Source organism: Lepidochelys olivacea (assembly GCF_965140295.1).
Source record: "Lepidochelys olivacea isolate rLepOli2 genome assembly, chromosome: 1".
NCBI lineage: Eukaryota > Metazoa > Chordata > Testudines > Cheloniidae > Lepidochelys > Lepidochelys olivacea.
In genome coordinates this window covers 306,692,834-306,762,964 of record NC_140411.1, presented here as the reverse complement: position 1 = coordinate 306,762,964, position 70,131 = coordinate 306,692,834, and the positions used below count along the sequence as shown (strand labels likewise).

The following is a 70,131-nucleotide window of genomic DNA, read 5'->3' as shown; positions in this document are numbered from 1 at the left end:
GTGGTAGCCCCCTCATATACCAGTCCAGTACCAGGAGCTCCAACATTTTTTCAGAGCTGAGGGCCTCAAGGCGCAGCCATTTCCGGGTCAGGTGGATCAGGTCAAACAATTGTGATCGGGGTGTCTTGTCCTCTGTATACTGCCATTCATGAAACCTCTGGGCTCGCAACTCCATGGTTACTCCGGATTTGGCCAGGATCTCTGCCTTCAGCTGCGGGAAATCCTCCGCAGTCTCTGCAGCCATATCGTAGTCGACCTTCTGGGCCTCTCCACACTGGAATGGGGTGAGGATACCAGACCACTGATCTCAGGGCCAGGCCTCCTGCAAGGCTGTTCTCTCAAATGCCAGGAGGTACGCCTCCACATCATCCTTCTGTGTCATTTTCTGTAGGCAGTGGCTGGCCCGTATAGTCCGGGTTCCGTCACAATTGTGGTTCCGCTCCATAAGGGCCTTCATCTGGTTTGCTAGCTTCTGTAGCAGAGCTCGGTCCTGGGCAGCCTGATTCATCAACAGCCAATTAGTCTCCTGCTGCACCCGAGTTGCCTCCTGTTGGGCGGTTGCTTGGATTTGGGTAGCCTCCTGCTGCAGTGGCTTGTATTAGAGCCTTGACCACGTCGTCCATCTTGGCGACAGGATGGTTTTGGTTAACCCTGGTTTAAGTCCCCAGCGCGGAGATCCCACTTTCAACATCACATGTGGCAAATTGCTGGTACGATTATAATGGGTCCCACACTTCCTCTTCTTGCGGAAGGTTCAGGGCACCTACTGTCCCACTAGTAACCCAGAGAAGGGTAGTGGAGAGGGAGGGACCCAGGCCCCAGGGATAGTGGTAAAACACTTGAACTAGTGCTCCCTTCCCCTGGGCTACTTCCCTCTCCTGCTCTTCAGTTTGTGGGGCTTCCTGCCTTCTTTCTCTGCACAAGCTGGGTCTCTTTACCTAGGGTCTTGGTCTTCTAGCCAGCCACGGCACGTCTCCAAACTCTCCTCTACTTCAACTCCTCCAAACTGCACTCTGCTCCAACTCCTTCAAACTGCTCTCTGCTCCAACTCCAAACCACTCTGCTCCAACTCCTTCCCCTGGCTGATCTAAGCAGGGGGTTTTTATCAGGTGACTAGCTTCAGGTTCTCTAATTAGCTTTAGGTGCTTTTAATTAATCTATAGAAACCTTTCTTCCCTCTATAGGGAATAAGGCTTCTCCTCATCCTGGGACTTACATATTTCTCCTATTTCAGAGTAGCAGCTGTGTTAGTTTGCATCCACAAAAAGAAAAGGAGTACTTGTGGCACCTTAGAGACTAACAAATTTATTTGAGCATAAGCTTTCGTGAGCTACAGCTCACTTCATTGGATGCATTCAGTGGAAAATACAGTGGGGAGATTTATGTACACAGAGAACATGAAACAGTGGGTGTTACCATACACACTGTAACAAGAGTGATCAGGTAAGGTGAGCTATTATCAGCAGGAGAGCGGGGGGGAGGAACTTTTGTCGTGATAATCAAGGTGGGCCATTTCCAGCAGTTGACAAGAACGGGTGAGGAAGGGTGGGGGAATAAACATGGGGAAATAGTTTTACTTTGTGTAATGACCCATCCACTCCCAGTCTTTATTCAAGCCTAAATTAATTGTATCGAACTTGCAAATTAATTCCAATTCAGCAGTCTCTCATTGGAGTCTGTTTTTGAAGTTTTTTTGTTGAAGAATTGCCACTTTTAGGTCTGTAATCGAGTGTCCAAAGAGATTGAAGTGTTCTCCGACTGGTTTTTGAATGTTATAGTTCTTGATGTCTGATTTGTGTCCATTTATTCTTTTACATAGAGACTGTCCAGTTTGGCCAATGTACATGGCAGAGGGGAATTGCTGGCACATGATGGCATATATCACATTGGTAGATGCGCAGGTGAACGAGCCTCCGATAGTGTGGCTGTTGTGATTAGGCCCTATGATGGTGTCCCCTGAATAGATATGTGGACACAGTTGGCAACGGGCTTTGTTGCAAGAATAGGTTCCTGGGTTAGTGGTTCTGTTGTGTGGTGTGTGGTTGCTGGTGAGTATTTGCTTCAGGTTGGGGGGCTGTCTGTAAGCAAGGACTGGCCTGTCTCCCAAGATCTGTGAGAGTGATTGGTCATCCTTAAGGAAAGGTTGTAGATCCTTGATGATGTGTTGGAGAGGTTTTAGTTGGGGGCTGAAGGTGATGGCTAGTGGAGTTCTGTTATTTTCTTTGTTGGGCCTGTCCTGTAGTCGGTAACTTATGGGTACTCTTCTGGCTCTGTCAATCTGTTTCTTCACTTCAGCAGGTGGGTTTTGTAGTTGTAAGAACGCTTGATAGAGATCTTGTAGGTGTTTGTCTCTGTCTGAGGGGTTGGAGCAAATGTGGCTGTATCATAGAGCTTGGCTGTAGACAATGGATCGTGTGGTGTGGTCTGGGTGAAAGCTGGAGGCATGTAGGTAAGCATAGCTGTCAGTAGGTTTCCAGTATAGGGTGGTGTTTATGTGACCATCGCTTGTTAGCACTGTAGTGTCCAGGAAGTGATTCTTTTGTGTGGACTGGACCAGGCTGAGGTTGATGGTGGGATGGAAATTGTTGAAATCACAGTGGAATTCCTCAAGAGCTTCTTTTTCATGGGTCCAGATGATGAAGATGTCATCAATGTAGCGCAAGTAGAGTAGGGGCATTAGGGGACGAGAGCTGAGGAAGCGTTGTTCTAAGTCAGCTATAAAAATGTTGGCATACTGTGGGGCCATGCGGGTACCCATAGCAGTGCCGCTGATTTGAAGGTATACTGATTTGAAGGTATACCAAATGTGAAATAGTTATGGATGAGGACAAAGTCACAAAGTTCAGCCACCAGGTTTGCCGTGACATTATCGGGGAGTTCCTGACGGCTTGTTGTCCATTTTTGTGTGGAATGTTGGTGTAGAAGGCTTCTACATCCACAGTGGCCCGGATGGTGTTTTCAGGAAGATCACAGATGGGTTATACTTTCCTCAGGAAGTCAGTGGTGTCTCGAAGATAGCTGGGAGTGCTGGTAGCGTAGGGCGTTAGGAGAGAGTCCACATAGCCAGACAACCCTGCTGCCAGGGTGCCAATGCCTGAGATGATGGGGCGTCCAGGATTTCCAGGTTTATGGGTAGCAGATAGAATACCCCAGGTTGGAATTCCAGGGGTGTGTCTGTGCGGATTTGTTCTTGTGCTTTTTTCAGGGAGTTTCTTGAGCAAATGGTGTAGTTTGTTTTGGTAACCCCCAGTGGGATCAGAGGGTAATGGCTTGTAGAAAGTGGTGTTGGAGAGCTGCCTAGCAGCCTGTTGTTCATATTCCGACCTATTCATGATGACGACAGCACCTCCTTTGTCAGCCTTTTTGATTATGATGTCAAAGTTGTTTCTGAGGCTGTGGATGGCATTGTGTTCTGCACGGCTGAGGTTATGGGGCAAGTGATGCTGCTTTTCCACAATTTCAGCCTGTGCACGTCGGTGGAAGCACTCTATGTGGAAGTCCAGTCTGTTGTTTTGACCTCCAGGAGGAGTCCACCCAGAATCCTTCTTTTTGTAGTCTTGGTAGGAAGGTCTCTGTGGGTTAGTATGCTGTTCAGAGGTGTGCTGGAAATATTCCTTGAGTCGGAGACGTCGAAAATAGGATTCTAGGTCACCACAGAACTATGTCATGTTCGTGGGGCTGGAGGGGCAGAAGGAGAGGCCCCGAGATAGGACAGATTCTTCTGCTGGGCTAAGAGTATAGCTGGATAGATTAACAATATTGCTGGGTGGGTTAAGGGAACCACTGCTGTGGCCCCTTGTGGCATGTAGTAGTTTAGATAGTTTAGTGTCCTTTTTCTTTTGTAGAGAAGCAAAGTGTGTGTTGTAAATGGCTTGTCTAGTTTTTGTAAAGTCCAGCCATGAGGAAGTTTGTGTGGAAGGTTGTTTTTTTATGAGAGTATCCAGTTTTGAGAGCTCATTCTTAATCTTTCCCTGTTTGCTGTAGAGGATGTTGATCAGGTGGTTCTGCAGTTTCTTTGTGAGCACGTGGCACAAGCTGTCAGCATAGTCTGTGTGGTATCACACTCCTGCTGCCTGCTGGCCATGCTGTATCACATATCTTACATGAGCCATCTTGCATAAAGTATATCTCAATTATGTCATGTCTATATCATAAGCATATTTTCATAAAGAATATGGAGTGTAACGTCACGGGTAATGAATGTCAATATTGAATAATTATTCAATATTGAATAATAAAAGGCCTACCTACTTTGTGTGTGTGTGTAACATTCTCTAACATGAGAAGTTGCATGCATACATTGAAAACGTGTTCCTCCCTTTGAGGATAAAAACATAATAATTCTAATTTAAATGTGCATATCACCATATTTTGCATTTAGAAAAACACAGTGAATACAATGCAAGCATGCCAAAAGGACATGCTATTGTATGTATTGAAGAATTTCAATTCACTAAACATTTTGCAGAGAGATTCTAGCAAGACACTAACTTCATGTATTAGATTTAGAAGCTGAAAAAGCTGTGATACATTCATTGAGTTTATAGTTGAACATACAGTGACCAGACTCGCATAGAACTGCTGTTGGCTACCATTTCAGACCTTGTATATGAACCATATTATACACGCAAAAAGAACAGGAGTACTTGTGGCACCTTAGAGACTAACAAATTTATTTGAGCATAAGTTTTCGTGAGCTGTAGCTTATGTTCAAATACGTTTGTTAGTCTCTAAGGTGCCACAAGTACTCCTTTCCTGTTTGCGGATACAGACTAACATGGCTGCTACTCTGAAACCTGTCATTATACATGTGTAAGCAGTGTCAGGATGAGCTCCACCCTGACATCTGGTGGTGAGGTGTGGCAAGTTGTGGAAAAGAACTTCAGGGGCCGATCTCATTTGCATAGGCACACCCACCCCGCCTAGAATAAGGCCATAGCTGCCCAAATTGTCACTTTGGCTGCTGTGGGATCCCCAGTGTCTCTGTTATTGGGGCAGGAAGAATAAATTGTTATTACCCTGATTATGGGAACTGTGCTTGGAACTGTACTTGGCCTTTTGTTATGCTGGAGGGACTCACCATCAACTAAGTAGCACTCGCTAGGCAAGGGTCATGGGTTCCAAAACTCTGTGAATTGAGAGAGGCTGGGGACAAGTGTTAATACTTAGTGGCATGGGCCCCTTGGTGAGGCCCATACATGCTAATTGCACTGCCTTCTGTCTCTGCTGTGGAATATCAGAGCTAATTTTGATTCTATTAGGAGTCTAGTTACAGGCTGCTGAGCTTGCTTTGGGCTAATGGTGTGCCAGCACTGAGGCTCCCCTGCTACAAGCTGAATTCACCAAAGAGCTGAACTGACTAAGAGCTGAAATCACTGAGCGTTGTGTTAAGTAGTGGGGGAGCCTGAAGATATATTGTGGAGCAGTTTGCGGGATGGCTGGAGTGCCTTGTGGACAGGCTGCTGGAGCAGTTCATGAGATGGCGGGAGCTGCTTGTGGGCCGCAGAGCGGAGCCGAGCAAAGCAGTTTGTGGGGCGGCTGGTGGAGTGGAGTGGAGCAAAGGCCTATGGAGCTGTGGGGCGGTCAGCTTCAGATTATGTAAGGTCCCCCTTACCTCTCTTCCCCCCCCCATCTCGACCCAGGTTGGGAAGTAAAGCTCTGCAGATAAACTTTCGAACTCTGGGTCTGCCCTGACCAGGGACAGAGACTTTTGGGTCATTGGACTTTTGGGACTTTGGGTGATTTGGGGTTGCTGGACTCAAGAACCAAAGGGAAAGGTTTGCATGCCCCAAATTTACTTCAGATGGGTTTTTGCTCATCGGTTGTGTTATGAATCCTGTTGGTGGTGTTTCCCCAACACAATGCCACATTGTTTCTCTCTGTTATTAAAAGGCTTTTTGCTACACTCAGACTATGTGCTTGCGAGAGGGGAAGTATTGCCTCTTGGAGGCGCCCAGCGGGGGTGGTATATATTTGTCCCAGGTCACTGGGTGGGGGCTCGAGCTGGTTTGCATTGTGTTATTGGAATGGATCCCCTAGATATTGAACCCGGCCCTTGTTGCTGCCAACTCTGACGGGCAGAAGGGTTACATATGCAGTCCATCACTTCCTTGTTATCATTTAGGCTGTGTTTTTAGTAGTTGTGAAGGCATCTAGAAAAGATTAAGCCTGAAGTATATCCATACAATGTCACTAGTTAAATGTTCAGATTTAATACTTTCTAAAAAAGGGGCATATCTCAATGAAAACACACACTTCATATATCAGATTAGTAAATTTGAACACGTGATCAACAAAGATAAGGACTATTTTGCAACTCTGTGTTGAAAAGCAATGAAAATGCAAATTAAACACAAAGTGGGAAACTGCAAATGTTTTGACCTCAAAATGTCAATGGTTGGTTTTGGTTCTGGAAAAAAAAATGCAGAAAGTATGTTTTGTTTATTTCCACGATAAACAATGAGATAATGAGGGTGGGTTTTGAGCATTGCTCTTGATCATCAGGCTAAAGGGCTTTGTGTTTTTGGTCAGCACCTCATTCCTTTGGATAGTGTGGATTTGCTGGAGTGTGGTACCTAATCAAGGAGGGTAATTGTTGTCTAAGCATGGGGCCAGGGCTCTGTTCCTGCCCCTACTGTTGACATATCATATGACCTGTTTCCCTCTCTGTATAATGAGGAAAATAATGCTTACCCTCCTTTGGCAATCTGTATGAGATTTGCAAATGAAAAATCCTATACAAATTCAAAGCACTATTTTTATTTATTTATAAATATTAAGCACCAATCTGCTCCTGCAGCTTTGTGCTGCTCTTAAAATGTCAAGCAACTGTAGACTGTATAACTGGCTGGGTAAACTGTGTTTATGGCTGATTTGCAACACTAGAGAAGCACAAAACAGCCAGAAGCTACCTACCAGAGAACTTGGCTCAAAGTCTCCCCTTCTCACTCCCCTTCCAGGTTGAACTGTCTAGGGATTTTTGTCCTCAGTACCATTATTTAAGGTTCTTGTTCAAAAGACAGGGCTTCCCAAACAAAGCTAATCTCTTAGAGTATCAGGAATTAAAAAAAATTATTACAAGAAAAACAATCTTTTATTTTTGGATCATTCATTACAACTCCCTTAACACCACTTTCATCAGAGTACTCCAGTGATCCAAAGCAATTCAGTTACGGGTTAACCATTCAGTTCTGATTGCTTTACAGCTGCTTTGCATGTCCAGAGCTCATCAGTGAGCCTGGTCCAACATGGGATTTAAAAAAAAACTGGCAGGAAATATCTCCTGTCCAGGGTAATATTGCCTTGCTTGGCTTCTCTACCCAATCAACAATTGTGCAGATAGGAGCTCTGCTTTTCTATGTGTATTTCATGCTTTATTTTCTTGCTGGGTGCCTTTTCCTAGTGTGCAGGCTCTGTGTACGGATGCATTCCACTCAAAGCAGAATGCCAGTATATCCATTTTCGCTGCACTCTGGGGAGAGTTAGATTAGATTTGCCTCCTCTTCCCACGGACAGTAAAAGAAGACTTTCTAAAAACCTTTTATTAGGATGAAAGCAGAGGGCACACTTCCATTGGTAGAGTGGCTCACAAACATTTGTTTCACTAGATGAAATGCAAACCCTCTTGTGAAGCTGGCTGTTTTCTGACAGTCAATATGTGTCTGTTCATAACTGTCCTTAATTCAGGAAATCAGGTAAGCATGTGCATATCTTAAAGTGCTTGCTTAAGTCCCACTGAAATCAATGGAGCTAGAATGTAAGTAATTTCCTGTATTGGTACATATATGAACATATTAAAAGGGGTACAGTAGTCTAGAAAGGTTCAGAGCCACTGCTGTAAATGTTACAAAAAATTTATCAATACACATTCATTTTTAGATCTAACTCAAGAGTTTAGTTGTTCTCTATGTCTAACCACTTGATCTGCAGGGAGCGTTATTGTTATTTGGTTTGTAGGCAGCCAGTAGATGGCAGTCGGAGCATTATAATTCAATAGGAGCCTTTTAAAAAAAAACAGCTTTAGAATTTTGTTTTGTCAGCTCCTGGAATATCACAGCTACAGTTCATTTAACAGAGTCCTAGATGTATTGGAATCTCCCTTTCAATAGCAATTTTGCTAAAAGACCTTTATTTTTACACTACAGAACATTAAAATAAAATCGATCATTATTTTTCTATTGTAGAACATTTACTATAATGAATTTCAGGAAAAAAAAATTGAAAGCGCTATATTATATAAGGTGATCTATCATTCTGTCACCACTAGCTGTGAGCTTCAGAATTCCAGAGGGTGATTTCCTCAAACCTCATTTCAGACCACAAGGGAAAAAACAAACTGATTGCTTATACATTTTGGGATGTATAAGTAGGGGCATTGCCAGCAGATCGAGGGACGTGATCGTTTCCCTCTATTCGACTCTGGTGAGGCCTTATCTGGAGTACTGTGTCCAGTTTTGGGCCCCCCACTACAAGAAGGATGTGGAAAAATTGGAAAGAGTCCAGCAGAGGGCAACAAAAATGATTAGGGGACTGGAACACATGAGTTATGAGGAGAGGCTGAGGGAACTGGGGATGTTTAGTCTACGGAAGAGAAGAATGAGGGGGGATTTGATAGCTGCTTTCAACTACCGGAAAGGGGGTTCCAAAGAGGATGGCTCTAGACTGTTCTCAATGGTAGCAGATGACAGAACGAGGAGTAACGGTCTCAAGTTGCAGTGGGGGAGATTTAGGTTGGATATTAGGGAAAACTTTTTCACTATGAGGGTGGTGAAACACTGGAATGCGTTACCTAGGGAGGTGGTGGAATCTTCTTCCTTAGAAGTTTTTATGGTCAGGCTTGACAAAGCCCTGGCTGGGATGATTTAATTGGGGATCGGTCCTGCTTTGAGCAGGGGATTGGACTAGATGACATCCTGAGGTCCCTTCCAACCCTGATATTCTATGATTCTATGAAACCAATTAAACTGCATGAGCCTGATTTTGTTCCAGTAAATCAGGAGTTACTCCATTTTAGTCAGTGGAATCACACTGGAATAAAAATGATGTGACAGGTTTCATTTATGTTCTCATTTTTGGACATTAAGCGTGAGATCTTTAGCTGGTGTAACTCTTGAATCTCAGAAGAACAGGGCCAGTGGTGCAAATCAGAGGAGAAATAGTGCAGCAAATCCTGCTTGCCTTACTCAAGCCAGTAACTCCTTTCAATGACTCAACTGACACAGTAAAGTGAGCAAGATTTGGTTCAATTACTAGTTTTGGGATCTGATTTTCCATGGTCAATAGTAAAACTCTTTTGACTTCAGTGGGAGAAGAGTCAGGCCAATTGTGGCACTTTGAAATTCCCACCATAGATATACAAGATACAGATGCCTCTGAAATATTTCTTACTTTGAGGGACATCATTAATTTGAGTCCCGAAGTTCCTTATGTTCTCCCATCACTTTTGATACTGAAAATGATTTACATCAGAAATAGAGAATCATGAAAGAGGGGTTGTAGACAGTGCTGTTTACAATAAAGGAGTGAATCCCACAGCATGAATACTCTTTGTGTCCCTCATTTTGTGACTTTGTCAGACATTTGTGCTTTGGCAGGTTGGAAAATACAAGGTACAATGTTTATAAGGGCCAAATGTCTCCCTAATGCAGCTCCAATGTCTTCAAGCATCTGACACTGCTGATGAATTAGGCTCACTGTCTTAAAAATAGGAAAGCTTTTTGATTTTGTACAGTTGAACTTCAGAAATTATAATGGTTACTTCAACTCTTGTATTTTTGTTATCGTTGTTGTGAATTGACAAAAATCACACACTAAGCTGAGTTATGACTGGAAGTGTCTCTATTTGAGAAAGAAAAATGTTTCCCTCAAGAAAGAAAACCTTGTACTCTTTAGTCTTAGTCTTCCTACATTTTTGTCTGTGAGACTCAGGGCTCTGATCGTATGCAGTTTGAAAAATGTCCAGCTCACAGGCCATGTGGGATGGGTTTAGGTCAGCAAAGATTTAGATGTCAAAACTAAATATGGTTATAGGGTTACACTCCAATTTTTTGCCCATTACTCAGACTACAGCATGGCATGTATCATCTACCTCTTCTGTTTCTACTGTTGTAGATCTCATTCCAGACAGAATTTATTCCATGTTTAAAGATAAAGCAGTTTTAATTAAATCTCAGAGAGCTCCATTTATCCACAAAGAGTATATTTCGGTGTCTACCTTCTTTCCTAACAGTGAAGTTGAAAAGTGTATTAAAAAGAACCAGTATTAAAAATGAGAGGGATATTACATGCTAGGCTCACTTATAAGGCTCCATATTACAGCACTGACTTCCAGTTGTATGGATTGCCTTTGTTTTCATATTATAATCTGCCAAATATAGGATAACAACACAAATGAAACATATTCTTGTTATATCAGGCTGTATCTTTTCAGCAACAAGAAGTCTCAGAAGGAAAATTTTATAATTATAAAAAAGTACAGAAAGCACAAGTTCTCATGAGAGCAAGAAACCTACATCATCTAATGATACCACATTTTACAAAGGGACTTGGTCAGATGACTAAATGGACCAAAGGATGCAGGTGGGGCCTGATTCAATACTTTGGAATAGCCCCTATTTGTCTTAATAACACTGTGTTCAGTATGTGTTTTAAATGTATTTAAAACATGTCCTGTAGCAGCACTGTTCATAAGACATTCATCTGTGTAGATGCAACATTTACTTTAATGGGCATTCCGCTTTCAACTTTCATTCAGAATTAAGTATGATACCATTAACATACAGGAACCAATGGTTGATAGGACTTGAGTGCACAGATGCATAAATTCAAGCAAGTGTATAATCCCAGTGAACTCAATGAGACTACTCATGTACTTAAAGTAGGACATGTTCTTAAGTACTTTGCTGAATCAATATATTGGTGGGGAAATAGTTGGATACCTGATAGTTATCTCTTTGCACTTTAGAATTTCTGAGCGAATTTGTGGCAACAGAGGATTTCTATAAGATACCAAGAACAGGAGTTACTCTTATAAAAAAAATTGACTTAGATGGCTTAGTAAATTGGTATTAGATACAGCTGTTCCAGATTTTTTAGTTGAACACTTTTTAGTAAAAAAAAACAAACAAACCTCTTTTGCAAAACAAAATTTTTTTTGCAGAAAATTTGGCCCTAAAAACCAAAACTATTTCCATTTTCAAAAGCGCCAAATTGAAAATGTTTCATTTTTAAAAAGTTTTCTGTCTATGCAAAATTCTACTTTTAGGTACCTGATTTAAATCTATGCCAGATTCATGAGGAACAAAAGACATTACTGTCTAATCACTGTTTAATGGCCTTGTCATAAATATAAAGGGAAGGGGAAACACCTTTAAATCCCTTCTGGCCAGAGGAAAAACCCTTTCACCTGTAAAGGGTTAAGAAGCTAAGATAACCTCGCTGGCACCTGACCAAAATGACCAATGAGGAGACAAGATACTTTCAAAGCTGGGGGAGGGGAGCGGAAACAAAGGGTTCTCTCTGTCTGTGTGATGCTTTTGCCGGTACCAGAGCAGGAATGCAGGTCAGAACTCCTGTAAAAAGTCAGTAAGCAATCTAGTTAGATATGCGTTAGATTCTGTTTTGTTTAAATGGCTGATAAAATAAGTTGTGTTGAATGGAATGTATATTTCTGTTTTTGTATCTTTTTGTAACTTAAGGGTTGGCCTAGAGGGATTCTCTATGTTTTGAATCTGATTACCCTGTAAGGTATTTACCATCCTGATTTTACAGAGGTGATTCTTTTACTTTTTCTTTAATTAAAATTCTTCTTTTAAGAACCTGATTGCTTTTCCTTGTTCTTAAGATCCAAGGATTTGGGTCTGTGTTCACCTATGCAAATTGGTGAGGATTTTTATCAAGCCTTCCCCAGGAAAGGGAGTGTATTGCTTGGGGGGGGGGAATATTTTTTGGGGGAGAGACATTTCCAAGTGGGCACTTCCTCTGTTCTTTGTGTAACACTTTGGTGGTGGCAGCGTTTAACCTAAGCTGGTAGGATAAGCTTAGGGGGGTCTTTCATGCAGGTCCCCACATCTGTACCCTAGAGTTCATAGTGGGGAAGGAACCTTGACATGGTGGCAGAGTGGTGGGATTTATTTGAAATCATTTTGAGATTTTTTTTTTAAACCAGAAGCACAGAAGGATTTTAAAAGATTTTAAAGGGTTTTGTAAAAGGGGACAAAGCAACAAACATAACAAAAGGGATTTGTCTTTTGTGAGCTGGAGTTTCTCTACCTAAAGGCAGGGTAGTTAACCTCCTGCAGGGAAATTCACAAGTCTTCACAGACCTGAAGTTTTTTTTTTAGCTAAGAGCAACTAGAGGGTTTTTCTGTCTATTTGCCTGGAGACAAAGGTGTTAGTTTTTTTTTTTAAAAGGACTTTTTCTGTAGGCTGACAATCACTGTCAGAGAACACAGGTATCCAGTTACAGCACAACCTATTTTTTTGACAAGCCAAGTTCTTTTGTTTGTTTGTTTTGTTTTATTTCTAACTCTCGGGTGTAAAGTTAGTTAAAAAGAGAGAGGCAAACATGACAGAAACCAAGGCAGAAAAAAACCAAGAGACTGCCCACAGGAGAGCTATGGAGGTAGAAAAAAATCAAGAGGCTGCCCACAGGAGAGCTATGGAGGCAAGGGAAGAAGAAATGGAGGAGAAGAAAAAAGAGAGGAAGTATGCAGAGGAGAAAAAGAGAAGAAGCATGCCCTGGACATGGAGAAGGCAAAGGCTCAGCATAATAACAATCGTTCTCCAGGTACCACTTTACCTCACATCCCAGGAAGTTCCCCACCTACAAGGCAGGCGATGATACTGAGGCCTTCTTAGAAAACTTCCAAAGGGTCTGCCTTGCGTACAGCATCTCTACAGAGCAATACATGGTAGAGCTGAGGCTGCAGCTCAGTGGACCCTTAGCCGAGGTGGCAGCTGAAATGCCTAATGAACACATGAACAAGTATGAACTGTTTAAAACCCAGGCAAGAGTCAGAATGGGCTAATACCTGAGCATTCCTGTCAGTGGTTCAGAGCCCTAAGGTGGAAACCAGATGTGTCATTTACCCGACATGCCTAGCACACTGCGAAACATTGGGATGCCAGGATATCAGGAGCAAGTGTTAAATCTCCAGAAGAGTTGCCCTTCCTAATGCAAATGGAACAGTTCTTAGAGGGTGTTCTTGAGGAAATAGAAAGATACATCCTAGATGGGAAGCCCAAAACTGTAATCGAGGTGGGGGAGATTGGAGCCAAATGGGTGGAAGTGGCAGAAAAGAAAAAAACTGGTCGCAGTTGGAGCAGATACCAGAAGGGACATCCTCAGACCACACCCTATGACCGGGGGCAGCCCAAGGCCCCACCTACCCCCCAAGGAATTCTCCAGCCACCTTATTGTCCTGCCACACGGTTCTCCAGCAACCCACCTCACCCCAGTGACCCGTCAGCTGGATGATGTTTTAAATGTAATGAGCCAGGACATGTAAAGGTCAACTGCTACAAGAACCCCAACAGATTACAGTTCATTGTACCGGAATCACACCAGAGTCCTCAGGCCCAGATGCCTCCCAGATGCCCTCGGAGCGGAAGGAAACTGTGAGTGTGGGCGGGAAGAAGGTCACACCATGGAGGGACACCGGAGCACAAGTGTTGGCTATCCATGCTTCCTTAGTGGACCCCAATTTAATCGACCCTGAGATCCAAGTGACGATTCAACCCTTCAAGTCCAACTCTTTCAATTTGCCTACCGCCAAGTTGCCTGTCCAGTACAAGGGCTGGTCAGGAATGTGGACTTTTGCAGTCTATGATGATTATCCCATCCCCATGCTGTTGGGAGAACACTTGGCCAATCATGTGAAGCTAGCCAAGAGGGTGGGAATGGTCACCTGCAGCAAGGCTAAGCAAGCTGTCACACCTAGCTCTGTTCCAGAAACTTCTACCAGGACCAGGTCAGAGATGATGGAACCGGACCCCATGCCAACGTCTGCAACAGCAGTAGTGGATCCAGTCCCAAAGACTCAGACAGAGCAAGTCCCAGAACTGGAACCGGTGGAACAATGAGCACCAGACCCATTGTCAGCATTGAATCCAGTACTTGCAACCTCAACACCAGAGGGCCCCACCGACCCTGAAATGGCAGCAGCCGATAACCCTACACAAGAGGCTCAGCCGGAGCCTGAACCCCAACATAGTGCACCAGCGGAGAGCGGTTCACAGTCAACGGAAACAGCCCCATCCCCTACATCACTTCCAGAGGGACCAAGCCTAGGTCCACAATCCAATGAGGAACTCATGTCTCCAGCATCAAGGGAAGAGTTTCATCTGCTTCCTGTTTGGTCTGGAAGCCTCCAAAGAGCTTGGACAGTGGCACGGAGCAACCCACCGCCTCTCAGCCCTTCTAATCGATCCAGGTTTGTTGTAGAAAGAGGCCTTTTATACAAGGAAACTCTTTCTGGTGGACACCAGGAAGACTGGTTTCAGAGTAGCAGCCATGTTAGTCTATATTCACTAAAAGAAAAGGAGTACTAGTGGCACCTTAGAGACTAACCAATTTATTTGAGCATAAGCTTTCGTGAGCTACAGCTCCCTTCATCGGATGCATTCAGTGGAAAATACAGTGAGGAGATTTATATACACACAGAATATGAAAAAAATGGGTGTTATCATACACACTGTAAGGAGAGTGATCACTTAAGTTGAGCTATTACCAGCAAGAGAGTTGGGGGCGGGGGGAGAGAGAACCTTTTGTAGTGATAATCAAGGTGGGCCATTTCTAGCAGTTAACAGGAACGTCCGAGGAGCAGTGGGGAGTGGGGGAAATAAACATGGGGAAATAGTTTTACTTTGTGTAATGACACATCCACTCCCAGTCTCTATTCAAATTTAAGTTAATTGTATCTAGTTTGCAAATTAATTCCAATTCAGCAGTCTCTCGTTGGAGTCTGTTTTTGAAGTCTTTTTGTTCTAATATTGCCACCTTTAGGTCTGAAATTGAGTGACCAGAGAGATTGAAGTGTTCTCCGACTGGTTTATGAATATTATAATTCTTGACATCTGATTTGTGTCCATTTATTCTTTTACATAGAGACTGTCCAGTTTGACCAATGTACATGGCAGAGGGGCACTGCTGGCACATGATGGCATATATCACATTGGTAGATGCGCAGGTGAACGAGCCTTTGATAGTGTGGCTGATGTGATTAGGCCCTATGATGGTGTCCCCTGAATAGATATGTGGACACAGTTGGCAATGGGCTTTGTTGCAAGGATAGGTTCCTGGGTTAGTGTTTTTGTTGTGTGGTTGCTGGTGAGTATTTGCTTCAGGTTGGCGGGGCTGTCTGTAGGCAAAGACTGGCCTGTCTCCCAAGATCTGTGAGAGTGATGGGGTCATCCTTCAGGATAGGTTGTAGATCCTTGATGATGTGTTGGAGAAGTTTTAGTTGGGGGCTGAAGGTGATGGCTAGTGGAGTTCTGTTATTATCTTTGTTGGGCCTGTCCTGTAGGTGACTTCTGGGTACTCTTCTGGCTCTGTCAATCTGTTTCTTCACTTCAGCAGGGGGTATTGTAGTTGTAAGAATGCTTGATAGAGATCTTGTAGGTGTTTTGTCTCTTTCTGAGGGGTTGGAGCAAATGTGGTTGTATCATAGAGCTTGGCTGTAGACAATGGATCGTGTGGTGTGGTCTGGGTGAAAGCTGGAGGCATGTAGGTAGGAATAGCGGTCAGTAGGTTTCCGGTATAGGGTGGTGTTTATGTGACCGTCGCTTATTAGGAAGACTGGCATCCTCAGAGAGAGTTGGGATTTCCAACTAAGTACTGGGTCAAGCTTTTGAGCTTAACCCACGATCATCCTAGTGGCCACGCTGGGGTGAACAGGACCAAAGACCATTTGGGGAGGTCATTCCACTGGGAGGGAATGGGCAAGGATGTTTTTACCTATGTCCAGTCTTGGGGTTTTCCCCACTCTTTGGCATACCTCACAAGACCTGGTCAGAGTCCCTCTCCAGCCACTCCCCGTCATTGACGTTCCATTTCAGCGAGTAGCTGTGGATATTCTGGATCCTTTTCTGAAAAAGACACCCAGAGGAAAGCAGTACATATTGACTTTCATGGATTTTGTCACCCAGTGGCCGGAAGCAGTAGCTCTAAGCAACACCAGGGCTAAAAGTGTGTGCCAGGCACTAACAGACATTTTTGCCAGGGAAGGTTGGACCTCTGACATCCTCACAGATGCAGGAACTAATCTCGTGGCAGGAATTATGGAAAGCCTTTGGGAAGCTCATGGGGTGAATCACTTGGTTGCCACACCTTACCATCATCAAACAAATGGCCTGGTGGAGAAATTTAGTGGGACTTTAGGGGCCATGATACATAAATTCGTAAATGAGCACTCCAAAGATTGGGACCTAGTGTTTCAGCAGTTGCTATTTGCCTACAGAGCTGTACCACATCACAGTTTAGGGTTTTCACCATTTGAACTTGTATATGGCCGCGAGGTTAAGGGGTCATTACAGTTGGTGAAGCAGCAATGGGAGGGGTTTACACATTCTCCAGGAACTAACATTCTGGACCTTGTAACCAACCTACAAAACACCCTCCGAACCTCTTTAGCCCTTGCTAAAGAAAACCTACAGTATGCTCAAAAAGAGCAAAAAGCCTGGTATGATAAACATGTCAGAGAGCGTTCCTTCAAAGTAGGGGACCAGATCATGGTCTTAAAGGCGCTCCAGGCCCATAAAATGGAAGCATTATGGGAAGGGCCATTCACGGTCCAAGAGCACCTGGGAGCTGTTAATTATCTCATAGCATTCCCCACCTCCAACCAAAAGCTTAAGGTGTACCATATTAATTCTCTAAAGCCTTTTATTCCAGAGAATTAAAGATTTGTCAGTTTACAGCCCAGGGAGGAGATGATGCTGAGTGGCCTGAAGGTGTCTACCAAGAAGGGAAAAGTGATGGTGTCGTGGAAGAGATGAACCTCTCCATGACCCTTGGGCATATGCAGTGACAGCAGATCAAGGAGCTGTGCACTAGCTACGTGCTGACATTCTCAGCCACCCCAGGACTGACTGAACAGGTATACCACTCCATTGACACAAGTAATGCTCACCCAAGTAAAGCCCAACCTTACTGGGTGTCTCCTCAAGCTAAAACTGCTATAGAATGGGAGATCCAGGATATGCTACAGATGGGGGTAATCCGCCCCTCTGGCGGTGCATGGGCATCTCCAGTGGTTCTAGTTCCCAAACCAGATGGGGAGATACGTTTTTGCATGGACTACAGTAAGCTAAATGCTGTAACTCGCCCAGACAACTATCCAATGCCACGCACAGATGAACTATTAGAGAAACTGGGACAGGCCCGGTTCATCTCTACCTTGGACTTAACCAAGGGGTACTGGCAGGTACCACTAGATGAATCCGCCAAGGAAAGGTCAGCCTTCACCACACATGTCGGGCTGTATGAATTTAATGTACTCCCTTTCGGGCTGCGGAATGCACCCGCCACCTTCCAAAGACTTGTAGATGGTCTCCTAGCAGGACTGGGAGAATATACAGTCGCCTACCTTGACAATGTGGCCATATTTTTGGATTCCTGGGCAGAACACCTGGAACATCAACAAAAAGTTTTTGAGCACATAAGGGAGGCAGGACTAACTGTTAAGACTAAGAAATGTCATAGGCCTAAACAGTGTGACTTACCTTGGACACCAGGTGGATCAAGGAACTATCAACCCCCTACAGGCCAAAGTGGATGCTATCCAAAAGCGCCCTGTCCCAAAGTCAAAGAAACAGATCCAATCCTTCTTAGGCTTGGCTGGATATTACAGGTGATTTGTACTGCAATACAGCCAAATCGCCGCCCCGACAGACCTAACCAAAAAGAAACAGCCAAATGTCGTTCAGTGGACTGAAGAGTGTCAGAAGGCCTTTAACCAGCTTAAAGCGACACTCATGTCTGACCCTGTGCTAAGGGCCCCAGACTTTGACAAACTGTTCCTAGTAACCACCGATGCATCCGAGCGTGGTGTGGGAGCAGTTTTAATGCAGGAAGGACTAGATCAAGAATTCCATCGTGTAGTGTTTCTCAGCAAGAAGCTGTCTGAGAGGGAAAGCAACTGGTTGGTCAGTGAAAAAGAATGTTACGCTATTGTCTATGCTTTGGAAAAGCTACGCCCATACGTTTGGGGACAGCGTTTCCACCTGCAAACAGACCATGCTGCGCTACAGTGGCTTCATACCACCATGGGAAATTAAAAAAAAAAAAAACTTTGGTGGAGTTTAGCTCTCCAAGATTTTGATTTCGACATCCAACACATCTCAGGAGCTTCTAATAAAGTGGCTGATGCACTCTCCCGTGAAAGTTTCCTAGAATCAACTGGTTAAAATTGTCCTTGAGATGTGGAAAATATTGTTCGTCTTTATATACTTAGTATATTTAGAGGTGCATGTGTCTTATTAACTCTGTTTTCTCCTAGAGCTCCAGGAAGAAATCACAGGCAGCGTTTCACCCTATCTGTGATTTGGGAGGCGTCATAAATATAAAGGGAAGGGTAAACACCTTTAAATCCCTCCTGGCCAGAGGAAAAACCCTTTCACCTGTAAAGGGTTAAGAAGCTAAGATAACCTCGCTGGCACCTGACCAAAATGATCAATGAGGAGACAAGATACTTTCAAAGCTGGAAGGGGTGGGGGAACAAAGGGTCCTCTCTGTCTGTGTGATACTTTTGCTGGGACCAGAGCAGGAATGCAGGTCAGAACTCCTGTAAAAAGTCAGTAAGCAATCTAGTTAGATATGCGTTAGATTCTGTTTTGTTTAAATGGCTGATAAAATAAGTTGTGTTGAATGGAATGTATATTTCTGTTTTTGTATCTTTTTGTAACTTAAGGGTTGGCCTAGAGGGATTCTCTATGTTTTGAATCTGATTACCCTGTAAGGTATTTACCATCCTGATTTTACAGAGGTGATTCTTTTACTTTTTCTTTAATTAAAATTCTTCTTTTAAGAACCTGATTGCTTTTCCTTGTTCTTAAGATCCAAGGATTTGGGTCTGTGTTCACCTATGCAAATTGGTGAGGATTTTTATCAAGCCTTCCCCAGGAAAGGGGATGTAGTGCTTGGGGGGATATTTCTCGGGGGAGACATTTCCAAGTGGGCACGTCCTCTGTTCTTTGTGTAACACTTTGGTGGTGGTAGCGTTTAACCTAAGCTGGTAAGAATAAGCTTAGGGAGTCTTTCATGCAGGTCCCCACATTTTTACCCTAGAGTTCAGAGTGGGGAAGGAATCTTGACATGCCTATCTGAAATGGATTTGTGGTCTCAGTCTAGTAGTTTTTAGTGACCAGACCTCCAGACATCACAGAAACCACCGACACAATGAACTTGCATTAGCTTCCTAGTTGTCAGTTCCAGCAGAGCCAAAAACTCCATGTCCATGGAATTATCTTCTTGCCCTTAAGGCTGTTTTCTCCAGGACAGAAATTAGACATGTTTGCAGGGCAGTATGGGGAAGATTGCATCTCTGCTGCCTCACTTGTACCATGCTTGTTCTGGAAACAGAGGACTTATTCCCAGTGAGCTTTCCATCTACCATTTTTCAGGAATATCCAATCCACTTTAAGATGTATTAAAAACAAGATGTGGACTAATTCCCTGCAACAGTCATGTTCTTTATCTGGACTTAAGTATGGAGAGTACATTTTTTACCAGTCTTGGTTACACAACTAGTTCTAATGTACAACTCCCGCAGGGTATAGATTCTGCTTCAGACAATATTCTTGTATTTACACATGTTCAAAATAGATTGTACATGGCCCTGCACCTGCTCCCATTTTAAGCCAATAGCAACACTCCCATTGACTCCACTGGTACAAAGTCAGACTCTCTGAGGTTGCACCAGAGGTCGTGCAGCATCAAATGAGTTGTTGGGATCAGTTCAGAATGTATACTGGATCAGTTCAAAGGCAAAGGGTATGCCTTTGACTCCATTGTCATGAATGGAGCCACAAGTAATCCCATGAAGCAAAATAAAAAAAAAAAATCCAGTCAGTTGAAATGTTTTGTTTGGATAAAATTGAAACATTTCATTCTGATTTTGACTTTCCAAAAGTTTTACAGCGTATAAAATTAAAAATGGAAAAATCATTTGAAAATGGAAACTCAAAACATTCCAGGCTGAAAAGGAGAGTTTCGGCCTTTTTGAAAGGCTTTTAAATCTTTTTCTGTAAGATTTGGTTGATATCAACACGTTTCCACAAAATATAGTTTTGGGGGAAAAAATTGCATTTTCTGAAGGAAAAACTTTTGGTAAGAAAATTTCCAAGCAGCTGTAATGATGAGCGTCATATTGTTATAGATTCATATATACCCATCTTATTGGACGTGTGGCATAGCCTGTGAGATGAATCCTCCAAAGTCAATCCTCTGTGCTCTTAAATACAAAAAACAAGACACCCATTTTAGTGATCCTGAGCGTACAACCTAGAACTGTGGAGTGCTGTGCACCTTAGCTTTCCAGCCTGGGCTGACTTTCATGATGCTTTGCCCTTGAAAAATGGCAAACCCCTCCAGGTGCTGTTATCACTCAGCCACTCACCCCCTGACTAATCTAATTGCCTTCTATGATGAGATAACTGGCTCTGTGAATGAGGAGAAAGCAGTGGACATGTTATTCCTTGACTTTAGGAAAGCTTTTGACACAGTCTCCCACAGTATTCTTGCAGCAAGTTAAAGAAGTATGGGCTGGATGAATGGACTATAAGGCGGATAGAAAGCTGGCTAGGTTGTCGGGCTCAATGGGTAGTGATCAATGGCTCCATGTCTAGTTGGCAGCTGGTATCAAGTGGAGTGCCCCAAGGGTTGGTCCTGGGGCCAGTTTTGTTCAATATCTTCATTAATAATCTGGAGGATGGTGTGGATTGCACCCTCAGCAAGTTTGCAGATGACACTAATCTGGGAGGAGAGGTAGGTACACTGGAGGATAGGGATAGGATACAGAGGGACCTAGACAAATTAGAGGATTGAGTCAAAAGAAATCTGATGAGGTTCAACAAGGACAAGTGTAGAGTCCTGCACTTAGGACGGAAGAATCCCATGCACCGCTACAGACTGGGGGCCGAATGGCTAGGCAGCATTTCTGCAGAAAAGGACCTAGGGATTACAGTGGACAAGAAACTGGATATGAGTTTACCATAGCCCTTAGAAACCATAGCCCATAGCCCTTAGAAACCACATTCATTGAACCAGGACTCATTGTGGTAGGTGCTGTACAAACACAGAACAAAAAGATGGTCCCCACCCTGGAGGTCTTGCAGTCAGATATCATCTTTGCAATAACCTGATACAGTGAGAGTTGGAAGATTCTGTGCAACATGTTGGTACTGATATTTTTATCTATTGTTTTAGCTATATCCATGATCAGTACCAGTTGTTGGGAAGGATCTTTGCTTGGAAATTTCAGTGAATTGTCCATCATTGTTTCCAACAGAAAGGGAAACTTCTAAGGAGTGTATGGTAGAGATGACATACTGGGAGCTTCTCTGGGGGTCCCATCAGTTTCTGCAAAGTACACTTTCTGTATGGTGTTACGCTAGCAAAAAAACCCTTCCAAATGTTGACTGGATGTAATCAATGAATGCTGGGACTGACTGAAATGCCAGCAGCAGGAGAGGTGTGAGACAGCAGTCGTTTCAGTGGGATGTTGATTCTGAAGTTTAATTATAATAATTTAAATATCATCATTGTGACCTGTTTTGCAGCTGATCATTTGAGTACATTTATCCATGTCACAAGTTGGCTCCTGGCTGGGGCTGCCTCCTACAGCAGACCACAGCACAACAGGTGCACCTAACTTAGTTTCCCCTTTCCTCCACTCAGTGTAAGCCCCTCCCTTTTTCCCCTGACGCAGGGCCCCAGTCTCCAGACCTCCCTGCCAGAGAGAGACCAGTCTTCCTACAACCCTCCACTCAGGTCTGCAGTACAAGAGCTCCCCTTCCAGCAATGTTCTACTCCCCCTCTTGGGATGCTGCCCCTGCTCAGAGATCCACCCTCCTACAACAACCCTATTGCTTCCTGCTCAGCTTTGCATGACCAAGCTCGACTGCACTAGCCTTCTGCTCATCAGAGGTCCCCAGCACTGGACAGTTGTCACCAACAGCCTTCTTCCAAACTCCTCACCAGCAGCTCATGGTTTCTGCCCTCCTTCCAACTCTTTCCCTCAGGTAATTCTCTGCTGCTCCTTCCTGACTCTCCTGGTCTCAGGAAGCACTCACCTGTCCATCTTCTGACTCTCTTCAGCTGTTGTCAGGCAGCTCTCACCTGCCCCTTTTCCTGGTTGATCCCACTGTCTCAGTCTCTCCCCATTTATGTGGCCCAGGTGCCTTCCCTTAACCTCAGTTGGGAGGCAGCTAACCAGTCACAGGTGCACTGGTCTCTTTCTTTTGAAATAGTCAGTGCTGTCCTGTGACAATCCAGCTATTTGGAGACAAGTGGTGGGGCTGCGGCTGTATACAGTGCTTGAATTGAGTAACATTGCATTGGCCCCAAATTTGACTCCTGGCAGGGGTGTGCAGAGGGATTTAAATTTGACCCCTTTTGGAGGGGCACATGTTGTGCCCCCACAAGGAGTTTGCTCTCCTGCCTCCCCATCCGGCCCCGGCAGGAGCTCGCTCTACCCTCCCCCCTGCACCGGTCCTGGCAGGAGCTTGCTCTTCCCTGCCTCCGCAGCCTTGGGGCTGGAGAAGTTCTGTGCCCCCGACCATTATTGGGAGCGCCTGCTTGCCCCTCCCTTGTGCACACCCCTGACTCCTGGACTATTGGTTGTTGTCTACTCCCTCAAATGGACCAGTCTTTATGTTTGCAGCCTCTTTCTTTGGCTGGCTAGCTGCTGTTCAGACTGTCCCACATTATATTCAGCTTTTGCATGCTTTGGTTTGTGGTTGGCTTGACAAGTTTTGAACCGTTTCCCCCCCAGTATAATTCTATTGCGGTTTATGACTTTCCTTTAAGTTACATACTGATTCTTCAGTCTCTCTTTAGAATACGTCCGTCCTGTGCAACGTACCATTTGGTTTTGATTTTCTGGGCTAACTCTTTTTACATTTAGTTGCTGAACCTTGTTTTCATCTGTGGTTTCCTGCCAGCAGGAATTCTGGCAATGTGTGCACCTGGAGCTCTGGTTGCTGGAAGTGGGGGAGATGGGTGTTTTGATATGTGATAGTCTATATTCTGCCAATTGCCAGAAAGTTTTACACGCCCCCCCCCACCACCTTTTGGTTCATTCAGGCTGCGTTGTGCTGCTCCTTGCATGTACAGTGGCCTTACACCTGATTTAACTGTCCAGAGAAGAGTTCTTCTTGAATAGAGCTGGTGAAGGGCTGCCCCCACTCCTGGTTAAGGGATATGACCAGGAAGAAAGTTACTGGCTGTGGCAGTCCTGTACCTCGCTGGTCCCTGCTGCCAGAATAGGGCCTGAGGGCAGTTGGCAGTTTGTATGAAATAGAGCAGCTTTCAGTCTGCTTTGTTTTATGCTGGGGACTGGGCCTGCATCCAGAAGCTGTGGGATCAGGGAACATGAAGGTAACCTAAAGCCACCTTTATCCTCATCCCAGTTGAGCATAGCTTTTTGGACCAGAGGATCTGGGATCTGAGTCTATAGGGCAGTCTGACCCTTTAGTAATGTACCAACCTAGCAATGTAAGGCCTTGTCTACACTACAAATATACCTGTGGCAGGCAATCTTCTTACACCATGGTTATAAATATGGTTCCAATTTGTAGTTTAGCGTGGACCTTAACCATGTTTTATAACCAGGCTAAAAATTATCATGACTGTTCCCTGCCATTATTGAACAGCATGGCTGGAAACCTGTTCTGCAGCAAGAGCCTAATCTGCCACGGCAGTGTAATACCCATCTAGTCCTCCCTGATATAAACTCCATCTAGTGAGTTGCTACAGAGGATGAAAAAGAAAGTCAGATCCCCATGTTCCCCGGAGCCTCTTGCTGATGTGCCATTGTCAGGTGGACAAGTTGGACGGATGTTTTTGTCCCAGGTATATCAAGCCCCTTTCAAAGGAAAAATAACACAGCATTTCAGGCATTTTAAATATTGCTATCCTGTTTTCTGCACAAACCATCCATATATTCATCCGCTCCAGGTCCACATTTCATTCTTTAATTTATTTTAAAATGTTCTCTGTTTTAGAAGCTCTCTTCATTCACTCTGCAGGGAAATTAAATGCATTGCTTACTATATTATCACTGAACACACTGTCCTGTGAGTGCAGAATGTAGGAGAACTTACCTCGTGCTAATGTTTGCAATTTGTGCTTTAAAGCATAGCTAATAGATTTATGGGCTCAAAATGTGATATCCTAATTTGTAGCACGTGTTTGTATTATGGTAAGAGGATGGCAGATACCAAGTAATAAACCTGAAGGAAAGAATTAGCCTGTCATATGTTATGTCAGTTCAGGACTGGATGAGAGATGCAGTACATAGTACAGTATCTACAATACAAAAAATGGTTACGATAAACAGTGGTATTGGTTAAGACCAATATTGTTCCCATTGAAGTCAATGACAGAACTCCCAAGGAGCTCAAGTGTGGCAGGATCAGGCACAATGTCTTTTATGCCAAATGAAATATACAATAATACTTAGCTCTGACCTAGCGCTTTTCATGAGAACAGCTCCAAAGCACTTTACAGGTATCGTTACCCCAATGCCTGAGGAATGGGAAGGTGAAGTGAATTACCTAAGCTCACCCAGTAGCAGAGCTGGGACTAGAAGCCACATCTCCCAAGTCCCAGTGCTGTGTACTATTGACTAGCTAAATAATGTCAATGTATAACAGTGAGGGAAACAGAATTTACTGTTGTGAAAACCTACTCCTAGCAAACACCGAGTCACCACCCCAGGTTTATTCACAGGGTCTTTCTCAAGAATCATTCCATGATTTATTTGACTTTTACTCAGGAGATGTTTGGTCTTGCTTCTTACGGACAGGTTTCAGAGTAGCAGCTGTGTTAGTCTGTATCCGCAAAACGAACAGGAGTACTTGAGGCACCTGAGAGACTAACACATTTATTTGAGCATAAGCTTTCGTGAGCTACATCCCACTTCATCGGATGTGAGATTTGTGAAAATGGCTTTTTAGGTAAAGAATAATTCAGACAGGAGCTACCATTAAACATTTTTTATTGCGTAGATTGTAGGCTTTGCAGTACATGCAAAATTAAAAAAAGGTGGCAGTTAAATCTGTAAGCATATAATAGCAATGTAAATGTCTAGGATCAGCAATGTATTTGGATTAGGGACTAATAAGTCTAAGTGAACAGACATCTTTCAGGATACACAGTTTACATGATAAATCAAGGAGGCCTTTTCAAAGTGATTTTCTTCATATCAAGATAAAATATTTCTTGTTTACAATCTTGCTTGTTTTTAGTACTGCAAAATCTCTATAATAGTACACTCTCAGTTCTGTATATAGGAAAACCATAAAACTCTACCCATACCAGGGTCTGTTTTAAATGCAAAACAAAAGTAGTGAATAGGTTTGCAATGCATGTGCCTATAAAAGAGAGAGAGAGAGAGAGAGAGAAGCAGCAGCTGCATCCTCCAAACAGATTTAAATGCACTTGTGGCAGAAATAGAGTGGAAGGCACCACTGATTCATATGAAGTATTAGGCAGAAAGCTTTGACGATACCAGACAACTTTATGTGCATTTCAGGTTTTAAGGGTTCAAATGCTTCATGCAAACCTTATGAGGATGTCCTCTGAACTCAGTAACATCACTGTAAGGTCAAAGGCTCCCATGGGTCACAGCATAATATGTTGCAAATGCTTTATTTTCAAGGGCTAGTGCTTTGCAACATTTGACAGTTTCACACAGTACCCTCCATTAAGACTTCCTGATGGCTGCAGCTCAGCTAAAAAAGTGGAACACAATGTGGAGTTTCTAAAGCATCTCTTGTGATGGATTAGTTTGGACTCAGCAAAGCGTGAATTCTCCTGAAACTAATCTGTGAGCTAACAGCATGCTGACCTCGGCTGACAGGAAGGTTTTTTAAAGCTGGCTTCTCTCAGAGACAGCTCATAGTTGGTATGATACAGCATGAGTTTGGCGCACCTGGATTATTCATTTTTTAAGCCAGTGTCATCTCAGACACATTTGTGATGTTTACTGGTGTGATGAACACCTACATATTAGCTAAGAGACATATCATAAGTCACTGCCAGAAAAACATTTTAAAAACAATATTTTTTAATTTTGATCTTCAGTTTGCTTCTGTAATTATAGTGAAGGGCTGACAAACAGTTGGCAGCAAACTTTCAGGATAGCTACTATGACACAAGAAGGCATTAACTGTAGCTTTTTATGGACATTCAGCATTCAGACATGGCAAGTTTTATGTGTCAAAGTCTCTGACCTGATAAGGCATTAGATTTTCAGAACATATATTAGTTAAGTAATTTGTTTATATCTGTCTTTTCATATCTGACCATTACAGTAAATGGCTGTAGTCAACTGACAATACAATTGAAAAAAGAACATTCTTTTAAAACCTGCCAACTTGTCAGGTTCATTCTGCTGCAATAGCTTTATACTGTTTGCCCACAATAAAATGAATGGCATGACAGTGTTGGAAAGCATTTTTGCAGTTCTTTATTATATCATTGTGAATGTATCTTGCAAGGAATGAATGGAAGGCTAAAAAATCCCCCAACAAAAGCACATCAATATGTTTATCAAATGGTCAGCAAAATGATATGCGGCTGGAATGGGAGAGTAGCAATTCAAGATCATTTTGAAAAATGCAGAGTGAAAAAAAATCCAGTAGGGATAAATATTAGTAATGAAAACCGAACACATGATTCTTTGTTTTGGGCCAGTATATTCACCAGCGGTTGCTGCAGATTGATTTAGGAGCCTTGAAATTGGCACACAAAAAAGACTCTCCAGACAGAGAGCTGTCCTTGAAGCATCACTTATATTTCTTTTCGTATTGTTGCCCGGATAGTGCTGAACATTTTGCCGATGGCCTCGAATAATCGGTCGCAGAACGTGTGGATGCAGATAGAATAGACCCGGCTGATGCATTGGATCTCAATCAAGTAGCTTCTTATGCATGGCACCACTGCCCAGATGTGTAAGAATGACAAAATGGCAAAGTAAATACCCCAGATGAGAGCCAGAGGAATGCCAAAGATTGCCGACAGTAAGCGATAAAACCAGTATTTTGTCACAGTGAAGGTGGTGAAGCTGGCCTTCCAAATCCCATCAAAACTGTGTGTTCCATCAGGTTCAGCAATGACACCTTCAAAATCAATCTGAAGGCAAAGAGGACACAAAAACAGGTTAGACAGATATTCAAAACTGACACAGATGTGTGGATTCCAAATACCCTTTGTCTTAACAGTGATCTACTCATTATGGCCTCGATTCAACAAAACATTTAAGCATGTGTTTAACTTTGAGCATGCAAGTCCCATAGATTTAGACACTTAAGCACATATGTACATTAAGCATGTACTTACGTTTTTGCTGACTAAAGATAGGGTTACTCATGTCATTAAAGTCAAGCACCTGCTTAAGTAATTTGCTGAATCAGGACTTTAGTCTCCGAATTGCATGGAACAGTTTTGTGGACTGTGTGAAGCATCTGCATGTAAGTGTGTCTAAAATATAAAACGAGCCTCTGCTAATTGTGGCTAGCAGATCTGTTCATGTAACTGGAATGGAAGCTCAGATTCCTGGCCTGGAGTTTCCTTCCATGCTGGACACAGGGTAATTGGGTCATGGACCCCAAAGGAAGTAGCAAAAAAGAAGAACAAATGGGGACACCATTTTCAGGCCTCCAAAGGATATAAGGAGAATTGCACTGTAGAGAAATGCTGCTATCTGACTGTGAACCAATCCTTGAAGGACACAAGAAGATACAGCAGACAAGCATCTGCTTTCCACTTACAACAGTGAAACTTCAGAGCCGTGTCTGGGGTTTCTCCTAATTTATATGATCAGGGAAGTGAGATCAAGATTAGGCTCCATATATTCTAACGTAAATATGCAATGCTCTGGAAGAGAAAACTAGTATTAAAAAGAGGAGCAGCAGTTCTGCATTGCAAAATCACAATATGCAATACGGTAGAATGAATGGCTTATAAACAGTAGTAAAGATTTCCATGCAAACCCTCCCATTTTGCAAAAGCATTTAGAATATGTAAATAATTTTAGACTTACTCACACTAAACAGTGAATTTCTGTCCTGTCTCTTGAGGCCCCTCTTAATAGTGAAACAAGTTATTGTTGGGTTCATGAAAGTGACAAAGTATTGATGTTAAAGAGTTATGATACGTTTTGTGTAATTTTCTTTGAATTCTAATGAGAAACAGCTCTTTTGACACTGGGCTTATCTGGTTGTTAAAGAAGAAAATTTTCTTACAATGAAAAATTGAATACTATGAATTTAAAAGTCTAAATTTTTGTAAGAAAATAGTTGCTTTCCTAAAGCACTGTGAGTGGAGTATTATGTGGCTATGTGAAATTATTACAAGTCATTTATTTAGACAATTTTAGTGCATTCAGAAAATCTATTTTAATTTAATAGAATGAGGTTAAAAATCCCAATAAAAGCTTTTCAAATTAAAGTGCATCTTTCCCTCATTTATTTCCTATAAAATCAATTATAGAGGAGCAAATATTGAGGAAAAACAAATTTAAGCCATTAAATATCAACCCAACATTTTCATACCTCCTGATCATGGAAGGGTTTAACCTGAAAGGTGCTGATTGTCTTCAATTCCTACTGTAATCAGCAGGTTCATGTTGCATGTTCTGCCTCTTGAATGACTGGACCCTTAAATTCCAGCCACTTCACACTGTGACATATATGTTACCATGAAACCAAGCTCCAGACTTCAACAGTGCAACAGGGACTTCTGTCTGATTCAAATGAACCAGAAGTCATTTTCACATTCCAAGGTGACAGCAATTTAATAGTTTGTAAAATTTTGACAGCTCAATGTAAATTGAAAACTAGAAACCCTAGATATAAATTATTATTTTATTAGATGTATTTGAGGTATTCAGAATCTAGACACATTTTATGTAGCTTAAATCAAGAGCAAACAATATTTCCCCAGTCATGTGAAGCACACACCTAATCACCCCTCTGGTAACCAAGCCAACTTCTTGAAAGGTGGGGAAGACCAACTGGAAAACCATATATCTTGGGATTTCAGAACCTGCAATTTGTGGAGGACGTGATTAATGAGATGCAGCTTACATCATGTTCTGAAAGTGGCCAGGCTCCAGCTCACTTCTGATAGGAGTGAATTCTAGAAATGAGGAACATCTGCTGGGAACATTTAGTTCCAGAGCCCATTCACCCTTGATAGGCAGGGAAAGAATTTCTGTTAAATGTTGGCATTGTGATGGGGAACAGAGGGACAGCTGGCCTTTGTGATAACAGGGTTCTAGAACTTTTAGGGCTTTATGTGTAGTCAAAGGTAGTAACCAGCACCTTACATTTCACCCAGCAGAAAACTGGCAGCTAGTGGATATGATGGACCACAGATGCAATATGCTCTCGCTAGTCTGCTCTGCTCTGAAGATAGGAAACCACATTTTAGAGGAGTAGAACCTTTTAATGGGCCTTCTGACTGTTCCCTGATAAAGTGTAATACAACAATCCAATCTTAAAATGATAAAGACATGGACGATTATAGTGAGGTTTGCATCTCAAGGGAAAGGATGAAGTGTTTCAGTCAGTTGAGGAAGACAATGATTTTTCTGACCTTCTGGGAGTAGAGGAATCTACTAAAGGTCCTGAGATGGCAAAAGCATTGTGACAATAGGTGGACAGATGCCTTCAATAAAAATAGCAGCCACGGTCTATGCAAATTCTACAAAACGTTTCCTGCTCCAACATGCATCACATTTATCTTACCCAAAGTGAGCCTAAGAGATCTATCTGGCTTTCATTCAGATTTACCTGTCTCTCCACCAGATTCTAAGGGAGTGAAATCAGTAGGAGCTGGATCAGAACCTAGGATAGCAGGAAAATGATTCTGTCTGTCTGGGCCTGATGAAAAGGAGACATAGAGCTGCTCCTTACTCCCAAGGACCTATTGGTGTGGAGTGCCACAGGTTTCAATCTTAGCCCCCTCATATTCAAAGTATCTGAGAGGGGAAAATTGTGAGACATAGTATGGCATCTTCAATGTGTTGAGTGCCCAACACAACCTTCTGGGAGCTCGCCTAAAAAAATAAGTATGTAGCCATCTATAGTGATTACATCCATTCGTGCCACATCATGCAGTCATCTAACTTAAAGACAAGCACTCTTGACTGAATTTTCTAATACCACCCTTAGAACACTTATTGAATTTTTACAGTCAGTGTGTGGGGATGACAGTTCTTTAAACTTGTGCTTTAAAACCAAACATAAATAGTTGTTAATATACCATATTTATAACAGCACCCGATGATGCATCTCTTTAATTCTGGAAGTGTCAGGGGGTTCTCAGTTTGAGTTAATCATTAGGAACATCTTTACATTGTAGTCTGGTTCTTGCACATACGGATCATGGGTTGACACTCTGTTGGTAAGATACCTGGCCAGGCTCATATATTAATATTTAGAAGAAATACCCTTTCGTACACATTTCATAGTTTTGACTATTATAGCCAACCTGTGCAAAAACTCACCTGAAGGAAGTGCTACAATAAAGGGTGCATATTTTACAGGTCTCTGTTGAAATGCCAAAATATCCAGGAAGCTTAATTGTCATAACATTTCCATTACAATATTAACAGAAACATGTTGAGACATAATAGTTCAGCCCCATGTCACACAAGCTAAACATGTGTTTGATATAATCCACTGCACAGGATATTTAGCGTGGCCAACATAACCAAGCAGAGTAGGTCAACAGGAAAAATGAACATCACAATAGTATTCCACGGCAACAAATTAAAGCAATTATATATATTGGTGGAAAGAACAATACACTCATAGGAGCTGATACAAATGAGACTGCTGCCAAGAGTATGGGTTTACTGGATCAGGCTCAATATGCCACACACACAGCAATGGTTCTTTAATGTGCTTTTCTAAGGCACAGCACATTTGTTAATTACACAATTCTCAGCAGCATCCTACTCTACCCTATGTTTATGGAGTCAGATACTTTTAACACCTTATGGGATAGGGAATGTAATCATTAACCTCTTCTGTAATACCTGTAAAGATGACAAATCATGTACATAAATGGATAAGCAGCTAAAATTGTATTTCCATGGAGACCACCTCTTATTGCAATATTGGGAATGTGTTTGGCTTGAAAGTGCATAGCTCTGATTTCTGACACTGGATGTAAATCCCTGTAAATTTGTGCAGTCTCCACCCAGCTCCAGACACAAGTCACACACTCGCTGTAGAGTCATTAGTTGCCATGTCACCACCATGGAGGATCTCATTTTATTCAAAAATTCCAAAATAACACTGTCTAATCCTCAAACCAACAGCTGGTCTACACACAGATGGTGAAATCCTGTCCCCACTGAAATCAATGTGAGTTTTGCCATTCATTTGAGCGGAGTCAGGGTTTCACTCTGAAATTCCAATAGTTTAAATCAGTTTCTAAATCAATTTGTTTAAATGGATACAACTTCCTGGTGTAGTGTCAGTTAAGGATGGATAATATTTTAGCTTAATTTGGTGTGTTACTAAGCCTAAGACTTCTCCCCAGCCCGGGCTACTTGCAGGTTTCCATTCCCAGGCTAATTCTTCTCCCTGGTTCTGCAAATAGCAAGCTATAATGATACTTGTTTGATCATCTGCCACTCTGAAGAAGGCTCTAATAGCACAAAAGTGATTTTTGGTACTTCTCTAAAAGAATGATTTCACCAAATGAAAACAAGTTTTCTAACCAATACAACAGCATATAGGGTGACAGTCTGGCCTCATTGATGTCCATGGCAAAACTCCTCCTGACTTCAAAGAGGCCAAGGTTTCATCCATGGAATCAATCTTCCATTAGGAAAACGTGTTATACGTGCAATGGAGACACAACTCTGTATTTTTTATAGGAGCTGTGCAGAGCCAGAAATGTATAAGGAGTTTGTACAATATAACTCAACCTAATTTAAAATATAATAATAAAAAAAATCAACTTTAAAAGCTAGGATTGGCAAATGTCTTTTCTTCAAATAAGAATTAGAAACAGTGTATGGTTTTGTAGCTCATATAAATGCATTAAAATGTTTTTCATATTAGAAAATAACTCCCTGTGAAATCAGTTTAGAAAACTAGGGGCTTTTCTCCTGTAAAGTTCTACAGTCATCCAAGCTCAATACCATCAATGAGCAAAGATAGAAAAATGGAAATTTTTTTACTGTAATGAATGAAACATATTGCTATGCTGGCAATCTTGTGAGTGACTTCAAAGAAATAAATATACTCCAATTTCTCTGTATTTCCATTAAGGCTTTGTTAGGATTGAATGGTTTATACTTTTGGACTTTTATAAATGATGCTGAATACTTTTGTGCAGCACGTTGGCCTATAAAATAAATCTGTGAATTTGCAAGTACAAGTTAACCAAAATCTAGTAACATATGTTAAGAAAAGTAATCCTTGCTTGATGTGTTGTGACATTGTTTGGTAAAATGAACTGTCAGGTGGTGTTGAATCCAGTCAAATACATTACAAAAAAATGTATACATGCAGAAGTGAAAAAAAGCCTCATTTTCATTAGGACAGGGTCTGGATATTATATTTCTGTTTCAGTAGAAAGCTTGGAGTTTAATGATCCATGTGCTGGAATTTAGATGATTCTAAGACCTGCAACACTGATTTCTAGAGCCAACCTTCCTAACCGGGCGTGGAACATATGAGTGTGAATCTATGCAGTGTGTATATTGCCTCATTCATGAACATAAAAACATGTTGTTAAAAAAAGACATTTCTGCAATAGTTAAGATAACAAGCTTTAGGTTATAGTAACTCTTTCCCCAAACTATACAAGGATTTTTCTAGTTAAGCACATGAAAACTGTCATCAACATTCACTTTTGTATCACATTATGCTAACGTTGGTGAAACATAAAATGTATTCAGCAACATAGATTTATTTGCTTCCGCAATGAGTCAAATTGCTCCTCAAATTAGTTCAGTGCTCATCCTTTGCATAAAGGGTTTTTAGGATTAGGCCAAAAGTCTTTTCACGCATCCAGAAGGACCGCAGGATTGAGTTTGCACAGGCTGGCTGTTTTACAGGAGAATTTATTTTTTTTCAACTGGCTCATAGTAGAAACATTAAATCTTACTGGGAAACTAACTTTGCATTGAAGCCCTTTAGCCCTTCTGAGGCTGCATCTTTAACTTACCGGTCGTTTTTGTTAACAACAGACTATCTTTTTGGCACCCAAAAAAAGAAACTATATGTTTACATGGAACTCACAGAGCTGTTAAAGTAAATGATTAGAATCACCCATGTGCTCAGGTGTATTTATATATAATTCATTACAATGGTGAAATATTTATTTTAAAAATATGACTCCAAAGCAATCTCGTTGCTTTTCAGGCTGAAAAGTCGAGTGAATGTTCTCTCTAGGCCTGAGTCTCGGTAACTGCTCATCTTACAACACTAGCCTAACTGTACAGACTTCTGTGGAGTGACTCCTGAGGAGAGGAGAATCAGGCCATATTTCTTTTCTTGGCAGACATTCCTTTTCCAAGTGTAAGAGATGAAGATGATGTCACGGAATCATGGTACTTGCTATGCCACGGTGGTACAGCTCAAGTCACACACAAATGTCCTAAAAGTACAGAGGAACCGTTATGTGTGTGAGAGGCTAAACAATTATTAGTTCATGCCACCAACAATCAGGGAGGGATTACTGTTCTAGACTAACTTTAACAAACGTGGGAACTTTTATATCAATTTTAGATTATATTGCACAATACTGAATACACCATCTCATATGAATTGCAGTCAATGTCCCATTGCCACATCTTCCCTTTTCACTTTTCTACTGGCCACAAGTCCCAAGCTGCTCCACAGTGATTAAGTAGTGATGTTAACCTGACTCCTGAGAGTGAAAAGACCAATGAGCAGCATGGCAAATTAGGAGACTTTCAGTCATGTACAGTATTCATAAATGTAGCGATCAGTCTGTTCATGGCGCAAACACAGTGAAATTACATAAGTGATTAGAAGGTCTCAGCTAAGACTGGAGCTTTAGTGTGTTAAGTGCTGTACAATCACATAGGATGAGACAGTTCTTGCAGGTTATGGTCTAAATAGACAAGACAGGCAAAGTGTAGGAGAAAGGAAGTATTATTATTAAGGGAGCACAGCTGGACTCCACCAATTCTCAGCTGCTATGTGTTCATTTAGGAGTTATGCCAGCTGGCATAAGATAAAGCAGCCCCAAGGGTGCTCTACCTCACAGTGCAGCCAGCACAGATCAGCCCAAAGGATCAGGGAGTGGATCATAACTAAGGCTACATTTCAGTCATGGGTATTTTTAATACAAGTCATGGACAGATCACGGGCAATAAAAAAAAAATCACAGCCTGTGACCTGTCCAGGACTTTTACTGTATACCCCTGACTAAAACTTGGGGGGTGGAGGGGCGGCTCAGGGGAGCGGCCCTGGGGGCACTGTGGGTGCTAGGTCGGGGACAGCCTGGGGGGTGCCACGGGTAGTTGGGGAGGGGAGGAGCATGGCCCAGGGTGGGGGGGGGTGTTGTGGGTGCTGGGTTCTGCAGCTCCCGTTGGCTGGCAACCGTGGCCAATGGGAACTGCAGGGGCAGTGCCTGCGGGCGGAGCCAGCACTTGGAGCTAGGAGCTGAGGGAGGGGAGTTCCTGTTGCCCTTCTGGGGAGCCTCCCTGCCCCAGGTAAGCACCGCCCGGCACCCCAATCCCCAGCCCTGAGCCCGCCCCCCCACACCCAAACACCTGCTGTGGGCGGGGTAGGGGGAGCGCAGGGAGCCTGAGACAGCCCCAGCAAAAGCTGGTGCGCCTGGCCTGGGGGCTGCCCGAGCTGCTCAGGTGGTCATGGAAAGTCTCAAAATCTGTGACCTGACTGCCAAGACTAACACGGAGCCTTAGTCATAACAATCACCCTGATGCCTCCTCTGAGGAGCAGATTCTGCCCCTAGCATAGGGATCAACCCTGTACAAGCAGAATATGCACTACGCAACCTATGCATTTTGTTATCCTCATGTCAAGGTTCCTCCCCCACTCTGAACTCTAGGGTACAGATGTGGGGACCTGCATGAAAAACCTCCTAAGCTTATCTTTACCAGCTTAGGTCAAAACTTCCCCAAGGTAACAAATATTACCCCCGTTATCCTTGGAATGGCCGCTACCACCACCAAACTAATACTGGTTACTGGGGAAGAGCTGTTTGGACGCGTCCTTCCCCCCAAAATACTTCCCAAAACCTTGCACCCCACTTCCTGGACAAGGTTTGGTAAAAAGCCTCACCAATTTGCATAGGTGACTACAGACCCAGACCCTTGGATCTTAAGAACAATGAACAATCCTCCCAACACTTGCACCCCCCCTTTCCTGGGAAATGTTGGATAAAAAGCCTCACCAATTTGCCTAGGTGACTACAGACCCAGACCCTTGGATCTTAAGAACAATGAACAATCCTCCCAACACTTGCACTCCCCCTTTCCTGGGAAATGTTGGATAAAAAGCCTCACCAATTTGCATAGGTGACCACAGACCCAAACCCTTGGATCTGAGAACAATGAAAAAGCATTCAGTGTTTTACAAGAAGACTTTTAATAAAAAATAGAAGTAAATAGAAATAAAGAAATCCCCCCTGTAAAATCAGGATGGTATATATCTTACAGGGTAATTAGATTCAAAAACATAGAGAACCCCTCTAGGCAAAACCTTAAGTTACAAAAAAGATACACAGACAGAAATAGTTATTCTATTCAGCACAATTCTTTTCTCAGCCATTTAAAGAAATCATAATCTAACACATACCTAGCTAGATTACTTACTAAAAGTTCTAAGACTCCATTCCTGTTCTGTCCCCGGCCAAGACGACTACAGACAGACACACAAACCCTTTGTTTCTCTCCCTCCTCCCAGCTTTTGAAAGTATCTTGTCTCCTCATTGGTCATTTTGGTCAGGTGCCAGCGAGGTTACCTTTAGCTTCTTAACCCTTTACAGGTGAGAGGAGCTTTCCCCTGGCCAGGAGGGATTTCAAAGGGGTTTACCCTTCCCTTTATATTTATGACACCTCATTTCTAGGTTCTATTGTCATTTCCATTGTTCTGACTACATCACTCTTCCTGCCTCTCCCACAGCATGTTCATGTCTCTTAGCTTTCCCCTCTGGTTATCAGTTCAGTAACACTCTGCGATGCTGAGTGTCATCAGACTGATAACAAGAGCCAAAGTGAACCAAGCCGTGTAAAAATAGGAGTGAAGTGGCCAGAAATATGGAAATTAGGGCAGAGAGATACAGCAAAGGTTCCCATTAGCTTTTAGTGGGGAAACTCACTGGCTCATGAGGATAAGATAAACTTTACTTGGGTTCCACTTTTGTCAAATATACCAAACGAAGGTTAGCCTGTAAAGACCTTGTTGCAGCTCCACGCAGTCAGGCACAGATTTAGGCAGAGGCCTCCCTCACTGCAGTACATGTACACCAGGGAACTAGTTATTCTGCAGCCTCTAGGGTGTATTGTGACATGGCCATGACACGTCTGCAATGCTAATGAAAATACAGGCATGTTAAATTATGGACACAAGGTAAGGAAATGGGCTTTGACCAATTAAAGGATGCTAATAACTCAAAATAACCTTCTGTTTAGGCCAAAGATTTTTAAACATTACCAACTTCTGTTCTATGTCTACAATACATTTCCTGACCTCAGCGGTTCTTTGTTTCCTACTATTCAGTTTGGTAAAGCTAGTTGTTGCATTGCTTGTAGCTTTTGTTAGGTTTTGCTATGAAAAATACTGCAGTTTCATTTGCCCTGGAGGTGTTTTTTAAACTAGTTTATCAGTGAGTTAAGTCCGTTTGAACAGAGATTTATTTGCAAGGAGGCAAATGATATGAAGAACTTGTCTACTCTTTCAAGGTTTGTTTAAAGAAAACCTCTATTAATTACAGTGTCTGAGATAAGAGTTATTGTTCCGAAGGAGCAGCCTGCTCAACGAAGAAATGTGCACTCTTTATATGAGAAAAGAGAGATGGGTGCAAGAGTGAGTTATATATCAAAAGCTGTGGAGTTGTGGGGTGTTTCCTACAAATTCCAATCCCAAACCTCCAGCTATCATTGCTGCCCCTTTTGAAAGTTTGTTCTTTGAGACATCACCTATTGCAAAGCAAACTTTACCATGTTGTGTTGCCTGGGAAGATAACGAAGGATACCTAAAGGCCACATTTTCCCAGAGGTTTCAATCCAGCCAACATTTCTGCAGGTATGATGATGCATGCCCAAAAAAACACTGCCATGTTTTTGGAGCACTACTGCGTGTGGTCACAAACGATCCAATTTACATACACCACTGATGCTCAGTTTCAGCGTGAACTAGCAAGGTGCTGAGCGCCACGATGAAGTGCTAAAAGCCCTCAGTTTCCACTGAAGTCAGTGGGAGGGTGTTCAGCTCCTTATGGAAGCACTCAGCCCCTTTCAGAATTGAACCCTTAAGCCCCAGATCTAACAAAGCACTTAAGTATGTGCTTCACTTCAAGCACATGAATGGGCCCACTGAAATCATGGGCTTAAATGCTCTCCTGGGCTGCGGGGCCTGATCAAAAGCCAGGTGCTTAATGAGCAATGTACATGCATGAATATATTTCTATATAGCCATAAAAAGGGGTTATTTATATTTTTAAAACATGTCTAATGTGAAATGTTGAGGCTGATTTTAATGCCAGCACTGTGCTGTTTTACGGCAAATTTTTCCTCACATTAAATAAAACCCAATATTTTTGCTAGATTATATCGTGTCCTTACAAGACTAGTAACAAGCATATAGCAGGAAGCAGATAAGATCTTTCCCTATTGTGCTCAGCTTATCATTTAAATTTTTCCATTTACTCAACTTCCTTTAAAAACAATTCAGTTCAAGCAAAGATGCCTATAGTCTCAAAATGACCATAGCCGCACTGTATTATGAGTCACATCTGGGAGAGGAGAGAAGCTCCAGGACAGATACAATTCTTCCAGAGGTGGTTAAGACTGGTGAATATGTTATTAAATAATGGGAGGCCCAGAGGATTTTGTTCTTAGCTATTTATGCTTCCACTTACTTTTTGGATATTGAAAATGTGCAGTTACAAAATCTGGAGAACATTGTTGGGTGGTTGGAACTAGGTAAAAGTTATGCAAGAAGTGCCCAATAGTTGCAGATAAAATGCATCCAAACTTTTAAATGCTTCTCTGACTCAAACATTCCCACTTCCTTTGCAAAATACATGCTTCCACACACAGAACCAACTGTCTTCCTGACAGTCCTTCTGATGTATCATAGGAACCGAGAAGTTGGAAAAGCACATTAGGTCATCCCCGCAGAATGTGCGGAGAGGAGAAGACTAGGAGAGGGATATGGGGTTGATTTGGGGTTGAAGCAGAGGGAGTAGGGTTATGTGTCATTGAGCTGCTCCTTTCCTCTTTTGCCTGGGCTCCTAGCAACCATGTGATTTTACTGATTTTGATTTTATAATAAACTAGAGCACTGACATTACGTAGCACTTCAGAGCTTCAAAGCCTTTATGAAAAGGAAACAGGCATGGTGAGCTGCTGTCCATCTTACAAGAAACTCCAACAGATATTTCACTCCTTGACCTGTAATACACCCCCCTGCCCTGGGTTGCACTTGCCTGGGTGGGGGCGGGGGAGGAACTGTGGATTTTCTTCACTTGTTTTCCATTTTAAACAAAAACTCTCTCTCAGACCAGAACCGAGGACGGAGGCAGCACCATCTGGCAAACAAACATATTCACCTGCATTTCTGGGATGTTTATATTTTGTCCCTGAAAACGCACAGCATGCTCATGCCCAGGTGTCCTGCTTCCCACTAATAACCCTTTTAAATACTGGCCATTTGGTGAAATCTGGTACCTGACAAAGGCAAAATTCTTACTATTCAAAAGTATAGATCCTCATGGTTTGACAAAGATGTTTAGAGATTAGGAATCTCTAGCAGTATCCAGAGATGGTATAATTTTGATCAGAAACAGGGAAATCACCTTGACTTGTAATCTGGTGGAAGAAATGTATCAAGAGTCTCTTCCAGCACATGAGACAAAGAGGTAACTTGCCTTTGACCACACAACCAATGAATACAAAAGTCAAGATTAGACTTTGGCTTCCAGCCCTGAAATCAGTCCATCAGAGCACACTTCCTTCATAGAAGCCCGCCAGGTCCCCCAGGGATGACACTTTTTTAGCACCAAAAAAAAAAAAAAAACAAAAACAAAAAACAAAAAACACACTAGGACCACAAATAGTCAGAAAAAAGAAACACTAGGACCACAAATAATCAGAACCTTGGTTTTATATAGAACTGGCTCAATGCTGCAAATAAATAAATAAAAATATCCCACAAATATGTGCTCAAACTTTTAAGTGAGTTTGCTTTGATTGTGTTTCCTCCCCTTTTTGTGTTCACTTGAACTACAATATTCTAGTAAATTCGTTTCCTGGCAAGAATATTCATGGAAATAACGAATCTTTGGCGAGTACTTGAAAATATTAACAGAAAGCAAATGCTGAATTCATAAATAAGAATCCTGATTATAAGGCTGACACTCCTCCAATCAGCAAAGAGAAATATTGCAAGTGTTCAATCAAAACTAACCAATATGGTTCAAATATTCAGTTCTGAATATCAAATCATTCCAATGGGCTGCTTGTAAACAATCCACAGATACATTCAGTAAATAATTTTGAATAATGAATAATTCTGAGAAAATCATGATTTGCTTGTGCGCATTTCAGATAAATTATTTGCTTTTCATTCACCCAGCTCCAGTTTTATGTCCTGCCAAGAAGACAGCGTCTGGTTCCCTGACACTATGTGGGGTTATTGATTCAGTACCAACCAAGGCCTGCATACATTTCTTAGCACATGCTTAACTTGATCAGTTGAGCGGTCCCACTGAAGTCACTGTAACTACTTGTGAGAGCAAAGTTATGCATGTGAATGCAGAGACAATTCCACCTGCTTTTACCAACATAATTTCTTGCAACAACTAGGCATTCTTTAGAGGGCCTTTATCCAAGTTCTCACCTGGTCTGCCTCAATATAGCTTGAGAGATTTGATGAACTATCCATCCAAGGAGTCATCTGAATCTATCTGAAGTACTGCTATATGTCCTGTGCAGGTGGTGTATTCCTACCAGCCAATTCCCGAGGAAAATTACTTTGATGTTGCCAAAGTAAATTTGTCATAGAGGAAACAAAGTTGCTGTTTCCCTCCCTGGAAACTGGTGTTCTGAAAGCTAGGTTAGGTCACTACATTTTCCCCATACTGAAACTTTTCTCAACTACGTTTAACTTTTTTGTATCACTTTGTTTCACAAGCCACAATTTGATACATCTGATTCAACCACCTACACCAGGGATATCTGAAAATGTTTCCTACTCAGAAAAAATATAGTTTCGAGGTAAAATTCAGGCAACTCTGAAGTCAAGGAGAAATCTGCCATTGATATCAGGATTTCACCCTAGGATTTCTTTATGAGAAATAAAGATTTTGGTAAACAGATTTTTAAAAGACTCCACCACTCTTTAAAACAAAATGTCTTCTTTTTTGGGCCCTGATGCTGTTAATATTTCCATTAGCTATAACGGCCTTTGGATCAGGTTCTAGCTCACATGTTTGTGCTCCAGTACCACTTTATACTGTGCCGCTAGCCTCTCTCTCATTCACCTAAACCTCCCCACTTACAAACACAAGCTCCTTAATAACAAAGATTTTATTAAACAAATTTAATGCGAATTTGTGTAGAAGCACCAACACGTCACTGGGATGAGAAGTATAATTTCCCAACACCCAGTTTCCACTGGGTAGGCACACTACATCAACTGAAATAAACACTTTCCCTTTGATTGCCATAATGATATGTAACAATTTTCTCTCTCTTCTTCCCCTCACGTGCCTCCCGCCCACCCCGTTTTTTACCTGCCATGCCTAGAACTGAAGGTAGCATTAATACAAGGTGCATAAAGCTGTTTAAAGTCTAATTAACTTTTCTGAGCCTTTTCAAAATATTTGTCTCTGCATGTCCTCTGTTAGAATTTTTAAATGCCTTAAATTACAGATCCTCAAGTAACAGTGTTAAAACTATTTAATTTTAAATATTGCTATAATTTCTATAGATGACACTGTGAGTCTAGGGCCTTGCTCCTGCAATGAAGTCTGCACAGGAACAGAGATCTGTCTGTGTGGAACTCATAAAAGGATTGGGAGCAGAGAAATGGGGCCGATAGGAAATAGTAACTGTGTGTAGTGTGCAAATGGAGTGTGCTTCTTGTTATTTTTTGGGAGTGACGGCAGGGATTTTGAAGGCGCCTGTGGGAAGTAGGTGTCCAAACCCCACTGATGCTCCCTTGTGCTAATAAAGTTTGTGGATGACACGAAGCTGGGAGGTATTGCCACTACAGAGAAGGACCGGGATATCATACAGGAAGATCTGGATGACCTTGTAAACTGGAGTAATAGTAATAGGATGAAATTTAATAGTGAAAAGTGCAAGGTCCTGCATTTAGGGATTAATAACAAGAATTTTTGTTATAAGCTGGGGACGCATCAGTTGGAAGTAACAGAGAAGGAGAAGGAACTCGGAGTATTGGTTGATCACAGGATGACTATGAGCCGCCAATGCGATATTGGCGTGAAAAAAGCTAATGCGGTCTTGGGATGCATCAGGCGAGGTATTTCCAGTGGAGATAAGGAGGTGTTAGTACCGTTATACAAGGCACTGGTGAAACCTCACCTTGAATACTGTGTGCAGTTCTGGTCTCCCATGTTTAAGAAGGATGAATTCAAACTGGAACAGGTACGGAGAAGGACTACTAGAATGATCCGAGGAATGGAAAACCTGTTTTATGAAAGGAGACTCAAAGAGCTTGGCTTGTTTACCCTAACCAAAAGAAGGCTGAGGGGAGATATGATTGCTCTCTATAAATATATCAGAGGGATATATACCAGAGAGGGAGAGGAATTATTTGAGTTCAGTACCAATGTGGGCACAAGAACAAATGGTTATAAACTGGCCATCAGGAAGTTTAGTCTTGAAATTAGATGAAGGTTTCTAACTATCAGAGGAGTGAAATACTGGAACAGCCTTCCCAGGGGAGTAGTGGGGAAAAAAACATATCTGGCTTCAAGACTAAGCTTGATAAGTTTATGGAGGGGATGGTATGATGGGATAGCCTAATTTTGGCAATTAATTGATCTTTGACTATTAGCAATAAATATGCCCAATGGCCTGTGATGGGATGTTAGATGGGGTGGGATCTGAGTTACTACAGAGAATTCTTTCCTGGGTGTCTGGCTGGTGAGTCTTGCCCAGATGCTCAGGGTTTAGCTGATCACCATATTTGGGGTCAGGAAGGGATTTTCCTCCAGGGCAGATTGGAAGAGGCCCTCGGGGTTTTTCGCCTTCCTCTGCAGCGTGGGGCACGGATCACTTGCTGGAAGATTCTCTGCACCTTGAAGTCTTTAAACCATGATTTGAGGACTTCAGTAAGTCAGACATAGGTTAGGGGTTTATTACAGAAGTGGGTGGGTGAGATTCTGTGGCCTGCGTTGTGCAGGAGGTCAGACTAGATGATCATAATGGCCCCTTCTGACTTTAAAGTCTATGAGTCTTTTGAAAATCCCAGTTTATACTGAGCACAGCAGCAGTCTGAATAGGGAATGTGATGCTTTCACCTTAAGCTGTGATGGTATCTTCTCGCTTACTATTTGAGAAGCTGAATTTATCAGTTCCCACTTGTCTAAAAACATAGCATGTGTGCCAGATAAGCATAAGACTACAGACCAAACTCATCCCACATACAATTCCCCTGAAGTCAGAGAGTTACACTGTGGATGAAATTGCCTATAATAAGGGCTACCATTTAAAGTTATTAAGAGGCTGGCCATTGGAGGGTACAGAGAAATACTGAGATTAATTTAATTGACAGGTTTCAGAGTAGCAGCCGTGTTAGTCTGTATCCGCAAAAAGACAAGGAGGACTTGTGGCACCTTAGAGACTAACCAATTTAATGAGCTGTAGCTCACGAAAGCTTATGCTCAAATAAATTTGTTAGTCTCCAAGGTGCCACAAGTACTCCTTTTCTTTTTAATTGACATGGATTTTCTCTTCAGTTAGCAGGTGCCCCTAGTTCTATAGCTTCATCCAAGCCAGTTTAGTATGATGTATTGCTTCTTATTGCTTGAAAAGTGTCAAAGTGTAAAATACTCTTTTTGGACCTAATGTGCAGCGCTCTCTATTGCATACTCCTTACATGTTCATGTCACAGAACTCCCAGTTTTGTTAATGAAGAATTGTGAGATAAAGAGTTCAACACTATGCATCATACAGGAAATTCTGCCCCAAAATGACATTTACCCACTGATAATTCTAACTTGTCAAAGTCTTTTTAAAGTTTGTGTGTTACATGCAATCTGTCAAATTATGTTGGCTATAACATTTGCCTTCTGTGAAGCACCTGGTATAATTTGGGGCAGTGTAAAAATGATAATACAATAAGCATCAGTACTGAATAGTTAATTATGTCACCATAGCAAACAAATAAACATTATGAATCATATTCATTGGTGTTAAACAAGAAGCCAATGCATAAGGGTTTAATTATGGTGAGAGCTTAAATATAAACAAAATATTTTAAAAAGAGGCTTTGATCAGAATAAATACAATTACTGGTTAACCACTGCAATCCCTATGAATGATTAATCTTCCGAGACCTGCAAAAGAGTACCCAATACTTCCTTGCCTTCCATGTAAAGTATGACTGATGCTTTGAAAGAGCTGTGCTCTGCCTCAATTCCCTATCTACATTACTCCAGTTCCAAACCAGTGTACCCTGATATAACACTGGAGTATTGCAATGGTGAATCAATCCCCTAACCCCTGAATCCAGAGCTGGAAGAGTTATTTGAACAAGGCCACCAGAGTGTATGGGTAGGCAAAGTTTGTCCAAACTTCTGGGACTATGTACAATTAAGGAGCCAAATAAACACTTGCAAGTTAATATTTGACATTAAGAAACTATCGGCACTGTGCAGAAACAAAGGAAAGGGACTGTTTATTAAATCTCATCCATTCCTGGTGGAAGAAAAGTTCTGGCTGAGCTCTGGATTTTCTCTTATTTCATCTAGTTCGACCCCTGGATTCTATTCCTGGCTCTGCCACTGACTCTGGACAAGCCACAATCTTTCTGTGCCTTAGCACTTCCATCTGTAAAACATGGATGACAAACCTGACTTTCCTCACAGAAGGTTTGTGAACTAAGCTATTCCTTCATTCATTAGATGGAAAATGCTCTGTCTGGCTAGACATCTATCTCTGTATTTATGCTGCACTCCACACACAGGTGTCTGACTGCCTAGGTGCAAAGTATTAGATGAGGTGATTAATTTGAGTTAATATTGCCTTTGGCACTGACTTTCTCTTTTTAGCCATTGATGGGAGTCATAAATGTTTTTAAGTAGGCTTGGAAGGATTAGATTTTTATCTGTAAATGTGGGTAAAATGTCAATTTCACCGCATACACACAAACCGATGAAAAATATTTTCATTGATAATAACGGAAATGTACAGATAGGCAAAGTAAGAAAAATGCTGAGCTAGAACTTAGTAGAGTTTGATTTAAGGATATTTACTCTGTATATTTTGACGTGATGTTGACAATTTCTATTTTAATGGTTATAAAGCTTTAACTTTTAAAAATCAATGTCTGTGGTCATTAAATGATTATTGTCTGACCCATCCTGTTGTCTGATACCCCTCCCTGCATAATTTCCCACAACCATGAAATTTTAAATAAATAAAAATAGAAAAAATGCTTACAAATAAACAGTGATATTATCTATCAAAATTATATTAAAAAAATCAAATTCTGCTAAGTCTTGTTTTAAGATACATGAAGGGGGCGTGCCAAGCCAGCATGGCTCATTGGACAGACTGAATAGTAGTGCCCTCCCTAATACCAGTGTAAATGGTGTATGTGATGTTTGTTCACATCTGATCAAAGTTTCTGGAATATGTTTGATCCTGTAGTGAGCTGAACTGCATCAAGCTGAATAAACTGTTGTAGTGGAAGGACTGAATACTTAATTGTACTTGAGCAACAATGATAAAAGCTTTTGCAAATTAAACTAGGTGCAAAAGCTCCTTGTTGTTTCATAGAATCTCAGGGTTGGAAAGGACCTCATCTAGTGCAACCCCCTGCTCAAAGCAGGACCAACCCCAAATTTTTGCCCCAGATCCCTAAATGGCCCCCCTCAAGGATTGAACTCACAACCCTGGGTTTAATAGGCCAAAGCTCAAACCACTGAGCTATCCCTCCCCTGAATTTGTAGCTGTAGTTTGTATCTGTAGTAAATCAGAAGATGTCTGCCAAAAGAAGGGTCTCTCAAGCAGTAAGTAGTTGGTGGTCATTGCTTTTTAAAAACAAAATAAGAACCAAATTGTGGATGGCCTTGCATGGGTTTTCCAGAGGGTGCAATGGACATTTCCTATCCAACACACCCTTGAAGGAGACAGTCATTATCTGGCTGGCTATGCTCATGACCAAGGAGTGGGAACCAAATACTGTAGCTGTATCATCACTGGTAGTCCCTACTGGTGCTGAGGCGGCACGGCTGAGTGGGCTGGGAGGCTGGACATAGCCCACCCAGCTTGGGTAAGAAACAAGGAATTGCTGGAGGAGGATAGGCTACATATTTTTTAAGGTGCAAAGAAACCTGCTCCTCGCTGTGCTTTTCCCAGAACCAGTGAAGTTGTTATGCCTTATGCAGGCAGAATGTCTTCCTCCACCACTGCGGGAGCACTCAAAGTGTTCCCCAGGCCACACTACAGAGGGTTTCAGGACCATAATTTGGCCCTACGATGGAAAAAAAATCAAAGTGTGTTGTGGGGCACAATTTTAGGAAGTGCAGAGAGTGATAAAGTCCTCATGAAGAAAGCACCCCCTCCTCCTCAGCCAGCCACAGGTGAATATTGGCTCCCTTGGGGAATGATAAAAGGCAGATGAGAACAATAAGGGGTTTGTGATAAACGTCATTGTTGTGATAAAGACACTAACGGTTGTGTCGCCTCTCACAGAGGTGAAGAACGTGGCATAGAAAGTGCAGAGTACAGCTCAGAGTCAATTGTGGTATATGAGCTATATAGCTGTAAGGCTGTTCTATGTACTACAGAATGGCCCTAGGATCTCGCAGGTGCAAAGGCAGTACACCTGCTGCTAGAACCCATTACTACCTTCCAGCTGGCTGGCCAATTCCACTGTCGGGTAGATGGAGCCATTACCCCATCTTCTAGCTCGCTCCCCCTCATCCCAGAGGAAAAAGAGAGGGAGCATTCTCTGTCCTCCTGCTGAGTGCTAGTACTACAAATTTGCCTGGACTTATGTGGGTCTCACAAGGGAGTTGAGGTTACACTCTACCCCTCCTTCCTATACCTCTACCCCAAATGATTTCTGACTGGAGAAATTAATGTAGGCCTTAACCCTCAGAAAGTGCCTTCTTGTAGATGTAAAGTCTGGCTTCGACTGAAAATGACCTAGATTCTGATAAGCAGAGAATCTTTACATACTCATGAGATTCCAGCATGTCTTCATACCTCTCTCTTTATATCAAAATGTTGCACCAACACTCACTTTTAAATTCATTATGCAAATTGAGCTAAGTTTTTAAAAGAAAGCATAAACAAAGACAAGCCAAATTCTGTTCTCCTCCATGTATGCGACTCCATTGACTTCAGTGGGGTTGCACACATGTAACTAAGCGTTTTACCCCATTTTTTTCTAAGTGGATGAAAAACATCCTCTCAGGAAAATTGTAACTTTAGAATAAATTGTAACAGATCTGCATGATGAAAGAAGAACTTAATATAGATACTACTGAAGGCCTACATTTTGAAAAGAACCAGTTTTTGGTGCCTCAATTTTGGTGTCCAACCTGAGACATGAAGGCATGTTCGTCTGAGACATTGAGAACCCACAACTTCAAATAGGAGGTGCAGGTGCTCAGCACTCATAAATTAGACCCAGCAGGTCTCAAGTTGGGTACCCAGGGGCTGGACACAAAATTAGTGGTCATTTTTGGTAATGTAGACCGTACAGCAAATAAAACAGGAAAATATGGCACTCAGTGGCAAGCAAACACAATTACTTTTATTTTGTCCCTCTTTACAAACTTATATGGCCTCCATCACCAGAGTATCTGAGTGCATAAGAAAAATAAAATTGCAGAGGTGCTGCTGTTTTATTTATAAAGGACTGTTACGTCAAAGACTAACACGAGACAACAATGTTCAATTTGGAGCTGAGTAAAAAGTTTGGAACAAAAATATATTTGATAAATGTAGCAGATATTTTCTGCTCATGAAATGTCCCCAAATGTTGCAGTTTTCTTAGATTTATTTGTTCTTTAAAAATATTTTATTAATTTTTGGCAATTTTTTTCACTCCATAGACATCAAACAGCTGCGTGTGAGTATACACACTAGTTGAGCTCTGTTGGTTAGTGGGGATTGGACAGTCCTTAAAGGCCCTTCTAGCCTTAAAGTCTATGAGTCTATGAAATAAGACATGTGGTATTGTTTCTCTTCCCTGATTGGGCAAGTGTGGAAGCACACCAGTACTTCTGCATGTCAGTTTTCAAATTCAATTTGGAAAATACTCATGCATGGAACTATGAAATTCATGTCCCATGAACATTCATGCCAATAACATTTGATCACATGAATGTTCACTGCAAGCTGACATGAGAGCTGAGCCCGTGGCTGAAGCTAATTCATTGACAACACTGAGAATACCCCTGGAAAAGTTTTGCCGTATTCACCCTGTGGTAGTTCAGTCCAAACAGCCCAACACATGGTACTGCTTAAAGCAAGTTGTTTTTCTCTCACACAGCCTCATGAATACACAATGTTGTACACACATGAAGAGATTTGAGCATATCAATTAATTTAGAACCTCATCCTGCACCATGTTGCCCAGTCAGGGGCACTTGGCATCTTGTAGAATGCGGCCTTACGTGAGCATGAGGAAATGCCAGATGTTGAAAGATTCTTTCTCCCCCCACTCCCACCCCACAGTCAGAGATTGGACAGGGGTAAAACTAACTATTGAAGGTACTTATAAGGGGGACATCACTGTACGATCTGAAGCTCAAATCTGAGGCATTTCAATGCCTCCTCTGCTCCTCCAGCTGTTTTGCTTGGTGTTGGGTGTGCTTTGAAAATGCCTACCGGATCTGGCCCACAGGTGAGATAGGCAGGGCATAAGCCAATCTTCATCTAGCTTGAGGGTCATCTGGGGCCCAGGCATCTAGAGTGAGGTGTTGTGCATATGCCCAGCAGCAGAAACTTGGGTAACCTGGGGACTTTTACAGTGAAAATGTCGATGTCAGGAGATTTTAGGAGTCTTCAGGGTTAGGTGGCAGCTCAGTAAGGCTTTTGAGGATCTCACTTGTGCCTAAATTTTCGACTTGGTGCCTACTGTGGCTTTAAAGTATTTATCTTTGGCATATACCTGTGAGATAAGGAAGCACTATTATTATCTATTAGAAGGGGAACTGAGGCCCAGAAAGACTAAATGACTTGCCAAGGAGCAAGCACTGTGGCAGGATAGGGAATTGACCCTACAATTTCTAAGGCCTGGCCTGGCCTACCCCAACCACTACACCATCCTTCCTCCCACGTAGAATCCCACATCATGCTGCCTTTTCACCTTAACAGAGAGGGCCTTAGGTACTGGGAGTTGTAATATACACCCCAATGCTAAAATAAATGGGGCCATTTAGTCAGCTTTTCAGGAATTAGTGTGGCACTTAGCTTCCATTTCACAGACCTTTTAAAGTCACATTGTGACTGAAGCTTAGGTCACCAATATCTTTAGCTTTAGAGTCAAGCTCCTCCAGTCCCCCAGTGTCAGTACAGATCAGGAGCAGGTGTAAGCCCTTTTCTTGATTCCTACCTAGCTGACATCACCTTACTTTACTGCTGTGCTCCATATAGCTTATTTATCTGGTGCAGAGGACACTGTGCAAATGCAGTGAACTGTGTGGCTCAGCGTGATGTACATCAGGGGAACGCATCCCCTGCTTCTCACAATCTCGGGTTATTTTTAAAACTTGTTATGAGATTTTTTTGAATGCAGGCAGCACTGAGGCCTTTTAAAGAGCTGCTTACAGAGCAGATTCCTTGTTCTCTGTCTAATCATTTACTTTTCATGGTTGATTTACTTGCCCCCATGTTACCGTCTGACTCTCATAGCATAGTGGCAAGAAATGCATGGATGCCGAGTAAAAGGCTGAAAGTTCTGAATCTGGTGAAACACAAATATTTTAAACAAAGTAGAAATAGGGCTGAATCACTACTCTGACTCCATACACCCCTGAACTTGTACTATTTGTTTATTACTTGTATTGTAATATTACTTGTATGGTAGCACCTAAAAACCCCAGCTGAGACTGGGGCCCTATTGTGCTAGGTACTGTACAAACACATTCTCTGCCCTGAACAACTTACTGTCTAAGTAGATGAGATGGACAAATGGCAGGGGGGAATAGAAGCAAAATTGCCTGCTCAAGGAACACAGCCAGCTAGTGGTTGAGACAGGAGCAGAACCCAGATTACCTGACACCCAGTCAAGTCCTGTCCACTAGACTACACTGCCTTTCCAGAAGCTCTCAGAAAGCTCTGATATGGATCATAAACTGGATATGAACTTTATGTTTGCCACTTAAAGAGCTGAACTTAAAAGCAGTAGCCAAAGAACCCGGAAATTTGGATCTAAAGTTTGCAAATTGGAAGTATCTGTGAAATAAAGTATAAACAGCAAAAGAAATGATTGACTATCTGGTAACTAGGCGGGAAAATGTTGTTTTTCCAATTGCCCTACGAATTTTGCAAATGTTGCTGTTAGTAAAAAAACAAAAGTTGGATACCCTGTGTAGCGTGAAAGCTTGTCTCTCTTACCAACAGAAGTTGGTCCAATAAAAGATATTACCTCACCCACCCTATCTCTCTAAGCTTTACTGAAAGTGGGGATCTGAACACTGTCTTGATATGATACTGACATTCCCTGTCACTCACTCACTGGGATGGGCATACCTTGGAAGCAATATGAGTTTTCTGACTGGTTGGTTGGTGGGGATTTTTAGAGTGTTTGCAAGTGGCACATTTGTGGATAAGAGGGATCCAGATTGTTTCAGAGAGAGATCAAAGGTTTGGGTTTTTTTTAAATTCCTATAGTTCTTACTTTTTAACTTTCTTTTGGGTCACTGGGAGTAACAAACAACCATCTGCAGGACTTGTCCCTGTGGACAGGTGGAAGGGATGTGCTTTGTAAATTTCAGTTTGCTTTAAGACAGCTATGTTTTTCCCCCCATCTGCGATCTGCTTCTTTTCCCAGTAGGATCTTTCTTTCTCTGTTTAGTTCTGTTCTGTGGCTATCCAGATTCCAGCCTGCCTGGGGGCTATGACTCATACTCAGAAGTTTTAGTTGCAATGGGGACTTCTACTACCACTGCTGCAGCATACAGTGAGTGTAACACCAACTGTCCCAGGTCACTAGTGGGCAGGATCGAACCTGGGACCTCTGGAGCTAAATGCATGAGCCTCTGCTACAATAAGCTAAAAGCCATTTGGCCCTTAGCTGACACGGTAGAGTAGACGCATTAATTTTTCTGTCTAAGTGGGCTGGGTGCCACTAGATGGGATAGAACACCACACCCAGAAGATATGTGGGTTACATGAGCACTAGCATGCTCCTCTCTGAACTCTCACATAGCTCTCCCCCTACATCTCCTCTTCCACAACCAAAAGGAAAACAAAATTCTCGATTTATAAATACAAGTTGTTGGTTTGTAAATTGAGATTTGCACCATTCTGTATCTTTTTGTAGACCATTTTTCAGTGTGTACAGAATTTAACTTCTTTTGTTTCTAGATTGTAAAGCCAAAGTCATGGAAATAGCTCTATGAGCATTCCATCTGCCTGCAAAAACTTTTAGGGCTTGATCCAGCAAGGCAGAGAGCCTCTGCTGTGATGACTGCCTTCAAATCTTGTTGCAGTCAATGAGATTTAAGACTGCTCTGTACCTTTCTGGATTAGGACCTAGAGGTCTAAATCATTTCACCAACCTGCCTTAAAAATCAACAAAAGTGAAATTGTTCTGATACAAAGAGAATGAAACGTTTCCCTGAAAGTACCTGAATAGACAGGCTTTGCCTCCCATCCTAGAGGCAGGATGGACTAGGATTGCACTAAGTGACTGCTGGATCTGAAACAGGTTAGCATTGAGTGCATATCTGATGTTTCCGCAGATTCCAACAAATTTGAAGGACATTGTCCTTGGCCTTCACATGTGTAGTATAAAATTCCTCTGCTAATGAGGGATCAACTCCAGGGTTTCTCTGACCCAGATGGGCCCAGGCAACAATGTCCATTGACCCAGATTTGCTGAAATGATCAAAATTGGAATTAAAAATCTGACCAGAGATCTAGTCACAGTGAGTTTTTGCTTGTTTATTGCCTGCTTTTATCATTTCACTATTGGCGGGGAAAAAATAACCAGGGGCTATGGTTTTGCAAACATTTGGCTTAGGAAAAGTGAGCTGTGTGCATCTGGATCAGGAAAAAGCTGTTCCACAGGAAAGTAGTTGAGAGAAATCACGGTCAATATCCTTAACAGTGTAATCTGAGTTCCACCTGATTTTTGCTTTTTTTTTTTTTTTTTTTTTGGCCATTCCTTTATAAGGCATTTATAGGAATCATTGCTGGCCAGTAAAATCTCCCTTCCTGGGTTAAATATGGTAATGTTCGTTCCATGTCTCACCCCACCAACAAGCATTTGCAGCCAGCGGGACTGCAACAGAAGGACAGTTCGCACAGTTATAGCTGCATTTTGTTCAGCTTGCACTACTGGCGTGAAAGCTCCAGTAGCTGGTTGGTTACCGGTTAGAGATGCCCAGAAAACACGTTTCAGAGGAGCAGGCTGTGCGGACGCTGCCGAATCCCCCGTTTCCCCTGCGCTCCCGCAACAGCTTCCATGGGTCTGGAACACGTAGCGCAGGTTCATTCACTTAGCGGGTGTGTGTCCCCCCGGCCCCCCCATTCTGTTGCGGTCCCACGGGTCTCCAGCTTCCCAGCTAGTCACCATTAATGTATTGACTCACAGGAGGCTATTTAAGCCGATGCAGTAGAGTGCCTCCCCCCCTTTTAAATAGTTTGCCGGGACAGCAGGTGGTGGAGGGAAGCAATGAACTGTCTCAAATGTTGTCAGCTCCGTCCCTGGCACCTCTGCAAACACCGTGCCGCCGGCACTTGGAGCTGCTGTCGGGAAAAAAAAAATCCCCCCATAACAACAAAACGGCTCCAGCTTCTCTGCCCCCCCCCCGGATCTCCCGCGTCTCCTGGCTTTTAATCCTTACCTTGACCACGTCGTCGTTGAGCCCGTGGGGGTCCCGGTTGACCAGGTCGATCTCCTTGGTGTGCACGTCGTGCATCGCCTTCTCGTTCAGCTCCTCGGCCATGCTCTTGTTGTGGGGTTTGTAGATGTTCCCGTGCTCCCGGGCGGGCGCGGCGTACAGGAGCCCCTGGGCACGGGACGGGAGCGGGGCAGAGATGAGGCGCTGCCCGGGGCTGGGCGCTGGCGGGGAGCGTCACCAGCTCATCCAGCGGCTGGGCTGCGGCGCGCGCGGAGCCGGGGACCCTTCAGCGCCGAGCCTGCCCCCCGGCTGGCTTTTTAACCGGATAAAAGCAGCCCACACCACACCCCTCGCGCGCGCCGTCCCGGGCAGCGCACCGACTCCCGCCGCCAGGGGTCCCCGGCGCCCAGCCCGCCCCGCCGCGCCCTCGCCCCCGAGGAGAATGTGCCCAGCCCCGCTGAATCCGCGCCCGCTCCGTGCCCCAGCCACCGCCGCCCAGTGCCGGGCTGCCCCCCGCTGCCCCCCACCCACCCCATCCCGGCAGCGCCAGATCTCCGAGCTGGGCCATGTCCAGGCCCCGGGGCTTGTCTCAGTCCCTACCCCCCTCCCCGGCGCCCCCCCCCCAGGGGATCTCAGGTCTGTCCCCCTGTCTCAGGCCGATCTCCAGCCTCCTCATTTCAGCCATCCTTCTCCAGCCTCGGGCTGTAGCGTGCCCGGCCCCGATCTCTGCGCCGGGTCCCTCACTTGGCTCCCATCTCCAGCCCAGCCAGCTGCGGCTCCGAGTCCCTGATCTCACCCCTCAGCCCCCACATGCCGTCAGCCCAGAGCCCCCGGCACGGGGCGCCCTGGGCCCTTGTCAGATGCTCCTCCCCGGGGCTGCCGAGGAGAGTCGCTGCCGGGGCAGAGCAGACCCCCTTCCCGACGGGGCTGCAGCGGGCCGAACAGCCCGCTCAGGTGGGGCTGGCGGTGCCTTTTGCTCGTTGTGCAACATGCCACCAGTGCTGGCTGCAAACACCCTGCGGCTTCATGAACAGCCCGCGAAATAAACTGTCGGCGCTTCCCCTGACCCGGTCGCTTTGCGGAGCGACGCGGTTCCCTACAGAGATGTGTTTACAAATCCAAGCTAAAGAGCCGGACGCAGGGAAAGCGGTCGGCTCTGGATGGGGAGAGGAACTTTCCCAAAGGTGCCAAATAATAGATCGAATTTCCTTGGAGAGCCAGCAACATGGACAAACAACCCCCCTTATCTCTAAGCATCCCTCCCCATCTCCTTTGCTGGAAGGGGTCACGGTCAAGAGCAAGATCAGTAAAGTGCCAAGAATGCCCAGAGAAGCCAAGCCAGCGATAGCTGAAGCAGGTACTTGGAGCCAGGAAGAAGCAGGAACGAGAAGTACCTGACCTGAAACTGACTTTTGAAAGGATCCCAAGGCAAATCCTACCTCTGAGTCTACGTATTGGCTACCAGACATGCTGTCCTGGGCTTGATGGAGAGTCGGACTGCGGTGTCACTGCGCTATAATTTAGACGCGCTGAGAAAGGAAGATCCTGTATTGTAAAAAGCAAGCGAGGGGGAGGTAGCTATAAGTGAGACAGCTGGCCGCCGGCCAGAGGTTGTTCTGCTTGCTTTTGGCTGGGATGACAGCAATGGTGGGTCTAGGCACATCCCCAAAGCTCTGGGAGCAGCAGGGGGTGGAAAGGGGAAACAATAATCCTGCAACTGGACTTTCCCAACTTTGTTCTGCCTGTGCAGATTTTGAAACCTTGGGGTGGGGGGGGGGGGAGAGGTTGCCTTGCCAACCACTCCACACAGCGATCCAAGGGAGGCTGCTGCTTGCTCCGAAAAGGAAAATCGATGTATTCACTTTGCAGCACGTCGGCATGTTGCGAGGGCGGTGGTGCTGGAAAGGCACCAAATTTTAGCCCTCGGATGACAAGCTCTTCGGAGCTGTCTCTGTGTTCTCTGGTCGCAGTCAGAAGCCTCCAGTTTCCTTCATAAATCCTCTTGCAGAGCACCAGATAGCGTGTACGAAAGCGGTGGCATTGATGTTTCAGAGCGGAAAGCAATGAGAGTAGTTGTATTTCACATCCCTACCAAAGTGAGGAGTTTGTATTTTTCTTTGACAATAGCTTACATGTAAGAACAACTGTGGCAAATGGGGTTCCTTTTGGGGAGGGAGGGAGATTGCAAGAGGGAGATTGTCCCAGTGATTCATTTCACAGCTATGCAAATATTTAACAAGTCCGCGCTTTTACCGGTTTTTTTTTTTTTCTGGGAGGAGAATGATCCATGCCAACATGTTGTAGCATGTTTGCCATGCATATTATCTTCCGGGATTTTTAAAGACGAGGTATTGAGGTAAACGCTGCAATGTTTTCAGCATGGGGTTTCTTTATCATCTAAACCCCAGGCTAACTCAGAGGGATTCGGTTTTATTAATAATAAATAAGAACAATGCTTAGCACTCTATGGGTCCGAAGTGCCTTTGCTTACGGTTACAAAGGCACTGCACTGCTAGGAACTAATTCGTTGTTTTGCTATATAAGATTTTGCCGTGTTGGAAAGATCAGTTATTTCCTGGAGGCCCTTGTTAAACGTTTGCAGAGATAATCTGACCTTTTCAAAACATGTCCCTTAGCAGAGTATTGCACCAAGAAAACTAGATGTAAACTTTGGTCTAATGCAGTAAAATAGCCCATAAAGTTCATCACCTAAAAATGAAAATAGAGTTCAAACATATTATCCTGATGTTCCTAAGTGGGAGAGGGGTCATCAGTTAAAATGGTAAATTATCCCTCCTTTCACCCCCCTTTTTTTTCAAGTGCTCAGAACTTTATCAAACAAATTCCCTTCAGGGCGAATATTTTCCATGCTTCACATTGGCTCTCATTTCAAATAGGATCTTGTTAATTGTTTTTTGTTTTGTAAAATTGGTTGGGCTAGAAACTTGGCCTAAACTATTTTTTAAAACCAATCTGCATTTGAAGAACATGTCATTGTTTTAAAAGTTAGGAATGTTTAAATTAGTTAGTTTCACACATGTGCATCAGAAGCATTATGCTGCATTGTTGCATGCCTTAAGGATGACGAAATTAAAGATACATTTGTTAACTCCGAAGTCTACATGGATCCAGAGTTCTTACATTCTGCAGAAGAAACCTGTTTCTAGGAAGCTTCTAAGAAGTCAGGTAGGACTGCAGCACCACTATAGTACAAAAAATTTTCAAAGTTGGCAGAGTTTATACACATTGCAAGATGAATTCCAGATCAAGGAACTTGGGGCTGGTCTACACTACGAGTTTAGGTCGAATTTAGCAGCGTTATTAACCCTGCACCCATCCACATGACAGAGGCCTTTTTTTCGACTTAAAGGGCTCTTAAAATCGATTTCTTTACTCCACCCCCGACGAGGGGATTAGTGCTGAAATCGGCCTTGCTGGGTCGAATTTGGGGTACTGTGGATGCAATTTGATGGTATTGGCCTCCGGGAGCTATCCCAGAGTGCTCAGTTGTGATCATTCTGGACAGTGCTCTCAATTGAGATGCACTGGCCAGGGAGACAGGAAAAGGCCTGCGAACTTTTGAATCTCATTTCCTGTTTGGCCAGCGTGACAAGCTCACCTGCACAGGTCACCATGCAGAGCTCATCATCACAGGAGACCATGCAGTCCCAGAATTGGCGAAGAGCTCCAGCATGGACCAAACGGGAGGTACGGGATCTCATCACTGTATGGGGAGATGAATCCGTGCTGGCAGAACTCTGTTCGAAAAGACGAAATGCCAAAATATTTGAAAAAATCTCCAGTGGCATGAAGGACAGAGGCTATAACAGGGACATGCAGCAGTGCCGTGTGAAAATTAAGGAGCTCTGGCAAGCCTACCAAAAAAACAGAGAGGCAAATGGCTGCTCTGGTTCACAGCCCCAGACATGCCACTTCTATGATGAGCTACATGCCATTCTAGGGGGTGCAGCCACCACTACCCCAACCCTGTGCTTTGACTCCGTCCAAGGAGTGGGAGGCAACATGGAAGTGGGTTTTGAGGGTGAGGAAGATGATGATGATGAGGAGGTTGTAGATAGCTCACAGCAAGGAAGTGGAGAAACTGGTTTCCCCAACAGCCAGGATCTGTTTATCACCCTGGACCTGGAGCCAGTACCCCCCTGAACCCACCCAAGGCAGGCTCCTGGACCCTGAAGGCAGAGAAGGGACCTCTCATGAGAGTACCTTTTTAAATATTATACATGGTTTAAAAGCAAGCATGTTTAATGATTAATTTGCCCTGGCATTCGCGGCCCTTACAGCTACTGGAAAAGTCTGTTAACGTGTCTGGGGATTGAGTGGAAATCCTCCAGGGACATCTCCATAAAGCTCTCCTGGATGTACTCCCAAAGCCTGTGCTATGTAATGTTAACAGCAAGGTTTACCGTGAAAGAGTGTACCCATTGTTCTATAAAATGTGTCTTTTTAACTACCACTCTCCCTGTTTTCCCTCTCCACTAGCTGCACGTTTCTCCTTCCCAGAGGCTAGCGAAGATTAGAAGGCAAAAAAAAACGCACTCGTGATGAAATGTTCTCTGACCTCATGCTGTCCTCCCACACTGACAGAGCACAGCAAAATACGTGGAGGCAGACAATCTCAGAGAGCAGGAAAACACAATATGACCACGAGGAGAGGTGGTGGGCTGAAAATGGTAGGTGGCGTCAGCTTGCTGAAAGAAGGCAGGAGTCAATGCTCAGGCTGCTGGAGGATCAAACTAATATGCTCCAGCATATGGCTGAGCTGCAGGAAAGGCAGCAGGAGCACAGAGCACCGCTACAGCCCCTGTGTAACCAACCGCCCTTCTCCCCAAGTTCCATAGCCTCCTCACCCAGACGCCCAAGAACGTGGTGGAGGGGCCTCCGGCCACCCAGCCACTCCACCCCAGAGGATTGCCCAAGCAACAGAAGGCTGGCATTCAATAAGTTTTAAAGTGCTGTGTGTCCTTGTCCTTCCCTCCTCCACCACCCTACCTGGTGCTTCCCTTCTCCACCACCCCTCCCGGGCTACCTTGGCAGTTATCCCCCTATTTGTGTGATGAATAAATAAAGAATGCATGAATGTGAAGCAACAATGACTTTATTGCATCTGCAAGCGGTGATCGAAGAGGGGAGGGGAGGGTGCTTAGCTTACAGGAAAGTAGAGTGAACCAAGGGGCGGTGGGTTTCATCATGGAGAAACAAACAGAACTTTCACACTGTAGCCTGGCCATTCCTGAAACTGGTTTTCAAAGCTTCTCTGATGTGCACCACACACTCCTGTGCTCTTCTAACCGCCCTGGTGTCTGGCTGCATGTAATCAGTGGCCGGGCGATTTGCCTCAACCTCCCACCCTGCCATAAACGTCTCGCCCTTACTCTCACAGATATTGTGGAGCACACAGCAAGCAGTAATAACAATGGGAATATTGATTTCGCTGAGGTCTAATCGAGTCAGTAAACTGCACCAGCGTGCCTTTAAACACCCAAATGCACATTCTACCACCGTTCTGCACTTGCTCAGCTTGTAGTTGAACAGCTCCTGACTACTGTCCAGGGTGCCTGTGTACGGCTTCATGACCCATGGCATTAAGGGGTAGGCTGGGTCCCCAAGGAGAACTATAGGCATTTCAACATCCCCACCGGTTATTTTCTGGTCTGGAAAGTAAGTCCCTTGCTGCAGCTGTTGAAACAAACCAGAATTCCTGAAGATGTGAGCATCATGTACCTTTCCCGGCCATCCCACGTTGATGTTGGTGAAACTTCCCTTGTGATCCACCAGTGCTTGCAGCACCATTGAAAAGTAACCCTTGCGGTTTATGTACTCGCTGCTTTGGTGCTCTGGTGCCAAGACAGGGATATGGTTTCCGTCTATCACCCCACCACAGTTAGGGAATCCCATTGCAGCAAAGCCATCCACTATGACCTGCACATTTCCCAGAGTCACTACCCTTGATATCAGCAGATCTTTGACTACGTTGGCTACTTGCATCACAGCAGCCCCCACAGTAGATTTGCCCACTCCAAATTGATTCCCAACTGACCGGTAGCTGTCTGGCATTGCAAGCTTCCACAGAGCTATCGCCACTTGCTTCTCAATTGTGAGGGCTGCTCTCATCTTGGTATTCTGGTGCTTCAGGGCAGGGGAAAGCAAGTCACAAAGTTCCATGAAAGTGCCCTTACGCATGCGAAAGTTTCACAGCCACTGGGAATTGTCCCAGACCTGCAACACTATGCAGTCCCACCACTCTGTGCTTGTTTCCTGGGCCCAGAATCGGCTTTCCACGCCATGAACCTGCCCAATTGATACCATGATGTGCACATTGCAGGGGCCCGTACTTTGTGAGAAGTCTATGTCCATGTCCTCATCACTCTCGTCACCGCACTACAGTTGCCTCTTCGTCACCTGGTTTCGCTTTTCTTGCAGGTTATGGTTCTGCATATCCTGCTGGATAACACGCATGGTGTTTATAGTGCTTATAATTGCAGTGGTGATCTGAGTGGGCTCCATGTTCCCAGTGCTATGGCGTCTGCACTGAAAAAAGGCGCAAAACGATTGTCTGCTGTTGCTCTGATGGAGGGAGGGGAGACTGACAACATGGCTTACAGGGTTGGCTTACAGGGAATTAAAGTCAACAAAGGGGGTGGCTTTGCATCAAGGAGAAACAGAATGGCCCCCTCAAGGATAGAACTCAAAACCCTGGGTTTAGCAGGCTGTTGATTTCATGGAGGGCAGGAGGAAGGGAGGAGAAAATGAATAAAAAACAAATCTGGTCTATTTCTTGTTTTGATCCACTTCATCTATCTTTATACATCTTGCTGGCAGCAGACGGTGCAGTACGACTGCTGGCCATTGTCATCTCCTGGGTGCTCGGCAGAAGACAGTGCAGTATGACTGCTGGCCATCGTCGTCTCCTGGCTGCTTGCCATTCTCGTCTCCTAGAATTAGAAGACAGTGCAGTAGGACTGCTGGCAGGACTGAATCGCCATGAGATGAAACTTAAAAGGGAAATGACCTGGCTGAGTCACGCCCATGTTTGCCCAGGTGCCCCGACCAACCTCACCGAGGTCGGCTAAAAGAGCACCCTGGAATACGGCAACGATGGCTACCAGTCATACTGCATTGTCTGCTGCCAAAAGGCAATGAGCTGCTACTGTGTAGCAATGCAGTACCGCGTCTGCCAGCACCCAGGAGACGTACGGCGATGGTGAGCTGAGTGGGCTTCATGCTTGCCGTGGTATGGTGACTGCACGGGTAACCCAGGAAAAAAGGCATGAAACGATTGTCTGCTGTTGCTTTCACGGAGGGAGGGAGGGAAGGGGGTGCCTGATGATATGTACCCAGAACCACCCGCAACAACGTTTTTGCCCCATCAGGCATTGGGATTTCTACCCAGAATTCAAATGGGCGGTGGAGACTGCAGGAACTGTAGGATAGTTACCCACAGTGCAATGCTCCGGAAGTTGATGGTTGCCTCGGTACCGTGGATGCACTCCGCTGACTAAATGCACTTAGAGCATTTGTGTGGGGACACACACAATCGACTGTATAAAAACGCTTTCTACAAAATTGTCTTCTCTAAATTCGACCTAATTTCGTAGTGTAGACATTTCATAGGGTTGAAATGAACTATGGTATCTGGTGAGAATACAAGTTACTGCTTAAAGTTAAATGCCAAGAGAGAATAAATCACAAAGCGAAAATTACACTGATGCTATCAACTTCTGAGTGTGAGGCATATCTGTAGGGATGGGTAGGGTCAAAGGAATGTGTCCATTTCCAATAAGACCATTACCTTCATAAGAATCAATAAATCAAACAAACCAGCCAACACAAATGTAGATCCAAAGATGCAACATGACTGAGCAAAAGAAAAACCAGCATGGTTTATATTGTTCATCAGATGGAACAATCTGTTGTTGAAAAACTATCTGAAGATATATATATATATATAGATATAGATATAGATATAAAACCATGATGGAACTTTTTGAAAGATTGAAAGTTAAGTGTAGAATTGAACAAAATACTTTCTGAGCACCGTCAGCACTTCTCATTTTTAGAAGCTGAAGGTTTTTCGGCACTTGTGTTATATGCTTCCAGATTAATACCCAGCATGATATCCTACTCCACCAAATAGGTATCAGAGCTGTAAAATACTCTCCACGCAGCAATGTCTGAGACTGAGATATAACAGTTAACTACAAGTGTATAACTGCCCACTAGGAGATTGATTCTGATCTCATTTACACCTATTTTACACCTGTGTAATTCCAATGACATCATCTGCACTATTCCTAATATATTCTGGTGTACTTGAGATTAGAATCAACCGCTGGCAATGCATTTCTTTTAAATTTATTTTCTACAGAAGCCAGCCGGTTTATTTTATTTCTAAAACAGTGTCTATCCATAAGCAACCCTCAGCATGTGCAGCAGCAGTACTAAAAAAAGTCGAACACTTTGGAGAGGGTTCATAAGAAGATCACTTAAGTAATTTAGGGTGGGATTCACAAAGGTGCCGAACTCACCCGTGAGTGAAATATTTTTGTGAATCCCACCTTCTAATGTTGATGGCCAGTTTATATCCATTTGTTCTTGTGTCCACATTGGAGCTTAACTTAAAAAACTCCTCTCCCTCCCTGGTATTTATCCCTCTGACATATGTATAGAGAGCAATCATATCTCCCTTCAGCCTTCTTTTGGTGAGGCTAAACAAGCCAAGCTCTTTGAGTCTCCTCTCATAAGGTAAGTTTTCCATTCCTTGGCTCATCCTAGTAGCCATTTGCTGTACCTGTTCCAGTTTGAATTTATCTTTTTTAAAGACGGGAGACCAGAATTGCACACAGTATTCCAGATGAGGTCTTACCAGTGCTTTGTGTAATGGTACTAACACTTTCCTTTCTCTGTTGGAAATACCTCGCCTGATGCATCCTAGGACTGCATTAGCCTTTTTCACAGCTGCATCACATTGGCGGCTCATAGTTATCCTTTGACCAACCAATACAGACAGGTCTTTTTTCTCCTCTGCTTCTTCCAAGCTTATAGCTTGCCCCCAGCTTATAGCAAAAATTCTTCTTGTTAGTCCCTAAATGCATGACCTTTCACTTTACACTATTAAATTTCATCCCATTTCTATTACTCCAGTTTACCAGGTCGTCTAGATCATCTTGTAGGATATTCTGATCCTCCTCCATACTAGCAATATCTTCCAACTTTGTGTCATCCACAAATTTTATTAGCGGACTCCTACTTTTTGTGCCAATGCCAGTAATAAAAATGTTAAATAAGATAGGTCCCAAGACTGATCCCTGAGGAACTCCACTAGTAACCACCCTTCAGCCTGACAGTTCACCTTTTGGTATGACCTGTTGCAGTCTCCCCTTTAACCAGTTCTTTATCCACCTCTCAATTCTCATATTAACACCCATCTTCTCCAATTTAACTAATAATTTCCCATGTGGAACTGTATCAAATGCCTTACTGAAATTCAGGTAGATTAGGCCTACTGCACTTCCTTTGTCTAAAAAATCAGTTATCTTCTCAAAGTAGGAGATCAGGTTGGACTGGCATGATCTACCTTTTGTAAAACCATGTTGTATTTTATCCCAATTATCTTTATGTCCTTAACTACTTTCCCTTTTAAAATTTGTTCCAATACCTTGCCTACAATTGAGGTCAAACTAACAGGCCTGTAGTTTCCCAGATCACTTTTCCCCTTTCTTAAAAATAGGTACTATATTAGCAATTCTCCAGTCATAAGGTATGATCCTCGAATTTACAGATTCTTTAAAAAATCCTTACTATTCGGCTTACAATTCTATGTGCCAGTTATTCTAATATTCTTGGACAGAGATCATCTGGGCCCTCTGATTTAGTCCCATTAAGCTGTTGGCATTTGACTTCCACCTCAGATGTGGTAATTCCTACCTCCATGTCCTCGTTCCAATTAGCCACCCTGCTACTAGCTCTAAGCTCTCATTATCCTTATTAAAACGGAAGCAAAGTATGTGTTTAGCTGTTGGGCCATGCCTTGATTATCTTTAATCTCCACCCCATCCTCAGTGGTCCCACTTCTTTTCTTGTTTTCTTTTTTATATAGCTATAAAACCTTTTTCTTTTGGTTTTAATTCCTTTTGCAAGGTCCAACTCTGCTTTGCTTTTGGCAGTTCTCATTTTATCCTTACACTTTCTGATCTCCAAGAGGTAGCTTTCCTTGCTGATCCATCCCATCTTCCATTCCTTGTAGGCTTTCTGATTTCTCTTAATCACCTGTTTGAGATGCTTGTTCATCCAGGTAGGTCTGCAACCTTTCCCTACACATTTTTTTCCCTTGCTTGGGATACAGGCTTCAGATAGTTTCTGCAACTTTGACTTAAAGTAATTCCAAACCTCCTCCACATTCAGAGGAGTTCTTTGGTCCAGTCCACTTCCCTAACTAACTCCCTTAATTTTTTAAAGTTAGCCCCTTTGAAAGCAAAGACCCTAGTTGTAGATCTATTTTTGTTTATGCTTTCATTATGTTTAAACTGAATTAGCTCATGATCACTCAAACCAAGGTTGTCCCCTACAGCCAATTCTTCTATGAGGTCCTCACTACTCACCAAAACCAAATCTAAAATGGCATCAACCTCTTGTTGGTTCAGTGACTATTTGGTGAAGAATTCTGTCAGCTTTCACATCCAGGAAAATCTGAGCCCTACTATTATTAGTAGCACTTGTCTTCCAATCTATATCTGGGAAGTTAAAGTCTCCTATAATCACACAATTCCCAGTAGTATTTATTTCATTAAAAATATTACAGTGGTCTCTATCCATATCCAAATTGGATCCTGGAGGTCTGTAGCATGCCCTAAGCACTAGCCCAAGGGAACCTCTAGTAGCTTCCTTCCCCAAAGTGATTTTGGCCCAAACAGACTCTGTCTTATCCATTCCATCACTTCTAATTTCTTTACTGTCTACCTCATCATTAATATATAATGCTACTCAACCACCTTTGCCTTTATTTCTGTCTTTCCTGAACAGCACAAACCCTTCAATGCCTGTACTCCAGTCAGTCACGACTACTATTTCACCATGTTTCTTTTATCCCTATAATATCTGGTTTCACTTCCTGCACAGTAGTTCTAGTTCCTCTATTTTGTTACCCACACTCCTTGCATTGGTGTGCAAACATCTTAATTGTTGTCGCTTGACTTCGCCCACATTATTTGCCTATCCTTCTTCAGATGCAAACACACATTTCACCAAGTCAATCCATAGCTTTATATCTTCACCAAACTTTTCTACAAGTCATCAATCTCTATCTCCTTTTATGACCATGCATATAGTTTCAGACCATCTGTGTATAACAAATGGTTAACTGGCAGTTGCTCCTACCTGATATAACAACAATTTATCTCATGGAGCATCCATGGCAGCACCAGCATTGCTGCCATGAACAACATTAGAGATAAATAATCCCCTTGAAAGAGTCCTCTTTTAGTTTGGACTTTCCAGGATGAGTTGAGTGTTCCAGTTATCTTGCTGCAGAAAGGAAATCATCTTTGTCCATTTTCAGAGTCTCACTTATCCACGAATGTGGGATGCTGTCATATGCTTTTTGGTAGTCTATCCACCCCACCTCTACATTTTTTCGTTTTGCCTCTTCTGTGATCCTTCTGTTCAGTCTGAGGTCGTCTTTTGTACCTTTCATATTTACTGTGCAGCCTTTTTGCTCAGGAGGCAGCATTCCATAGAGAGCTAGAACTATTCAAATCTTCTTGGACAGAATAGCCATTACAGGTTTCCACATAGTTGGTAAACATGTGATCAGTCTATAATCCATAGGATCACTGTGGCCTTCTTTCATATATATATATATATATATATATATATATATATATATTTCTTCCCATCACCATCCATCTTGGATATCTGTTCTTCAAACATTTGTTAAGTTGTTCAGGTAAACAATCATGGAGAGTTGGAAGGCATTTCAGCCAGAATCCATCCACCCCATCTGGTTCAGGTGCTTTCCAGTTTTTAATTCCTCTCAATATCTCATCTATTTCTTTCGTCGATATTTCTGTGTTCCTTTATCGTGTATTTTCTACATTTTTTGATTATGTTGTACAGTCTTTGACCAGAGTTCCTTCCAGTAGCCCTGAAACTCTCATTATTGATTGTCTCTCTACATTTTCCTATTCTGCTTTTAATGTTGATCTGATCAAAGAATCTCTGTGGTATCTCATGGAGTGTCTGTTCTCTTGACATTGACAGCTTCGTGCTGAATATTTTTCAAGTCTGTGACTCAGTATGGTCAGTTTTTGTTTATGTTGTTCCTTCACAACTCTCACATCCCTTTCATTCATATTTCATCTCCAGTGTTGTTTGCTTCTGTTTTATTTTTAAATGTTTTTTTCCCCAGTTCATCCAATAGGCTGATATTGTGATGTGACAGCTTAATCTTCTTGTTTAACCTTCATTTCCATGGAGGTTTTTAAATATAGCAAGTTTTCTGTTGGTTCACATCCTCTGCTGGCTTGATGATCAACTGATGAGCTGCTACAGTGGGGGAGGTTTAGGTGGGATATTAGGAAAAACTTTTTCACTAGGAGGGTGATGAAACACTGGAATGCGTTACCTAGGGAGGTGGTAGAATCTCCTTCCTTAGAAGTTTTTAAGGTCAGGCTTGACAAAGCCCTGGCTGGGATGATTTAATTGGGGATTGGTCCTGCTTTGAGCAGGGGGTTGGACTAGATGACCTTCTGGGGTCCTTCCAACCCTGATATTCTATGATTCTATGATACAGTTGCTGTAGCATGAATTATATAATGCAACTGGCTAATCCCCATTGGTCTTATAGCTTCCTTCAACACTTCATTCAGTGCTTGCACTATATCATCAAGCCTTTGCTGGTTTACAAAGTGAATACTTGGTATTGATAGTATTCAGATTGAGGTCAAAGTGACAAAATAAGCTGTATTTCACTGATGACCATCAGCATCACCTCGACTGGAACACACAATTATTCTGGTAAGCAGAAAGGTTTTTGTTTTTGATGGAGAAATCTCTCCAAGGAAAAATGTACATTTTCTAGGCACTCTCACAAGCAGGCCAAAATGTAGGGATATTTTTGTGAGGTTTGCTGCAGAGTTCTCTCTTTTTTTTTTAATAGCTAGAAATACCATGTTGTCTTGCATCAGGTCCAAAGTAATGAATACAGACAGGGAAGTTCCCATTTCCACTGAAGATAGTGGCAAAAGTCCCATTGACTTCAATGGGAGGAGGATATGTTGCATAAAGGGAATCTGTATTTTATACGTATCTCTAGCCAAGTGATTAGTCTGTGTTGTTCAAGGTCAGAGTAATAATCAATTAAATCCTTGCAGTAGTCACTTAAGACTTATTTAACTACAAGCATCTCCAGGGGAAGCTATTCTTGTATTAAAACATTTGTGGCATAACCATATTCATTTCATTCAGCTGAAGAGTAGGTGGCCTGCCAATTGCTGGGATTGAAATCAATACATAGGCATTTGCTGTGGTGATTTAGCTGTCTAGAACATAATGTGCATCTACAGCACCTCACTTGCCATCTCTTTTATAATTACAGGTTGAGTGCATTTACTGTAGCTTCTTGCAGTTAGCTCCAACTTTCTTATGCTCACTCTGTTCATGTACAATAGTGGTGGAAGTGTCCAGTGTTTGACCTTGTTCTACTTGTTTTTCTTAAAGACTGTTCTTTTTCAACATGTAATTTTAAAAAAGAGCATTCATGTGACTTTACAGCAACAGTTTATCCCTGCAAGTGGGGGAAGATCACACCCAGTACAAACAATGGTGTTATTTTTTGGCTTCTACCAGATATAAAGTGTGTGGTCCAATGTGCCAGAACTGCAGCAGTGTCCTGAACTGTTCAGCTATCTCTGAAAAAAACCGTGTGTGCCTAAGTATATTCATTAGGTGGGTGGGAAAGGGGTTTTCATTTAGTCATAAATCAACATTCCTGTTAGGATTTCTTTCAAACTCAGTTTTATTAAAGAACACATTGGGTGGGAGGGAAGATAGAAATGTAACAACCTCTTTCTACATGCAACAGTAAAATATTTGTTTTACAATAAATCAGATGCAAAGGACTGTGTTAAACAACTCATATGAGGGGGTTGGTTAAAGCCCTTTATATATTAAAGGACAAATATAGAATGAGACAAATCTAAGGTTAGTTATGCTTTTTAAATAAGAATATCTTCTGCATGTAAAACATGGTTTTGAAATGATTTCCCTAGCAGAGCTAAACTGACAGTTCATAAATATAAATCTAAAGTACTTGTTTGTAATTTCAATAATCTTTAATGTCTTTATCCTCACAACACACTTGTGAGCAAGGCAAGTACTATTATCTCCATTCTACAGATGGGAAGCGAGGCACAGAAAACCTAAGTGGAAGCCCTCAGCGGATATAAATGGCCACAGATCAGCTGAAGTCAACGGGGCAGAGGATCCATCCCTTTAAGCTACGTCTACACTATGAGCTGGGGGCACAACACCCCTGCTCGCATACACATACTTGTGCTAGCTCTCAAGGAGCGAGACAAGTATAAAGAGTCATAGAGCCACAGCAGCACAGGCCTGCGTGAGTACAAACCCACCGGAACCCCACGGATACCGTTAAGCTGCACCTCAGCAGCCACTAGCCATGTTAGCACAGCTACCCTGCTGTTTATACTTGTGCTAGTGGAGGAAACCTGCCTTGAGTGCAGGGGACTGGACTAGATGACTTCTTGCGGTCCCTTCTGACACTTCTATGATTCTCTGAGATGTGCATCCATAGCCTTTTACTTTTGCTGCCTGGCTTCGTATCTGTCAAATAGAGCTACAACAATTGACAGCTGAGGATCTGGTATGACATGCTGAAAACAGGAAGCCTGTGAAGGCTTAAATCCAGGTCTTCTTAGGTCCAGGCTAGTTCTCTAATCACTGGACAACCCTTCCTCTTAGGTATATAGCTATAAATTTGTAACAACTCCACTGAAGTCAATGACATCTCTCTGAATTTATACTTGTGTATCTGAGAGCAGATTTTGGCCTAATATGTGCAAGGCATAATGGAAGAATAACTGGCCTGGGGTAGATTCACCTCAGTAACCAGGTATTGAGTGGTCTCTATCTTTTCACCAGTTTACATGGTTGGCTACATGGATGGTGTCACCAGGAAGGCTTTGACTTCCTCAGCCATGGGATGCTGTTCTGAAGACTGCTGAGCAGAGACAGGGTCCACCTATCAAGGAAGGGGAAAAGTATTTCTGGATGCAGACTGGCTAACCTAGTGAGGTGGGGATTTAAACCAGGTTCGATGGGGGCAGGAGAGACAGAAGCCCACAGGTAAGTCCAAAACATGGAGATCTGGGCAAAGGGTCGTAATCTGAGGAGAACATGGGCAATCACAGCAGGGACAAAGGAAAGACATGTGGGAATATAGAGGGGGATGATCTTAGATGTCTGAATACTAATACAAGAAGTATGGGGAATAAACAGGAAGAACTAGAAATAGTAGTGAATAATCACAATTACTACATAATTGGCATCACAGAGACTGGGTGGGATAATTCACATGACTGGAATATTGGTATAGAAGGATACAGCTTGTTCAGGAAGGACAGGCAGGGAAACAAGAGAAGAGGTGTTGCCTTGTATATCCACGATATGTACACTTGCACTGAGGTGGAGATAGAAAAGGGAGCCAGAACTGTTGAAAGTCTCTGGGTAAGGGCAAAAGGGGTAAAAAGGGTGATAACATGTTAGGAGTCTACTATAGACCGCCTAACCAGGAAGAAGAGGTGAAGGAGGCTTTTTTTAAACAATGAACAAAATCATCCAAAGCACAGGATTTGGTGGTGATGGGGGACTTCAACTACCCAGCTGTCTATTGGAAAAATAATAGATCCGGGCACAGATTATCCAGCAAGTTCTTGGAATGCACTGGAGACAACTTTTTATTGCAGAAGGTGGAGAAATCAACTAGGGGAGAGGCTCTTTTAGATTTAATTCTGACAAACAGGGAGAAACTGGTTGAGAATTTGAAGGTGGAAGGCAGCTGGGGTGAAAATGATCATGAAATGATAAAAGTTCATGATTCTAAGGAATGATGGGGGGGAAACAGCAGAATAAAGAGAGTGGATTTAAAGAAAGCAGACATAAGCGAACTCAGGGAGATGGGAGGTAAGATCCATGGGAAGCAAGTCTAAGGGAAAAACGAATTCAGGAGAGTTGGCAGGTTTTTTTTTAAAGAGACACTAGTGAGGGAAGAAGAGCAAACTATTCCAATGCATAGGAAAGACAGGAAGTATGGTAAGAGACCACCTTGGCTTAAGCAAATCTTCAATGATCTGAAGCCCAAAAAAGAGTCCTACAAAAAAGTGGAAACTCGGTCAAATTACAAAGGAAGAATATAAAAAAAAAACCCCACTGTTGAGGCAAAATTAGAAAGGCCAAGGCAAAGAAAAAAAAGAGATTAAACTAGCTAGGGACATAAATGGTAACAAGAAAACATTTTACAAATAAGTGAGAAGCAAGAGGAAGACCAAGGGCAGGGTAGGCCCGTTACTCAATGAGGAAGGAAAGACAGTAACAGAAAATGCAGCAATGGCCAAAGTGGCATTCATTGTTTCAGTTTTTGCTAAAAAAGTTAGCAGTAATTGGACGTCTAACATAACAAACATCAATGTAAATGGGGTAGGCTCTGAGGCTAAAATAGGAAACGAACAACTTAGACAAGTTGGATGCCTTTAAGTCTGCAGGGCCTGATATACATCCTAGAATACGTAAGGAAATGGCTGAAGAGATTTCGAGTCATTTGCAATCATCACTGAGAACATGTGGAGGATGGGAGAGATCCCAGAGGACTGCAAAAAGGGAAAATATAGTACCTATCTACACAAAGGAAAACAAGGACAATGTAGGGAATTATAGATTGTCAGTTTAACTTGCATATCTGGAAAGATAATTGAGCAAATAATCAAAAAATAAATGTATAAGCATCTAGAAGAAAATAAGGTGGTAAGTAAAAGTTAACACAGATTTATCAAGAACAAATCATGTCAAACTGACCTAAAATCCTTCTTTGACAGGATAAGAAGCCTTGTGAATGGGGGGAAGCAGTAGAGGAGATATATCTCAACTTTAGTAAAGTTTTTGATACGGTCTCATATGACCTTATCATAAACAAACTAGAGAAATATAGCCTGGGTGAACCTACTATAAGGTGCGTGCACAACTGGTTGGAAAAGCATACTCAGAGAGCAGTTACCAATAGTTTGCAATCAAATTTGGAAGGGCATATCAAGTGAGGTCCCACGATGATCAGTCCTGGGCCTGATTTTATTCAGGACAGGATTAGAACTTGATCTTGACAAACTGGAAAAAATGTATGAAATAAGTAGGATGAA

At 42.9% G+C, this 70,131-nt stretch overlaps 1 protein-coding gene across 2 annotated transcripts; it reads right to left on the bottom strand.

The window, feature by feature from the left end:
* Positions 1-25,209: 25,209 nt before the first annotated feature.
* Positions 25,210-54,361, bottom strand: CAV1 (caveolin 1). Of its 2 annotated transcripts, none has more exons than XM_084621121.1 (3): positions 54,127-54,361; positions 52,691-52,855; positions 25,210-27,355 (listed from the first exon to the last, which is right to left on the bottom strand). In XM_084621121.1, exons 1-3 carry the CDS (start codon positions 54,154-54,156, stop codon positions 27,014-27,016), a joined length of 537 nt encoding a protein of 178 aa, XP_084477247.1. In that variant the 5' UTR covers positions 54,157-54,361; the 3' UTR covers positions 25,210-27,013. The 2 variants fall into 2 exon arrangements, with proteins under 2 accessions (XP_084477247.1, XP_084477248.1); XM_084621122.1 differs by lacking the exon at positions 54,127-54,361 and adding an exon at positions 53,484-53,707.
* Positions 54,362-70,131: the final 15,770 nt, after the last annotated feature.

Coding starts and splice junctions, on each gene's coding strand:
- CAV1 (XM_084621121.1), bottom strand. CDS start 54,156: ATGTCTGGTAGCCAATACGTAGACTCAGAG. Junction 52,856..54,126: donor GCCAATACGTAGACTCAGAG/GTAGGATTTGCC, acceptor TCCCGTGCCCAG/GGGCTCCTGTACGCCGCGCC. Junction 27,356..52,690: donor TCAACGACGACGTGGTCAAG/GTAAGGATTAAA, acceptor CTTTGCCTTCAG/ATTGATTTTGAAGGTGTCAT.